This window comes from Rhamphochromis longiceps, linkage group LG10 (genome assembly GCF_057381845.1).
Source record: "Rhamphochromis longiceps isolate RC_006_pf linkage group LG10, R_longiceps_female_GT1.1, whole genome shotgun sequence".
Lineage (NCBI taxonomy): Eukaryota > Metazoa > Chordata > Actinopteri > Cichliformes > Cichlidae > Rhamphochromis > Rhamphochromis longiceps.
In genome coordinates, this window is record NC_140566.1 from 17,404,370 (window position 1) to 17,465,317 (window position 60,948).

Consider the following 60,948-nt stretch of genomic DNA (forward strand, 5'->3'; position numbering starts at 1 on the left):
CAGAAAGATGACATCATCATGACACTCGGGGTCGATCTGACCCCAGAGCCCTGCCCTTTAAATGATCGATTTGATGACATCTAGCAAAGAACCAAGAGGGATGTCCTGTCCTCTGTATAGTGTTTTTTTTAAGTACATGTTTTTATGGACGGCACTTTAAGATGTCATTAGGACATTTTTTAAAAAACATCAGCATGTAGCATTTTTAAATTGGGAACTGTGGCCCAAGTCCAGCAAGATCGTTCCACAAATCAAATTTAATCTAACCTGATAAAGGCAGCTAATCCTCTCAGTGATTTTCTTCTGTGTTCCCATTTGTTTTACACTGCTCTATCAGAATTCAAGGCTCTGTGAGTTAGCAACGCTACACGCATGGCCTATAATAACTGCCACACATGCTGGCCCGTATTGGAATAATTGCCTAATACAGACAAACAGCTGTATAAAGTCGGTGTGATAATGTATAATTTACAATGTCTGAGTGAATCCAGTTCAGTGTTTCTCAGAACTGACACATGACGACGTGACTAAGCATGACCGCTCTGATCACGCGTCAAGTCTGTGCAGAGGATGCAGCTTATGAAAAAAAGGAAGCTTCCATGAAGTCCTCTTCTCCCACCTTGTTGCCAAGCGGCGGACAAAAAGAGAATTGTTGGGATGTGGCTATTTACATTCCCTCATTCATGTTTCTGTGACATACTACACAATCGCGATTTACATTTTTTTTTCCATCACAAAGGGATAATTGTGTGTCAAGCTTTAGATCACATTACGTCCTTATAGTAATCATTTATATGTTGCCTGGTGGGTGTGCTATAATTAAAATGCTATTTGAATCTTTCAAAAGGCTCCAACTCTCACAGGCACAAAATTTGGTATACATCCAGCTCCTGGCACGGAAGAGTCTGACAGCACAACAATTCATCAGCAATGGCCCCAAGAAGCCCATGCATTCACAGAAGCAGAAATGTGAGGAAAAATGTCAGCCACTGTGATATAAATATTGAGTAGCCTTCAAAATCTGATTAAATAACGCTCCTGGAATTTCTATAACAGTCGGACTTTGATCCCACCTTTAACTTAAGATGTCAGCATGGTATTAGCTAAACAGAATTCACGATATGTATGTATGTGAGGTGCAGGGCTTAAACTCTATAGTGTTTTAATGACCAAATCCCCTTTACAACCACTGATATTAAGCTGCTAACAGGACATGGTTTGTGTTTTCTTCTTGGGCCAATTAAATATTTCTATGCCTTATTTTGATGTATTTTTCTTCTCCCGTTGCTCATACTCATGCTGGGGCTGTACTTACAGTGAGGTCCATAATTTGTTAAACAAACACACAGTTGTTTTGTAGTTTTGCCTCTGTACACACCACCAGAAATCAAAAGATCAATGAGTGACTGAAGTGCCGACTTTCAGCTTTAATTCAAGGGGTTTTAATTAACTGTTTAAGAATTACAACAATGCCGGCTCTTTTAGGTATCTAATCTTGCCAAAGTGTTCTTGAGTGTAACCAGTGGTTTGCACCATGTTGTAAAACCATCTGTATTTCTATTCACTGAGATTTCCCTGGATTGTAGAGCTGAAAAAGGACATCAACAAAGGTAATAATTCTATCACTGTGCACTTTAGTTGTTTTTTAGGGTATTTTGGTGTTGCTGAGCTAGCCACTGCATTCCTTCATTTTTAAAAATGTTGTCGATTGTTTAGTCAGCCGTGCCTTAAGTTTGCTTTTGTCTGTCTAATGTGTTTATTTCATTTTATTTAGTCTAATGATGGCCTCCCTCACTTGCACAGACATCTCTTCGGGTCTCATATTTAAAACTACACTTAAAAAATAGGCTCTAAAACTCAATTTCAACACTGTGAATCAACTCCATATATTATGTCTGCTTCATTTGACATTAAATAAGGAGGGACCAGACCTAATTATCCAATTAATTCTGAGCCTCTGAAAATGGGGCACTATGTATGAAATTGGCTGCAAATCCAAAAACATCTCATGCAAAAACTTTGTTAAACGCCTTGAATTAAAGCTGAAATTCTGCACTTCCATCACATCTTGATTATCCGATTTAAGAGCCACTGTGGTTGTAGAGAGGCTGAATTATAAAGCTATAAACATTTCATTAGCCATCAAACTGTGGCCCTAATTATAAAAAACAAATTAAGGATTTTAGCTGATTATATTCCACTTTAACTAAGTTAAAAGGCACAAAAGCTGCAGGTTGTACCAGCATTCCCATTGAACATCTATTTCACCTTTCTCAATATGACTTCACGGTCTTCTTTGGCTCTCGGAGGAGGCGGACGCATCTTTCCCACCCTCCCTCCCTTATCTTCCCTGCTCCTGCTTCTATGTGTTTGTCTAGTCTTGTCTAACTCTAACCCTCAAAGAGTTTCTCAGTCTTGTTCTCTAAAACCTAAAGATTTGATCAACTGGTCCCGTAACGGAATTGACACCCTGCTGGGCTTGGGAGAGCCCGATTGTCCTGCAGAGACGTTTGCTGCCAGATACTCGATGGTCGGTTGCGTCGTGTGTCTGGCGACACTCTCGATGCAGGACATTGAACGACATCTACCAATCTGGAACCACGATAACAGAGTTCGGGCTGATTGGAGCTGGCTTGGACCTTATCGAAGAACAAGAAGCGGCTACAGCTGTTCAAAATCCTATAAGGCTGGCTGACATGATAGACAATTGGCAGGGCTGTGAGTACTCAGACTGTGTTTTGAACGAAGTATGGAAAAGATCTTGGAGAAGAACAACGGGAATTGAGATAATTGGTGACCAGTGATGGACATTAGACCAACTGTAAAAATTGGATGCAGTTGTTCCACTAAACCCAAACATTCACCATCTTCACTCATGCGGCCCCCCTGGCGCCAGCTGAAGGCCTGCCAAGGTTGAAGCTGACTGGAACAACAAATTCTTCCCATGATAACAGGACTGTTATCAGAACTCTTTGTACCTCCTTCAAGGCCACCTTGGTCCGCTGGAGACTGTTGACCTTTGCTTAACCGGGCGTGGTGACACTTTCTCTCAGCTGAACACGGGATACACACACACACACACACGCACTAAACATGTACACAGATACTGATACGCCCTCACTCCCCCGAATCCAACGCTTCCTCCCATGCTTACCTTCCATCCGATGTGGACACTGGATCAGCTGGAGGCGCAATCGAAGACTGCAGCGGTCCCAGATCAGCTGTACACACTAGAATACTCTCCCATGCGGCTTGTCTGTGTTTTATTGTGTTATGGTGTGTTGATATCTGTGCATTCCTGTATTATCCTTTTGTGTTACACATTTCGATGTTTTTTTTTTCCCTTGCTACCTAGCCTGACCTGTGTCCCCAATGTGATGTTTGTGCATTGTATGTACGGTCGGCAAGGTCTGTCATCTCAGTTGTGGGCAACAGCAACTGACAAATAAAGGCTATCTCATCTCTCATCATCGTCACATTCGAACATGGGATGATGTGAAATTGCTGGAGGTCTGTGAGCTGCCTCATGTTGCTTTTTAAACTCCTATTAAGCTGCTGATTTCCACAACTCTTTTGAAACTGAGAAATGCCGCTAATTAGAGTTTATCCTGTTACATGACACCTTTGTCGCTGCGTTTGTAACTGTGAATGGCTGCAGAGTTTGAGAGAACAAAGGCCTAATGGGATGCCTCTTCTGACCTGGTGAGGTCTGCAGCCTTTTATATTTGACGGGTTGTTACTGAAAACCTGCGCAGCAGCACGAGGGAAATATGGGATGGTGACTCAATCAGGGCATTGCTGCAGAAATGGTACATTTAATGCGTTACCATTAAGCACCTTCTAACAGAACTATAATTATGGGGTGTGTGTGTGTTTTTTTTTAAATGTATTGGTTACCACCACACTCACGGATCTGATCATCAACCTGTTGCATTAAATGGTCTCTAGCTGAACATTTACATCACGGAGCTCGAAACATCTTGAGCTTAAAATTCAATAAGCAGGCCTTTTAGGTCCTGAGGATCCAAACACTGCAATAAAAAGCAGAAGAAAAACAAAAAAATATATAAACTTACTGCTATCATAAATTAGCTTAAAATGCTGTGAATACAAATCAACATGCACAATAAATTTTCATGACTTTCATTTGTGTTTGACAGAATTATTTCCAAGTAGGCAAGCTGCCGATAAATAAGTAAAGGTAGGCAGATATTCAGGAAAGCTGCTCAAAGGGTTAACACACTCCTGACCTGAATGCTTTTTCCAAATTAAATCTGAATCTTGTCACTGTGACCCCCTTTTATTTTGTTGATTCATCTGTTACTACCTACGCTGAACACAATATGGCCCATCAACAATGCTTTCACCAGCCATTAGGACAACAAAGGCAGAGCTGCCAGTGCCTCTCCCGTGAAACGGCATCCTTTGTTTATGATCTTTGCAACCCTAGTCTTTTTTTTTTTTTGCTCACTCCTTTCATCTTTTCTTCGCTTCTCTTTGTCCAGCTCTCTACACTCATTTGCCATCTTCTCCCAGTTTTTTTTCCTTCAATTATCCCCCCCCTCCCCCAAATCCCCCCTAATGCTTCCTAACACCCAATCTTCCTCTCCTTTTCTTCTTTACCCTCTCTCCATTTCTTGTTTTGTATGCAAGCCCCAAGGGAGAGAAATGGGTGAAAAGCACTCTCTCTGCACCACTGTCACAAAAGACTGGTGAGTCATCTCCACTTATGTTCCTGTCTCCCTCCTCCCACAAACACACACACACACACACACACACACACACACACACACACACACACACACACACACACACACACACAGGAAATACACTCACATTACCTGCCGTGCATTTACAGGAAGACGCGCACAGACACACACACATAAGTGAGAGTGCTGGCATACAAGAAGCAAAATTGAGAGATACAAGTATGCATACAGGCACACACACACACACACACACACACACACACACACACACACACACACACACACACACACACACACACACACATTCCACAGCTTTACAAAAAGGCCTGAAATTAAAACCCAAGTCACATAGTGTAGTTAATAAGGGTGGTTAGAAATGGCTTTCACCCATGTGTGCTGCTTTTTATACCTTACCGGATTACTTTGAATTTCTAAAAGGAGAATTCATGTCAAATGAAGACGCCAGCCCACAGAATCTGAAAGCTAAAAAGACAGAGGCTCATGCAAGAGATACTCCAGGACCGGGGGACACAAAATTAAATATGGATAAAAATGGATAAAATTGAAGGCAAACATGTGTAGGAGAAATTCCAAGATTTAGTATAATGTGGTTTTGGTCTACCTGTGGTTTATGAACCACAGATGAAATTCTCTTCCTCCATCTGCTGGTGGACTGAGTGCTTTACAATGCAGTCATGGTGCTGCTGTGTGAAAATACTCTATTACCAGAATGAATCCTTCTTAATTACTCATGAATGACCAGAGTGGCTGCTTTCAAATGGCATGGGAAAATGTTTCTGTCTGAAATGTGATATTATAGAAGTACAGTACTGTGCAAAATTCTTGAGCCACACTTCAGTTTTCTTTATATTTTGCTAGGAAAATAGGAAATAGGTACGACAGTTTGTAGAAAACACCGTTTGTACAATTCTAATGAGCTTTAACGCCTGTATTTGGCATGACCACCTTTATTCTTCAACGCAACCTGAACTCTCTTTTAATTTAAGGAATAGTACTCCAAGGCTTCTTGAGGATATTCACAGATCTTCTTTGGATGTTGCTTGTCTTTTTCTCTATTAAGATGATCCCACACTGCTTAAATAATGATAAGGTCTTGGCTCTGGGGAGGCCAATCCTTGAGTTCGGCTGTATGCTTTTACTGCATTGGCAGTGTGTTTGGGATCACCGAAAAATGAATGGTGTTTCATGGTGGATCCGCATCTGACGAAACCAAAAATTCCGCCTTTGGATTCATCACTCAATAAGTCCTGTTACCACAGATTTTTGATCCAATTCTTGTGGAATTTGGTTTTATTCCTTAATAATGTCTTCTTGAAAGCCATCCTTCCACTGTGGCCATTTCTGATAAAGCTTCATTGAACAGTAGATGGATCAACTGAAGGGTCAGATGCATCTCTCAGATCCTCTGTCAGGTATGTCTCACAGAGGATCTGAATTTTTTAGCATTTCTTAAGCACATGTCTTCCAGATACTGTTCATCTGTAGACAGTATATTAGGCTGACCACCTATTTTGATTAGCCCTGCCACAGACTGGCGACCTGTCTAGAGTGTACCCCGCCTCCCGCCCTAAGACAACTGGGATAGGCTCCAGCCGCCCTCCGACAGTGACAAAGATAAGCAGAAGAGAATAGATGGATGGGGACTTTGTCCAGTTTCCTCAAAATTGTTTAGGATACACTGCACTCCATCCTGAGATGTGTCATGTTTTCAGCTAATAGCTCTTCTCTCACCTTGTGGGTGCAGATATACTATTTTATGTCTGTCAAACATATCTTTGACATTTTTCATAGATTCAAACAAATGTCTATATTTTTGCAACAGGCATCCAGTGACAAAGTGCCTATAGATATTATTTAAAATTGGTTATATGCTAAATTGTCTGGTTCGTCCCTTGAGTTAAATTCCATTTTTATGCTTGAATGATTCATAGGTCAGTGTTCAGAGACAGGCAATGTCCAAGGGAAAGCTCTGAAATACTTTCAGAAAGCCTGGAGAACTATTGGTCAAGACCACTTTAAAAAGTCTGGCTCCTTGGAAATAAAATATATAAAAAATGAGCAGTTGCTTGAGACTTTTGCACAGTACTGTATAACAGGCTATCATATGGAAGGAACCCAAGTGGATTACAAGTACCTTGCTCAGTAGAAAGTAAGGTAGGGAATGACCTGTTCATCTCCCAATGATGTTTCCCACTCACCTGCACCATCTTTCTACACGTTCACCAGGTCTCAGTCTAATTAGCCACACGCCAATCTGAAACCTGAATATGTGACTATTTAACCTGATATTTCATCAGCCGTCAACTGCCAAATCTGAGAAGCATAGTGAATAATTTATCAAAGCAGAAATCATACAGACGGACAAAGATCAAATAGCAGCTAATTTATTCATTGATAGTGACCTTATGTTTGAAAATAAACTTATTTTGTGTTGTTTACTCGTGGGGAATAGTGGAATTACAATATGATGATGATGTTGGGGCAAAGCCGACTCCAACACTCAGAGAATCACCTGATCATGCTTTACAGAAACCTGCTTGTGAGCTATTCAGACACATCAAATATTGAAAGCCTGGAGTTTCCGTTTCACACACAGTGAGGGAGGGATGAGAGCAGTGAGAGAGCAGGCAGACAGAGCGGTGGAAGAGAGGGAAAAGCTAAAACAAATAAATAAATAAAATAGACCAAGTGGGATTAAGAAGAAAAACCCAGCAGTCACCCTGGGAGGGTCACACGTGAGGTGGGATGGAGGGAGAGAATGAGGAAAAGGGCCAGAGCATCGAAAGGTAAGGCGAGGGGAGAATGAATGTTTACGACTAATCAGGTCGCCCTGACTGTAACAATAGAGGCTGATCCCTTGTAAGGCAGCTGGTGACTGATTGGCTGATAACCTTGTAGTCAGGCGGTTAGGAGGGCATGTTTTTTAATTCTTCTGTCTCTCTTTCAAACTTCAGTGGGATAACTTTTACTCAGGCCGAAACAGTGACTCAGAGTTGTGGCAAGGACAGCGATGAGTCACAAAGCCTCCAGGAACCAGATGAGGAAGACCAGACTGATGGAGGACACTATGATGGAGATGGAGAGCCAAGCCAGGTCAGATGAGACAAAACCACATAAATGAAATATAATATAAACAAAACCTCTATCGATCACAGTCAGTGCAACTCATATGAAACAGCAAATGAGCATTTAGCGTGTCATTTTGTTTGTGTGCTTGATAAAGGGTTCAGACGATCAGTGCAGCGGTGCAGAAGTGTTACCAGACAGCACCCTGGTAGCCACAGACACCCAGGACGATACTGGGTGCCTCCCATCGTCCTCCCTGCAGACAGAAGAAGAGTTGTCCCCCATTTCTGTGTTATCTCATCCCTCTAACACACAGAGTAGGTCACACTCACAGCTGACAGATGCATGGGGCCAGCAGGGTGCATTTATTGAAAGCACTTGCTTGTGTGAGACTATTTAAATGTAAATGGGTTAGAGCCAATGCTGCTTAAGTGCTTTTCTTTGCCATTTGTGTTTTTATAGATCACCCACCTGAACCCTGCTGGTACTGCTTGAGGTCTCTTGACTCGGAGTATCGCCCTGAAACTACAAAACAGGTTTTTAAATTCATGACAAAATATATTTTCCATTAGAGGGAGTGTTGAGAAAATGCTTCATGCATTCCCCATTCATTTAGTTTTCTCTAATGTAACACACACATATAAAATAATAGAGGATTTGTTATTGCTGTGCATTTTTTTGTGTAATTTTTAAAGACTCGAATTAAATTTAAGCCTGAAGTCACTGTGCACAGCTCTTTTCTCTACTGTAATGCAGACCTCTGCTTTTCTTGAACAGCAGGACGACTCTGATTCGTCACCGCTGCCCTCTAGTGGTCAAAAAGTGAGCTACCAAACAGACCCTCGGCCACACTTTGGTGTAGCTTGGTCGTCCCACTCGCCGTGTCACCCACTGTGGGGAAGCGAGGGGCCCTGCAGGGGACAGAGAAACCAGGAAGTGCACTATCAGACACACACCTGTCCACACTGCCATCTGGACTTGCCCCCTGACACACTACGCTGGCATGAGGTTTGGCTAAGCTAAGCCCACGTAGACATAAATAGATCATCACTAAAGATACCGCAGTTTATGTCACTCTGCTTTCTTTCTGTCTGCACAGGCAAAGTGTCTGCTGTTTGAAGATCTGAGGAAGTCAAACAAATAGATGAAGAAAACGTTTCTTTTTTGTTATTAAAAATAGTGTCTGCTGTCTAAATTAGAATATTCTCAGGAAGCCTTTAGCGTGTTAGTGTTGTGCAGTATCTGCTTGTGCTATTAAATATCTATCTATTTATTACACTTAAGCTTTGTCATCACTATTCCTCACTTATTATTATATTATTATTTTTACTCAATGTTGAACTTCTGTGACTTTAACTGAGCAAGGTGAAGTCATCCTCTTCCTTTTCCTGGTCTACATCCCTATGTTAAAAATGACCATGTGCACGTTAGCATATGCTACTTCCGGTGCGGAAACTCCTGTGGGGAGCTTTGTTTCCGGTGTCCTATTCACGCCCTGTTTACGGTCCAAAACAAGTTAAGCAAATGAATGAATCAAGCGGCGATTTACATTTCTATAGATGTCTTGGGCGTTTACCCAATATATCTGTAAATGATGTTCATCGACTTGTCGATATTTTTTCCCTGTGCCTCAGAACAAAAGAGAAAAGGGATTCAAATGTTATATTTCTCAGCTGTCCCTCGTTTATCGCGGGTGTTATGTTGTAAAAATAACCAGCGATAGGTGAAATCAAGTAGCCAATTGTATTTTTTGACGGTGCAAAACGTTTGGTGGACATCGTGGACATACAGTACTGCACTTCAGAGTCACACTGCTAGCAATCGTCACGGAGGAGATCTTCTGCAGTGGCAGGACACAATGTGACGTAAAAAAACGTGCAAACTTGCACTAAAAAAATCTGTGAAACAGCGAGGTGAAAGGTGAACCACGTTATTAGCGAGGGACCACTGTAATTTTGAAGGTAAGTCACAGCATACCCTTCGTAAATACTAATGTATAGAAACTCTTACCATTCATTTTTTGTGTGGCTTTTTTCACGGTTTGTTAACATGCTGTGTAGGTGTGTACTTGACTACCTGATATCGACATAACGGGAAAGATCTGGTTTGACTATTCTTCACCTGTAGTTTGAATGCTGAACATTTGCCTGTTTAAGTCATAAGACCAGTCACTATACAGAGATGTGCTTCTGAATGTGGACGATGTGTCTTCTGCTGCAGTAATGCGGTTCTGCTTGTGTTGAGCGATTTAAACAACTGATTGATCTAAACTCTTTAAACTTCAAAATTGATCATTAGATTTTTTTATGACACAACAGTGGTGAGTGTTCCCACCTTCTGCTCTTTGTAACTTAACGCGATCTTTCCGTTTTCGAGTTTTGGACATGATTTTGGAGTATATCTTCGCAGTAGCGATTGACCGCAAAGTAAAGCTACCGGAAATGTACAACCCCACGTCCGGTCTCAAACCAGGAAGTTAGCATTTTCTCGTGCACAGGGTCAATTAAGATTTTTTAGATCTTTTAATTGTATTTTTTCAATAATAATGTTAGAAATGGACTAAATGGCGCAAATATGCACTCACATTCTTATTTTATTTTAAGAAATTTTTTTTAACTTAAGATCTTTAGGCAGAACATTCTTATTGGATATTCATCAGGGGCATTATCATATACATGTCTTGTCTGTTGGATACACTGACAATAAATTCACCATTAGCACTGGACAGGTTTATACGTGACTTAAATGAGTTAATAAGTGTTTATAAGTAGGGTATATCTCAGTATGTTCTGTCTTTCCACTTCTCTACTTTTTTAAATTTCATCTTTACTACAAATCCCCTTTTGTTTATTTCCCCTAATTCCTTTTTTTCTTTGATTTATCACACTCATTTGAGGTTTTTGACCTCATGCAGTCCAATCTGATGTCAAGGGAGCCTAAAAAGTAAAACTGATCAATAACAACCCATAAAAAAGTTTCAAAAACAGCTCAAAATCCCCCCTATTGTGAAAAAATAACATAGTTTCCGTTTTTCCACATTCAGTTTATCTGCTGTCATGTAAATGTTAAATCATAAGAAAAAACTGCACTGGCTCAGCTCTTCAACTTCCATCTTAGCTTTACTCCCTTGTCTTTGTGAACTGCTGTCACAATGTGACCTATTGGCTTGTTTTTTGGTGCAAAGTCCATCTTTTATGCAATTTTATCTTAGTTTACTTTACAAACCAAGACACTAAAGAGAAGCTATCTGTGTCAGTCAGCCTGTGACATGGTCCGGTGTGAAATTCAGGCAGATAAGGGAGTACCCGAAGAAAACCCAAGCAAACAGACTCAAACAGACTCAAGGAGGGGCAGCCATCTGACTGGTTGGTGGGTGAGGAGAGAAAACACAGACTTAGAAAGAGAGGATATAAAGTTTAATGGCATGCTGCAGTGTATGGAACGCCAGGACTGCCATAATGAATTAATTAAATACACCATTAAATAATTAATTAAATGTGGCAATAATTAATTTAAATTGGAATTAATTAATTAAATAAATAGTTATAACACATGTAATTAATTAATTATTGCCACATTTAATTAATTATTTAATGGTGTATTTAATTCATTCATTATGGCAGTCCTGGCGTTCCATAGCAGTGGTATATACATGTGGGGAGTGAAAAGAGGCCATATACTAATGTTAAAATGAAAATGAGTCAATTACTATTCATTATATCGTGATTAGTTACAATTTATAAACCCTTCATAAAAGCAGCCTGTTTTAAAGGGAGTGAATGGAATGTCTTGAACAGAAAACTGAGCTGGTTCCTTGTGATGTCACAATATTCTGTGCCAAATTCCTCTAGAATCTCATTGGCTGTTGGACTCCTTGTGGCTGTAGGTAGTCTCCCTGTCATTCCTTACATATTGATGTAACTTTTTTCAATGTTTTCTTTAAACTACAGTGGGATTAGCCGGTGTCCCACACATCTACTTTCACTGAAGTCCACTGTGAGAGTACAAGCTGCAGAAACCTTGTGATCCAAATATTAAAACATGGAAAACCTAGAGGAGAGCATTGGGGAAGAAGAGAATTATGGCATTGATCAGGAATACAGTGATCCAGAGACAGGAGAATATTTCACTGATGACAGCTGTGACTGCATCTTAGACAGGAAAATCACGTGGCTGTCACTTCCTCGTCTGTGCTTGGAGCGTGTATTCAGTTTTCTGCCAGACTGGGATCGCAAAACAGCAGCTCTTGTTTGTCGTCAGTGGCACAACGTCATGCGCTCACCTTCTCTCTGGCGCCACCGCCGTTTTCACTTCAGTGGTCGGATTTCCAAATTCAGGAAGCCAGATTACTCCTCTACCATTGCCTATGTGAGCCACCTGGGCGCCTACTTGGAGAGGTTGGAGGTGACTGTGTGTCCTCCAAGGAAAACCCAGGCAGCCCTGAGACTGAAGGGAGCGATCACTCAACTGTTTTCTGAGCTCATCAGGTAAAAGAGGCCTGTCTGAACCAACTCGTGGTTTTACACAAATTAGGGCCCCACTCTGTTACCCTGTGCAATATAAGTAAAAACTCACACTGCAACCTTATTATCATTGCGACCTCCACAGGGTGAGGGCCCCACTGCGCTCGCTAGCCGTCATGAACCTGGAGTTGGACAGAAGCGCTTGGACTTCAAGCCTCAGAGCCTCAGTGGTGGGCTGCCTGATTTCATTCCTCCAGAGAGGCAGCTCAAAACTCAACTCCATTTGTCTGAGCGGGATGCGAAACTGCATCCATCAGGTGACTACAGCACACATCCTAAGATAATGTTTCAGCAGCTATATATCACCACCCAACTTCCAGCTCTTCACTACAGTGCTAGAGTTATTTAAAACACAGAACAGATCTCATCAGCTGAGAACTGGAGCCGAAGTATTGTGTGTGTCAATTAATCAGTCTTCATATGGAATAGTAACTTAAATTTTGGTGAAAAGTTACTAAAAGATGTTCAAATTCAGCGACATAAGACTACATTACTGAACTGAATTGAAGCTAAGTAGTTTAATATTCTAATTTAAATCAAATATCTTCTTTGTGATGCTTGATTCTTCCCTTAATGTTTTATAATAAATGCCACAATTTTAGTTACCAGTTTGCAGGTCTCCATATAAAGCTGCAGTAAGTTTGTGTTTAAAGCCTCTCCTGCCAGACAACCACAAGCTAGAAATGTTGACTTTTGGGTTCACATCAATCACAAACTCCTAAATATCAAGCCCAGTGGAGCTGTAACACTCCTTATTACTTCATAAATGGATTTCTGATAGTTTAAAGTCTAAGACCTCTCACTGGGCAATGTTTGCTTTCTAGGCTAGATTGATTATTATACTGATTGTGGTCTTCTTAATATGGTTTCTGAACCTTTAACTTCAAGGGTTTGGAGCTGCTTTCTGCCTTATTACATTATGAGACGCGCTTCTACCCCCGGTGCTATATTTCCTCTTTGGATTTGGAAGCATTCTTTTCTGGTTCGGTGAACGTCTACCTCAACTCCAGCGTGCCCGACAACCTGAGCCAGTTGCAGTGTCTCACCGATCTGAGGCTGAGTTACTCCTGTTTGTCAGATGAGCTTCTAATGGCACTCCAGCAAAGACACGGAGGAGGGAAGCGAAAGTCCAGCAGAGATGGCAATACCCTGCAAACATTTTTACTGCACTGCTGTCTTAAAGAACCACATCAACAGGTAAGCATGAAACGAACCTTTCAAGTGGCCTTATTTTATTATTGTGTGGGGATGTGTGAATGATGTAGCTGTGATCCCCAACAAAAACTGGATTCACTGCTTCTGTGGTTGGACACAATGTAATGGCAGATGTATAGATCCTGGGTAGGAAGACAGGGTTTAAAATACCCCCACAGGTCTAATTTCCATCTCCGCTTCTTTTTGTCTGTCAAGCTGATTTGTGGAAGCTCATGGGCAACTTTGGCATCAAGCTGCCCAGACCTCAAAGTCAAGATTTCAGTGAACCAAGTTGTTAACAATGATCGCCTCGCCAGGATGCTGCTGCCCGAGATTCCCCTGAGTGAATACTGCATGTCTGCTTTCTACTCGCCCAACGAAGACTGGAGTCCCAAGCCTCTCCTCAGCGACATACTGCCTCAGTACAGACACACCATTCAGGTCAGGGTGCTGAGCAGGCAGCATTACAGAGTTCAGAGTGTAGATATGATATGTTAAAATGAATGCCTGCTCATTACAATCAGCACATTACTGTATGCTATATATATTACATCAGCTCATTTGAATTTGATCTGCAGAGGCTCTGAAGTTGAAATTAACAGACGTTCTCTCAACTTATGTCCACAAGCTTGGTTAGTCACAAGCAATGTCATTACATCTGCAACCAGGAATAACATTGCCTATTGGTCATTGTTTATGGCATTTATTGTGGATTATTGATGGGATTGTTACTAGATTTTTAAACAATCCCCAAGAAGGTTCAAATCCACTGGCTGGCTGGTGCCTTTCTTTGCGAAATCATTTAATGTGATACAACACATGAGTACTGTGTAAATGATGCTTCAAGAAGAGGGAACTGAAGGGCATGTGGCCTCGTCCCACAAACTTTACAAGAGATTGGCTGAGACAGTCTTTAGTAACACACTATGTTTAAAGAACTAAGCGTTGAATTAAAGAACAGCAGTTGCCTGATGGAGAACTGGCTTAACATGAACCTAGTTACTGAATCAAAATCATTATCCTGCAGCATCTAAACCTGGACTTCGGTGCAAACAACTTCGGTGAATCTTTGGATGAGGAGCTGTTGGAGCTGGTTAAAGTGTGTGAGCGTCTGGTGGAGCTGAGCATCTGCGCATTCTTGGAAATCCGAACTGTTGCGAGGCTGCTAGACATGAGTTTAACTCAAAGCTCCCTCAAAGAGATCCACGTAAGACGAAACAGCAATGTCAACCTGACTGCACACACAATAAAGATACACACACCCTCACAATAATGCTTTTAAACATTTTATCTTGCAGGTAAGAATCTGCAGCTTTAATGAAGCTGCTGGAGAGGAGGAAGAAGCACTGGAGGAAATGCTGTCTTCCTACCTTCATCTTCCTCCTGATCTGTGTTTTTCTGCCATAATTTACCCGTTTGAATAACACTTTCACGGGGATTTGTCGACCAGCAAAGGACAAACAAAAAAACAAATAAATGAGTGAAGCATAAAAAGCATCTTTTTTGCAAATAATCAAACCAAAAGAGTAATAACTGGCCATTTTTATGTGGATTGCCCGCCCACTAGCTGTCTCTCACTCGCTCTCTCTGTCTCTTGCCTGTTTTTCTCTGGGGTGGTGTGAGTGGCAGTGGGGGGTGTGCATGGAAACACTGACCTAGTTTCTCAGCGAAGGGTGATGAGGGAAGCAGAGTGTACACGTGTGTGCATGCATGCATATGTGTGTGTGGGAGAGCTCTATTTAAGGGAACAGGAGGCAACAGCAACAGCAACATACCAAACTCTTGCTTACACAGCTCACGCCTAACTGCACATGAAGTCAAGTGTATTGTGGGCTTTCAGTCATATTCGTTTAATTTTTTTCTGTTATTATCATTATCTGTGCCACTACACCTCACCTCATTATTATTACGTATAGAGCTCGTACATAAAAAAGGATGTGGGCTAATGTAACATTTATCTAAATGCTGGGGTATTTTAATTTGGTTACTTGAAACATCAAGCACCATATCTGTATTTATCTGTACAGTAATGTTAATTCACCCCTCTTTCAGATTCTTATATTATATTCAATAATTTATTCAGTAAAGGCTTATAGTCGGATGATATAAATTTATCTCCGCACATCAGGCAAACATCATCCTTCACCTGATTGGTCGCCAAAAGCCTCCGCCCCCTGTAGATCACGTGACCAAATAATGACATTAGGCAGCGCGGCGGATCAGCCGATGGTTTGTCCAATCACCTGACCGCTGTTTGAATATTGATGCTCTGCCTGCCGCCACATTGCTACGCCTTTCCCATGCTGCTGCTGTTGTTGTTGTCTGATATTGTTTGAGTGGGACCGTCGTAAAATCGAGAAAGAAAAATGTCCTCGCTGCTTAAGCCATTTTCGGTGTGTGAGGGGCCTTGCGAGAGCTGCGGTGTGAGGAGAGGATGCCAGAGCTCGGCTCCGGATCGGCAGCCTCCATCCCAGCGTTCGGCGGCGGGCCTGGGCGCTGTGCCGGCACACCAGCGGTCGTACGCGGCGAGGAGGAGCCTTGCGGCTGCCGCGATCGGAGGGAGGAAAATAACACATCCCGGAAAGGCCATCCTCGCAGGTTGATTTTACGACCTATTCAGCCGGCAGATCCCCACCCCTGCTCTCATAGCCGCTTAGTGCTTGCCACACACAACCAGCGCAGACTAATCTCAATCTGTCGCCCATTAAGGCTGACCATGCAGAACTGGGTCAAAGCTGCAGTGATGCTACTGCATGATGTAGCTGCACGTTAGTGTTAGTCTTTAATGCACCTCTGAGGTAATCTAAAAATGATGTAAGGGATGCTGAAGGGATTGTGCTGCAGAACCATCTCATCTTTTTGTTTTTTTCTTTCATGCGGAAGTAGAAAATGCTGGCAAGGTCTCTTTCCCCCCTTTGCTGCCCTAAGAACATTCAAGAAGAGTTGTGCACAGTGAGCGATTCTCCCTCTCCCCTTGTCTCCTCATTCAGGTGGCATCGCAGGAGGAATCGAGATCTGTATCACCTTCCCTACAGAGTATGTCAAGACCCAGCTGCAGCTAGATGCAAGAGTAAACCCGCCGCGATACAGAGGGATTGGTAGGTCACTGGGACATACATGTGAAGTTGGTCTTGTGCTGGTCTACTCACTCGTGGGCATGCTGTGTACTTACAGGTGACTGCGTGAAGCTGACTGTGCAAGACCATGGGCTCAGGGGGTTGTATAGAGGTCTCAGCTCCCTGCTGTATGGCTCAATACCCAAGTCTGCAGTCAGGTGAAGATGCATGTATCATATAGAGTAGTTTAATATAAAGATTATGTGAGAACCCCCCACACACACGCACACACTCGAAACAATTCAAAAGGAATAAAAGAAGCGTGGCTGTGATAGGGAAGCACTTGGGCCTCTTGCATCCTTTTGTTTTGCAGAATCACAGATGAGCTGGGTTGCAAACTTGAAACTGATGAAGCAGCCGACTGATGTTGAATCAGTGACACAGCATTTCTTAGTACTTAGCTAACCAGCCTCTATGTTTTTCAAACTGGGCTTTTAAACATGAAAAGAGACCATAAAGAAAAAGCAGCAGTGTACACTCACTCTAGATAACGTTTTTGTCCTGTCTCCCCCCTCACCCCCAACCAGTAGCAGCAGATGACTGCCTCTCTCTAATCCTGGTTCTGCCGGATGTTTATTCCTGTTAAAAGAAAGTTTTTCCTTCCCACTGTCACCAAAGTGGTTGCTCACAGGGATCACCTGATAGTTGGGCTTTTCTCTGTAACTGTAGGGTCTTTACCTTACAATAATAAATGCCTTGAGGCAGCTGTTGTTGTGATTTGGCACTGTATAAATGGAATGGAATTGAACTGAATAGATAAACTGCATTTCAAACCAGCCGCTTTATTTGTTTTGATAACTTTTGCCAGTATTGCTCTGGTGGTGACCCGGTCAAGCAACCAATCTTTCTTACAGGTTTGGCATGTTTGAAATGCTCAGCAATCCAATGCGAGATGCGACAGGGCGGCTAGACAACACACGGAGCCTCTTGTGTGGTTTGGGCGCCGGAATAACAGAGGCAATAATAGTGGTCTGCCCCATGGAGACGCTCAAGGTTTGTTGGAGGAGCGTGTGTGTGACTACACGGGTCTGTCGTGTCATCAGTGAATAAACTGGTCTTATGAAATCTTGCAGGTGAAGCTGATCCACGACCAGTGCTCCCTCCGGCCTCGCTACAGAGGCTTCTTTCACGGAGTCAGCGAAATTATCAGAGAGCAAGGTAAGAGAGGGAAATCTAAAGCAGCCGAGTGGTTGTAACTACAGATGTGCACGTGTGCTTGCGTTTCACAATGAGTCAAACTGTTTTAACCCGTTCAGGCGTGAGGGGGACGTATCAAGGCCTAACGGCAACCGTGCTTAAACAAGGAACGAATCAGGCCATCCGATTTTATGTCATGAACGCACTTCGCAATTGGTACAAAGGTGAGAAAGTGTGCTTTGCTCCAATATCATGCAAGCGTACTGCCTGTTAGAGCAGTCACAGTTGACTGATGGGCTTCCCTCCCCATGGGTTGGACATTAATGCATGTTTGGATTTGACCTCTAAGGGGATGATTCCAGGAAAGAAATGCACCCAATCGTCACAGCCATGTTTGGAGCAACAGCGGGAGCGGCTAGCGTTTTTGGAAATACACCTCTGGATGTCGTTAAGACCAGGATGCAGGTAGGGAAGCATAAGTTCTAATGAATTTCTTGCTGTCGTCTGGTTATCTTTTTGGAAACCATTGTTTTACTGGTTTGTAGGGTTTGGAGGCTCACCGCTACAAAAACACAATGGACTGTGCCTTCCAGATCTTGAAACAAGAAGGACCGCAAGCGTCAGTAACTGATATCCTCCTTTTCTAGCTTGTCTTCGTGTTTGTTTTTTTAAAATCTTACATCTAACCTCATCTCGCCTTGTTGTCGTCCTCCTGCAGGTTTTATAAAGGGACAGTTCCCAGGCTTGGCCGCGTGTGCTTGGATGTGGCCATAGTCTTCGTCATCTATGAGGAGGTGGTCAAACTGCTTAACAACGTGTGGAAGACTCAGTAGTCGGGAGAGGTGGGGGGAGCACAGACCAGTGCCTCATGCTATGCACAACTGAACACCTCTAATCTCGTTCTTGATCAATTTGATGGCCACGAGCAGATGACATGTTGTCTCGGCCAGTCTCCACACTGTTACACATTCTAAATAAATTAAAAGACTCTAAACAAAGTGACTGAAAAGGAAAAGCAGAGACGTTAGTTGCACCAAATAGTTCAATGTCAGACTAACAGGAGATGATTTGATTTTGAAGGGCGAGACGAGGGGAGGACGTGTTCGGTGCACCTGACCTAACTTGTAAGCTCGGTTTTGTAAATCTCATCATCACAAACATGATATAACAAATGGAAACGTTTTGACTCAAAGGTCCAAATTTAGAAGGGGAACAAAAGGGAAGAAAACACATGACCACTGTTTTAGCTTTTGATGACTGTTGTGACCTTACATGTTGTAGAGTGAACACTTTGTAACGAAACCATTAATGTGTCTTTTGACTCACTGAGTACTTACTATACTGAGCAGAGAACGACAGAGAGGGCGATGCTTTAACACATCTGTGCAGTGTTTCAACACATCATAGCGTTGCCGTTGCTTACCCTGCTGTGCTTGTGGCATCATCGCACTGTAACATTCACAGGATATCTTTTCTGTGTCTCTATGATGAACTCTGAGATGAACATTTTACAGCCGCTGCTGTGTACAAAGTATTGCTGCATGTATGTTACTGTGGCATCAGTCTAACACACTGACAGTGGCTCGCAGGCTGCTCAAGGCTACACAAACTGGTCTGGAGCCTGTGCCTCTCCAGCGGATCATTTCAGGGTCTCAACCTGTCAGAAGTGATGATTAATCTAGTGATGTAGGAAGCAAATCTGCATGTAGCGCAGTCTTTACACGGGGATTTGGTGAGCTTTTGGTTGCTAATCTGGTAAGATTCTTAAAGCTTTGAATTCTCTACAGCAGCACATGAAGGCTTCATTTGGGAATATTTGATCCGTATTGCTTTATTCTGACCCTCAGTCTGAACCATTTAAGCAAATGCAGGCGTGAAGCATGGGGGGAAGAAAGGTTGTGCCAAGCTGAAAATAAGCCATATTACTTTAATAATCTTCAATCTTCAGCTGTTCTGCTTATGGATTCACTCATCAAAAGGACTAATTGGACATTAAGCAATTTTAAGATTCTTTAACTGAAGGTCAAGCATCTCAAAAGCTAAAGATTGCTAAAATTGCTAATTAGCGCCTCTAATTTACTTCAGTACTACAAGTTTTCAAAATATTGGCACAATTTATAATTTTAATCTGCAACATGTAGTAAACATTTTTTTTCCCTCCATATCACATCTACAGCGCCTGAAACTTCCACAGTACCACGTCAGAAGCTCAATCAATGGGGGAGGCTCAGATTTGATTGACCTGGTGGCACCACAGAAGCCTTTGTCCTCTTTGCCAAACTGCTTCAGCAGGATCTCTAGCATAACGTCCTCAATAGCAGAAAATCTTTAAACCATGAGCAGCAAAATATTGTTTGTTTAGGTCTCTACCACCGTTTTCACTTATTAATGCACTTTTTTTTTTTAAAAACTGTTTGGACTTTGTGTTTAAGGTTTACTGCTTTTCATACGTAGGGGAAACAGCATTTGAGATTTGGCAGTCACTGTTGATCCCTGCTGGGCACATTAAAGGTTTGGTGTTTTTGTTGAAAACCATCAATGCTCATGTATGATGCATATAACCAGATATTACTAATAAACTTGTGATTATTATGAGTGAGTGAGTTTGATTACTCTGGTCTACCAAAAAAAAAAAAAAAAAAGAAACGTTTGCTACTGGGAACTTCAGACCAGATCTTCGTCTTATTTTAAATAATTACAGAAAGCTTGTCCAATTTATGTTTCGACAGTTCAAAATAGCACAATATCTGGGTTTCAATTTCCCACTAAAGATGCTTTGATCCATTTGTTTTGAAAACAAACCACAAGATGATACCAGAGTCGTGTTTAAGCAGATTTCTGCTGATTTAGCTCAAAATAATATGAGGTCAGAGTGCTAAAACATGTTTGAGGCACTTGCTTTTCCGTTTGTACTGCACATCAATCTCACTTTGCAAGAACCAACAGCAGTTACCAATCATGCTCAGGATTAAAAATTTCCCTGATATCAGCTTCCATCACTGTTATATCTTGATGAAATCTTTCCCCGTGCTGATCACAGAGATTTGGTGGAAAAAGTGGAGAATGTAAAAAGTGCCCCTTCAGTAAACTGGCACTCATTAGCTGATAAGCTTTCAGGATGTTATCCACCAGCTCAGTATAAACCTCTGCTCAGTGATTGCCAAGAAAATTCTGGAAAACCTGCTGCTGATTCAGTTGGCTTTAGTTTCCTTTTGAACTCATCCTCAAACATTTATTCACAGATTTCAGGACCAACAAAAAACACCTTCCTTAAATTTGGCCTCACTTGAGAATAAACATTTCTTAAATGCCAAAAAGAATCACTGCTTCTGTCCGGTCATCATTGTCGTCCAATACTTCAATGTGCCACACAAAAATGGTTTTCAGATGTGGAGCTGGCACGTGTTAAAGTTCAGGTGAAAGAATCCAAGCAGCAAAATGCTTGTTAACCAGGTTAACATCCTTCACTGCTGAATCCCAACAATATCCAACTGTTTATATTTTTATCAACAGTCATAATGTAAACAGTGAGTCACTGCACAGTAGTTTGAATAAGTTCAAGTTCCAGCAAACAACCAACAGCCTAATTACATCAGAGGACAGTTTGAAGTGGCTTTAAAACCTGACAAGGTTCTGTTGAAGGCACAAAACTGCTGCTTTCACTGATTAGTTAAAAATATTTATTTATACAGTAAGAACTGCCATTACATATTTCTGGAAATCTTGCTTTTATAAACAAATCCGATGATTGGCGGTGGAGTTCATACCTAACAGAGCTCAATACACTTCCCATTTAGGTAAATAATGAATATATTTCACATGCTGGTTTCCACCAGTGCTTTTATAATAAACGATCACTTAAAGTGGATGAACACTTTAAGCTGATTCTTGAGTGTGATCAGGAAACTAATATAAACATGCTGATTTATACTTACATTCCTGTAACAAAAATGGTCAACCTGGCATTTCCAGTGCAGGCTGTGACTCAAACAGAGTTGGTGACACTTGGCTTCACCACAGAGGCAGAAAAATCAGCAGATTGCAGCTTTGCTGACAGGAGATTAAAGGCTGGAGGAGCACGGCGAGCACCATCTGCATTTACATCACAGAGGAAGGCTTCACTGCCCCCACCCGATACTCACAGTTTATCTAGTGAGGCCTAAGGTGACAAAGTAGCAAACATGGTCCTGAAAATATGCAGTTCCTTGCTCCAAAATAGGAAACCATAAACATGTGTCAGGATCGGTTTCAATAGATGCACAACCTTGTTTGGCTTTTAACCACATGTGCATGGCAACCGAGCACGTTTCTGAAGCCATGTCAGAGCGCCTGATCTAAAATTGAATTGTATACCAAGATGAGACGATAATAGGAGAAGGTATACTACACCTTACAATCTACTTGCAATAAATTTAAGAGGCAGATGATTTTACATTCTGGTTCATCTGATTGCTTTTAAGCTCTTGCACTGTTAATATTCCCACATGGGCATTTGTATTGTGACTGCATTTGCATTCTCTGACACTCCCACTAGTGACAGATACTTATGAAGTCAAATGGGTAATTAGATAAAGTCTAGCTGCCCTTGTTCCAGCTGTCAGCTGTTTGGAAGGAAATGATGTGACAATCCTTTGTCAAAGTCCAGAAATAGAAGAGAACTGTGGTTATCTTCTCCATCTAAAGAAAGAAAGAAAAAAAAACGCAAGGTAGATGTTTTAGGTGTGCGGAAATGCTGAAACTCTGATAAACAGATGGATGGATGGATGGATGGATGGATGGACAGGTTGACTGGAATCATACTCACATTCTGAGACACTTGTCTTTTCCGCCACTGGCCACTCTCTGCCCATCAGGACTCCAGTCCACAGCGTAAACCTGCACGGATAAGACTTAAGGTAATTCAGGAACAGTAATCAGCATTTAGAAGGAAGTATTTATATCAAATTTCCTTCCCCCACCTCATCAGCATGACCTGGCAGGTCCATGTTGAGCTTCCCACTCTTAATATCCCACACTTTAAGCGTGCTGTCGCTGCTGCCGCTGACCAGCAGCCTGCTGTCTGCTGACCATGCTATTTGATACACTGATGCCACATGGCCACGCAGGGACATTAAGTACCTGTGGGCAAAAGGACACAACCAGGTAGAGTCATAATCTCTAAGATGTACATCTTTGGCTGTACAGCACCATCGCCTGGACAAAAGTTGTATTACTTGCAAATTAATTTATTATTCCTTGTGATGGTGATTCTCTTACTTTCCAGTGCGTCCGTCCCAGATTTTAACAGACTTATCAAAGGAGGCAGAAGCAAGAAGCCTGGTGTCTGGGGAGAAGAGCACTTCATTGACCAGAGCGCTGTGGCCCGTCATCCTGGCCAAAGGCTTTTTGTCTTGTGCAGGATTCCACAAGAACAAAGTGAAATCATCTGAGCCGGAAACCAAGCGCTCTGGAGCTGAGCCCTGCAGCAGAAGATAAAGGTCAGGGCGCTAAAACAGGGAGGAAGGACATGTGACTTTTTACAAATCTCAACAAAGGGTACCTACCCTGACTTTATTATATCTCTCTAAGGCTTTCTCCTTCAGCTCTTCCACTGGAGAGAAGAAGAAAAACTTGTTATATGAAAACAACCCCCTTTAACTTTGTGAGACCAGAAAGGTGACCGAACACACAGCAGCCATGCTAGCTGTATCTGTGCTGCCAAAACACTCTAATATCACACATTTTTTGCTACTAAAAAAACCTGTCTAAATGGTAAAATGTCAGACCGTGTGGTGCATATGTGACACTTTGTTTTCTGGAGTCAAACCTATTAAAAAGTAAATGCTAAAAAAACCCCAAAACAAAACAAAAACAAACAAAAACTCACGATACATGGCAATGATCAGTTACTAAAAATCAGAATGTTAAAGAACATGCAAGTGTTTTGGGTCTTACATGATCCAGTGAGATCCTGAGGGTTGACAGTGGCATTTGCGGGTTCAAAAGCTCCTGTACGCAGGACATGGTCAGTGCTGAGAGCCAGGGTGTTGACCCAGTGGGCGTGGCCCTGCAGAGTCCTGCATTGGACACCCTGCATCAAAGAGATTAAACTAAACACACGTTTCATCCAAACACTTCACGGATTTCTCTTTGCTCTTATCCTCATCCTCTCTGTGGCCATTAAGATTTTAGTGTCTCAGCCACACATGAACATGCTGTTAATAAGTCTAATCATAAAACCTTTCAACTAACCTGCACAAGGGCTCTCTAAGAGCAACAATTTTTTTATGTTAACAGTATGTATATACTTGAAATTTAATAACCAGCCATTTTGTTAGGTACACATGCTCAACTGCATGTTACCACAAATATCTCATCAACTTCACAGCAGAAGCTCAATGGGTTTAGGCATTTAGATGTGAAGTCATGGCCAGAACGACCTGCTGAAGTTAAAAACAAACATCATAAAGGGGAAGAAAGGTGAGTTTGAAGGTGGTCGTTGGCGCCAAATGAGCTGATATAAGTATTTCAGAAACTGCAGATCTGCTGGGATTTTCCCCACACAGCTGGCAGCAGCAGCTCTCTGGGTGAAAATGCCTTTCTGATGCCATAACATTTGTCTATATTAGCATTATTAGCCTACATTCTTTATGCACAAGGAACAAAAAACAAACAAAAGAAAAACAATAACTAAATAAAAACAGTGAACTGGATTACTCATGTTTCATGCACAAGAATACACACCAATATTGTTTAACATATTAATGAAAAAAAAAAAACCCCCATACCATATCACTCTTATAACCCTTTAAAACCATATATTTCACACACAGACTTACATCTTTTGCTCTCCACACTTTGACAGTCCTGTCCTGGGACGAAGTGTACAGAAGTCCATCTCCTCCCCATTTCACGCATGTCACTGATTGAGTGTGCCCAGTCAGGATCTTCTCACATCGTCCCAACACTGTGTCCCAGATACGTATTGAGCCGTCCTTAGAGCTGCTGGCCAAGTACCGACACTCTGGATTACTGAAAGGGATAAGAATAAAGACAACTATAAGACCACAAAGTTTAAGTTAGTCCAACATGATAATCAAATTATAATCAATACCTGCACAGTTGCAATGTAGTGACTTCACATTTAAGGGAAACTAACTTCTTGTGTCTGTAACTTTAAGGCATTTCTGAAACCTTGTGTTTATTTGTTTGCCAAAACTACTCTGACAATTACAGCACATTTCCAACACAGTATTGTTTTTCCAACAGCCTAAAAAACAGACACTCTCTCCATCCTGCTGTTGAATAAGTAGTTTAGATATATCTGAACATATATTGGCTGCCTGACTCAAAGGATGTGCCTCTTCCTGAATAACTTAAGAGTCCAAGTCTGATCTACAATATCATTTGTATAACTGTAAATTACAAAATGCTTTTAAATTAAGTTTGGCTTCTTATGAAACAGAATTCATGTGTTACAGTTTCATTTCACAGTGCAATATTTCAGTGGAGTGTTTCTGTAATTGCTATGCAACTAACTGCCATCTCTATAAACACATTCATACAGATTATCAGGCAAGGGAAGAGATTTTTGGTAGCTCAAGTCGTTTTGCTTTTATTTGTAGTCCAGCTGTAGTTCACAAATCACAGGATTTATCTGCATGCAGATCCATGTGAAGCGCAAAAGACTATTTTTTCCCTAAAAAAACTCAATTTTTAGAAAGGGGTAAAAGTACTGTACATTTTTTAAAGTTTCGTATATAAAATGGGTCTGAATGAGAGGTCTGCAGTCAAATAACAGAGAAATTCAGGGAAGTGAAAAATAGATCGAGTGCTCACAGATGAAGAGGTTCCCAGCAGAGCCAAGTGATCCATTTGGTGTGTCCTGTCAAAGTCCTCCCTATCTGCGCACCAGTCACTGGATCCCACAGACATATCTAGAGAAAGAGAAAAATAGAAAGGTTTAATGAATGCATCTTTGAAACCTAATTATGGATCACATGTGTTTGTTTTTGAAGCACACCTGACTGTTCTTGCATCCTGAAGCCAGCTTCTTTCCATCAGGTGACCAGGCGATGCTCAATACCCAGTGTGTGTGTCCTAAAATGAACAATGGTGTATTAAAGCAATCAGTCACTTGAAGTTCAATGATTATCAGATCATGCTGCCTTGTAGATGTTATTTTATACCCCTGGATGTGTGGTGGGGCGTCTCAGTTGTCAAGTCCCAGAAGCGCACCGTGGTGTCACCTGAACCACTGGCCAGATATCTGAAATAAAAACAGACAAATGGATCAATGTTTAAATCTAATTAGAGGTGTGATGTCACAACATAATTCCATTTTCATATACTGTTACACAACTCCAACCCAAAAGGTACAAGAGATTATGACAAACTGGCAGAGAAAAGCTGACATCTGTTCACTTTGTGTCAAAGGTACCCACTTGCCAGTGGGGCTGAAAGCGACTGAGATGACGGCCTCAGTGTGTCCCTGCAGTGTGCTGGTGCAGCGTGTCACAGCCCGAACCCTGAACAGAGCTTGAGGCTGGTACACCACAGGCAGAACTTGTTCGGTTTCAACCCCAAGAGCCTTAACGCATGTCCCCAGGCTGGACACCACCTCCATCTCCCCTTGCACAAAGAATGCCAGCGGGACTGGCTCCTCCTAGAGTGGATGACAGCAGGAAAAAAAAGAAAAGAAAAAGCATGTTTACTAGATATTCAATTCAAAATTGATATCATGACCATTATATTTGATTATTTCAATCTGGGCTATACATTTACACAAAACACTGTATACTTATGCTGTATAATTACCTTCTGAAGCAATGCATTGCAGACGAGCTGTAGTTTGTCTTGGGTAATGTCTAAAGGCACATCGAAAGGTGAACCCAGAATCTCCCCATTCTCGTCCTGAAACTGTATCAAAAGCCGCTCCACGTCCTCACTCGACATGTCTGCTTCAGGTCCACCTGTTAAGAGACCATATTTTAAAAATGTTTAACATTTCTACAAAAATACAATAACATTTCAGAAGCAATACCAAATGCAGATAGACAACGCGCAAACAATGTTTCAAAATGTGGAAGTCTTAGTGGTGCTGCATTACTAACATACACTGATATCGCTGTGCATCGCCCTAAACGTAGTTTAATTACAAAGCACTCCTCAGTTTTTCAGCTAGCTAAAGTCAACGAGACAATGTCTAACATCAGTTCATTCAAGCTAATTTAAACAAACGAAGCAACAGGGAGCATGTTGCAGAGCCATTTAAAAAAGTTATTACGAAAACTTCAACTGAATTGTCCTACCTGAATATTTGCTTTGGTTTACTGTTTTGCTAGCTGACTACAGTCTGTCAAGCTAACCGAGCTAGCTTGCCGTTAGCCAACAGTTTAACAATCTATATCCTTTCATAGCCGAGCCCAGGCCAGTACGATAACTGTAACTTGTTTGGACAACTGCGTCCGGGTTTATACGACATTACACTGTAAAATAACTGTGCTAAAGCCTTACCTTTAGAGCGGTAGCGGCGAGATAAAGATTCCCACGTGTGTACCACCACAGAGCCTTTAAATAAAAGATATGTAAAGAAGTCGTCGAAGATCACGTCAGTTAACGGGTTCACGCAATGAATTATGGGAAGTAGCCGTGCTACTTCCTTCTCCATAGACGGAGTCCAGTCATCTTTACTTTCATAACGTCTCTGTAAGATCGAGCTTTCTTAAATGTCCTATTTTATGAACTGGACAGGAAACTAATTTTCACAGGGGGGCATTTACTCAAATGTTCTCAAACTTTTTATTCCATATTTTATTCCATATTTATTTAGATATATAAAAAAATGGATAGAAAAATATCCATATTTATTCAGTTTAAATAAATAAATAAATAAATGAAAAAATATGCTTGCACTCTCACACCTTATGCATAATTACAACTATACACGTAGTGTAGACTCGGAGAAATGTAGCCAGGATTTGAGACAGTAGAAAAGCATCTGCGTGTTAAACTGCAAATGCAAAGCAGGAGACAAACAGGAGAGACATTATCTCCAGGTGCAGAAGTGGATCAATGAACTCACCACACACTAAGGGAGCTGACTGTAAGTGCAGGATGTCCTCAACAGATTTCCATTTGTTGTACACTTTTCGAGTAGGCTCATGCTTTTAAAACTAGCTGCACAGTTTGATGAATGACCTCTTTTCAGTTTTGCAAGGCAAGATGGGTACCTCCCAAATTCTGACCTGAATAAGACTATCCAAAGACTGTCCACTCACTGGCCTCCCAAGAAATGCTGGTTTACCATGGCAGTCAAATTGCAGAATCACTAAAGCAAGGTGATCCTAGTAGTTAAACTGAGCTTGCACTGTAATAACTTAAGAGAGATATGGGTGTTTCAGTTTTTCAGTACCAAACTATGTGAATTAGTGTAACTTATAGTTGGAAAAGTGTATCAGTATAATTCAGCTGGTGAGGCACATTATTATTATTATTATTATTATTATTATTATTATTATTATTATTATTATTATTATTATTATTATTATTATTATTATTACTAATAATAATATATTTATGATGTGACTCTTCTGTATCCAAAGTTGTGCTGCTGGATTGAGATCTGGTGGCTGTGGAGGCCTTTTGAGTACACTGAACTCATCATCAAGTTCAAGAAACCAGTCTGACTTTCCAATTTTGGTCAGGCTGTGCAAACTGCAGCTTTAGTTTTCCAGTGTGGTCTTCTGCTGCTGTAGCCTGTCTGTTTCAAGATTTGACGTGTGTTCAGAGATGCTATTATGTATACATTGGTTTTAACTAGGGTTTGTTGTTTTTTTTTTTTAATTACTAGTTTCTGGTCATTCTCCTCTGACATCTGGCATCAACAAGACATTTTCACACAAACAATTGCTGCTCACTGGATATTTTCTCTTGTCTGGACCATTTTCTGTAAACCCTAGAGAAGGTTTTGTGGGAAAATTGCACTAGATAAATATTTTTGGACAGACTATCAGCAAGTCTTGCACCAACAATCATGCCACATTCGAAGTCACTTAAATCACCTTTCCTCTCCATTCTGATGATCAGTTTGAAATTCAAAAGGCTATCTTGATTAATTCCACATGCCTAAATGCACTGAGTTGCTGCCTTGTGATTGGCTTATTAGATACTAAGAGAAACTTAGCAGAGCTTATCCAATTTTACTACCTATGATGTATATATAAAATCTTTAATAACACTCAGATGGCATAAATGGGTATCCTACAGTTCTATATGTTATCTATCAATGCAGAGAGTAGACAGTTCCATGTTTTCTTTGGAGTACACTCGGGACAATATCACCATAATCAGTGTTGTGCTTATTACTATTGCTTTGTTGGTTAAAGCAAATTTGACTTTGCATATGAGTTAGTGCAAAATAATGCGATCACTCTCAGATTACAAGCCTCCAGGCCTTTAATCACTGATAATTAAAGTGACCCACTGCCCATCTTTTTTCACTGATTAGTCACACACCCATATCCTGAAAACATACTGGATCTTTTTAAATAAACAAATTCACAAAAAATATTTAGTTTGTCTTGCAGTATATTTTTAGTGTGCTGATACGATTCATGTATGCAGTGTGGGAGATATAACATATTTTCATCAAGAGGAAAACAGACAACCTGCATTTACATTTTAAAGATAATCCACTGCGATGACACATACATTTTCCCAGGATGATATTTTTCTGTGTCATGTTTAGGGATGGGTACCGGTTCTGACATAAACGGTAGTAACCAGACCGAAAAGCAGCGCACATTTCGGTGCTTTATATGCAAACTCAACAGCCTGCAACAAGTGCTTTAAGCTGATACTGTGATACTGTCAAAGAAGGTAACACCTCAAATCCGATGAAACACCTGGCGACGCATAGCGTTTTTTTTTTAAAAGGTGAGAAATGCACTGTATTTGATAGCTTGCTGAGAGACCTCACACCGTGCACATCTACTGCGGGTGGGTTGCTAGTTATCGGACCCGGAGTTAGCAACATCCCCCAAAAACCCGAAGAATAGAGTCCTGGCCCCTAGCCCTGCCAGTGTAGCAGAAATGATGATGGATGATGATGCAGCAGCAGCAGCAGCCGTTCTTCTCTGCGTGAGTAGCTTAATGTTGTTTGTGTGTAATTTACGTTGAGTAGGTTAACCACGTTATTACATTAATGCATGTAAGGTGAACTAGCAAACATCATCATAGCTACATGCGGCTGTCTCCTTGTTTGATGGCAGATACTCCCTTCACCCTGGACAAAAAGGCTAAAATGACCAAAGAAAAAGTGGAAAACAGTTAAACATGAGAGGTTTTTAGACAAAGTTTGTGTTTTTTCCATTGTTTAAGCACTGCTTCCAGCCAAGAGTGATACCATAAATCCCCTATAGCTGCAGAAAAGACTAACATTGTTATCTTTTTACAAAAAAACAGCTGAACATGGGAGGTTTTGGACCAATTTTGTGTTCTCCATTCTTTAAGCACCGGTTTGAGCACCGTTTAAGCACCGGCACCGTTTCAAAAGTACCGGTTTGGCACCGGTATCGGATAAAACCTAAACGATACCCATCCCTAGTCATGTTCCTCTCTAAGATTCTCATATTCAACAGTTTCTGCAGACAACCCATTGCAAGAAATTTCAGTTGCAGGGTGCATGTTTCTTCACTGAGACAGCACATATAAAACAAAAGAGCACACTCTTCTACACAATGATGTTTTCCACCTTTTGTATTAATCTGCACTGGCTACTATGAGCTGCCAAAACAAAAAACTTTGAAACAAAACTCAAATGCAGTTTCTGTTTTCAAGCTGCTGTGCAGTTTGACATGTGTTCTCCGTATATCTGCTCTAACAGGGTCTGTGGATAGACTGAGGCTACTCATTAAAGTTTTTTTTTTTTATTAGAGATCTTGTTTCAGCAAGAGTGAGCCTGAACCTTAAAGGCAAAGTAGGAAATAACAAACTGGAGTTAACATGATGACAAATTGTGGGGGCCAACATGAATGACAGAGTCTGCTCATCCAGTAGATTAAGGAGTTAACCTTGGGGCAATTTTATAGCCTGATTTAGATCTGTGTGACTTTGCAGCGGAGAGGAATAAGACGTGGCACTGCAGAGAATCTGTTCTTATTTGTTGACTCCATTGATATCCTCGGGAACCAGGCCTTCCATGACAGCACGCTTAGACTCCAGGATCTGTAAGAACCAAAGAGAGAGCAAAATAAAGCACACTGCCATGCTTGCTTCCTTCTCCAAACACAGCATGCACTCAGTAATCTCTTATGTAGGTACACCTGTATTAACAAAATTCTACATTTAAATAGTCTTTCGTGGATGCATTAAATTGTATGTTTAAGAGTTTAAAAAAAATATCTAACTATAAAACTACAGATATGATAGTGAAGCAGTTACCTGGAAGCTATCACTGAGGCCAGTGATGCTTTGCATGTTTGTGCTGTAGTACCCCAAAACGTACTGTCCACCTAACAGAGGAATCTGACCTTTATCCACAGAAATCTGCAACAACACATATGTGCATGTTAATGAATAATGCATTCATAAAGAATCTGTTAATATGACATAAACGCTGCACTTCTACTTTACCTGTATGACTTCATTTATCTCTGGCAGTTCATTTTCTCGAACCCAAACAAAGGTTTCATAGTCAGACGCAGTCTTAAATCCCACCTGAAGCGTAAGACAGTCAGTCCAAATCCACACAATTATAATATATAAGGTTTAAATGATTTATTTATTGATTTTTGTTGTTTTTACATGAGTCCTAGTACCTTGTACAGGCCAATCCAGTCCCACGTAGAAGACATAAAGTCCTCCAGGACAGAGTAGGTCAAAAGTGCATCCTGGCCTGCGCTCCATATGCCCACAGGAGACACTCGCACCAGTGGTGTGTCAAAGACTTTTCTCAGCTGCGGGAAAGATAAGAGAAAAGAAAATATTTTTAAAGAACATTTGAAAAAGCAGAGGTCTATGCAGTGCATCTGCTCTCACCTCCAGGCTGAAGGTTGCAATGACAGGCTTGTGGTCACTGACTCCATAGCTCATGTCACTGGTGTATTTATCCTGGGTGACCAGGACTGGATACTCATCCTGTTCTTCATCTGTGGAAGTTGATGCCTTCTCATCATCTTCCTCTGATGGCAGGGGCTTGGGTTTGATGCGCCAGAGGATCCGGTCTGTCCATGCCGGCTTCCTCTTCTTTCCACTGAGAATAGAATAGAAGAACAGAATAAAATAGTTCTTTATTGTCATTGTATATCTACATCGAAATTATGGGTGCGCCACGCCGAGCATAATGAACATGGCTGTTGATTTTACAACTTCTATCTAAAAAAATTTTTTTTCTCTATTGCTTACCCTTTAACACATTTACATTTGTCTATCCATACAAATCTACATACTAATTCTTATGAAAAAACAAGTGCTGTTAAAGAATGCAAACCAAACACATACACATGCAGTACAAGGCTATACCTATAGTGTAGCATGCGTATGAGAAATGATGTAGGTTACATGCTAAGTAGCAGATAGTACCATTAACAGGGTATTACAGCTTATGCACACACTAATTTGCTGTGAAAAGCAAAATGTGGATTACACCGGAACAAAAAGAGGAAGGAGTGCAAACAGTGGGGTGCTGGGTGCAGAAGGGAGTTCTGGTCTAATGAATATGCAGAACATGTCTGCCATTTATCAGTCATATTATGCTTACAAAACCCATTTGAATCCTGTTGCTTATGCCAGTGTCTCCATACACTTTGTGAATGTGGGTTATATCTAAGTAACCCTCAAGGTGCCTATCCTATACACAGGACCGAGACACCCACCTAGGCAGATCTAGCATCCAGAACCAGGTCCCCAACCATTCAGAGAGGAGCACCCAGGTGAGAGACGTGAGGAGCAAGAAGAGGGTGGTGCCACAGAGCTGCAGGGGCCTTGTTTGTGTCAAGAATGGATATGAGTCGGAGAAAGAGCTGCTACCTTGTTCATCTATAAATCAGGTTTATAGATGCCATGGCTGCTTTGAGCTTCCATTTGCTACAACTAAAGATGTGGTGGCAAAAGCTGATAAAGGAATGTGGGGGATGCAAAACACAAAATAATTCTTACTTTAAACCCAACCATGTCTTTGGAGTGCTGTGCAAAATTAAAATGGAAACGAAGACACAAATAAGGCTTACAAAATTTGCCGATCATGTGTGTATAATACAGATTTTTTAGCATGTTACCTGGTGTCATAGGTGTCGGAGTTACGGTCAAACTTGTAGGTGGGTTTAAAATTTAACGGTCCCTCCTCAAATTCCTGCAGGAAAGCTTCCTTCTTCTTCATCATGATGAGCTGCAGGAAAATGAAAATAATGAGCAAGTGTGTGTTATTATGTGTGTGTGTGTCCTCACACTAGTACAATACCTGGTCTTTGCCCCACAGCAAATTTAGCCGGCCGCTGTTGATGGATGAGCGGAGAAAGTGCAAACCGTGATCTGCGATGCGGAAGTTCAGATCACCAAACCAGAACACCACCCTGTGAAAAAGCCGCAGAGCCACATTTTACTTGCACAGCAGCCCATGTTGCGTATATGCATAGTATTTGTGTGCCTCTGTGAAGGAATCCTGACTTGTGGTCCCGGATTTGTGGGGTGTCATAGATGTCAAAGTCTTGCGTCTCCAGTATGTACTCAAACTCGTCAACGCGCTGCAAAGCGTTGTTCATGTGAGCAGCTAGGTGGCAGTTGAGGAAGCAAATCATGTGTCCATAGAAGGAAAAGCGCACAGACACTCCTCCTTTGTTACCCTAACACAGACACACACGGGAGAACAAATACAGTCTGTGAAGAAGACTAATTATAAAAAAAGTATCTCTTTTAACTTGGATTATGGATTAGACACAAGTTTTCTATCCCAGTGTTCTGACTGCTTTCAGTGTTCTTTGTTTGTGATTTCTTTCTGTCAAAGCTGCTGCACATTTCACTAAACAAACACAATGGACCTTTCATGGTGCGTTTAAACCCTACAGCATCTGATGCCAATGGGATTCCTGGTGTGCACACAGTGTGGTTGTCTACAAGGTTCAGGGATAACCAGAGCTCCCATTCTAATTTCCTACCCAGTAGCCAAACACGCCGGTCCGAGTGTAGGTGGTCTGGATGTTTCTGATGTAGGGAAGATGAATCTGTTTGGCAAACAGCAGCAACAGCAAACCCTGCATCCTCACTGACGTGACCTAGACACAGATGGAGACAGTAAGATTGTATTAAAGTCAAAGTCAAAGTCCAAATTATTTATATAGCACATTTAAAACAACAACTGTTGACCAAGGTGCTGTACAATTAGGATAATTAAAAGAAATAAAAACATAGGGAGATACGATAAGAGTTAAGAAAAAGAATCATAAAATTATTAAATGTTGTAGATTATGCAGCGTTTCTTTTCTTTTTCTTTTCCTCTTTGAATCTCAAACAGTTTAACTGCAACAGCATAAAAATGTATGTAATAATATATTTTATGTCTCTTTTATGGATGAAAGAAAAATACAGGAGACTAAAGAGACACATGAAGACAAATATTTCTCCTTTTCCTTCTTTTGTCTTCTCCGACCTTGACAAAGCCTCTGGGTGCCAGTGAGTTCGTGAAGACATGGCTCCAGGAGTCTTCTGATATCAGATCTGTGATGAACCTCACTGGGGTGGCGTTTACCTCCTGAAGGCTAACACACAGAAAAATAAAAAGAGACAAGTAATGACAGCCTAATGTCTTTGATTCCACTCCTGTGATTCATTATGAATATATATATATATATATATATATATATATATATATATATATATATATATATATATATATATATATATATATATATATAAATAGATTATTAGCAACATTTGAAACTCAACTGTCAAAAATGTTATTTCTTACCCAATCACATAGAGATCTGGAGGCGGCTGGGCATCTAGTTGGAGCAAAGAGGTGGCATCTTCAGAAGGCTCTGCTGTGGCCACATTCCAGGTCACAATGTGGATCCTTGTGAGAAAAAACTCCCAAATATTATTTACAACGCTACAAAGCTATACACTGTGCATGCTCAACAGTTTGTGTCCTCAAAAAGAGCAACACTTATACCATAAAAATACAAAAAAAAAACAAACCTTGATAACATTTACTTTTCCAAAATACACACTTTTGTAATCTTACAAGTTAAGTGGAACCCACTAAGAACCACAGATATTATTTTCACAAATACCACTTTAAGAGCCTATTGATCATTTCTGCACTTTTTGATATGAACTATATTAGTTGCTATGGTATGCCTGTTTCTTCATGATAAATCAAAGTTTGAAGTGATTTTTCTTTTACAAGCTTTTTAAAAGCCCAAAGTGTTAAAGTCAACCTGAATGCATCTGTGGGAATGAAGCGTCCACAGAGCTGAAATGCTTCTTCCAGCGTGCGTGACACCTCTTCACTGGCTTCGTCGTCAGAGCTCATGTCCTCGATGCAGGTCAGCAGCTGGGACAAACGCTGGCGAAGAACCGTCTTCGACTTTGAGCCCTGAGATGCCGAGCTGCTCGTGCTGTCCGAGCGCACACGTGGACTGTCTGTTAAAAGTTCCATCTTTGAAGTTATGCCTTAAAAAAGGGTCTTCCCAGTGTATGTGACGTAGTAAAGTTCAGGAGGTTCTTCAGTGCACAGCAGTATTGAAAGTAACTACTTAAAATAAACATAAAGAAAGAGGGAAAATCCTACGGAAGACAGACCTTTGGCTTGACTTCTCCTCAGACTTCTGTGGTTGGGATAGTTGTAGCCATCTGATGCGAGAGGCCACCGGTCCCTTTGTCCACTCGACTGAGAGTAATATGAACTGATTCCTAGTTAGTCAAATCTCTCTCTGCATGTGCTTCAGGCAGTTCTTCTTTAAAGTCCTCCAAAATAGCCAAGTTGAACAACTGAAACGCCGAGGGTGAAGGTTGCTGGTGGAGTCCTTTCTCTGGCAGAGTCTTGTGTGATCTGGCTCCGATGGAGCAGCGACTGACAAAGCAGTAGGGTTGACTCGGGAAAGCAGGCAAGAGTGAGTCAGATTTGGAGTATAATCGCAGGCAGGAGACAGGCATGTGAACTTGTGCGTGTGTTTTGCTGTGAGTGTGTGCAGCCAAAGAAAGTGTAAGAGGAGGCTGATCCTCCATCAGTATTGCTGCAAGACCTGGGCAAACCTTCAGCTTTTCTAAGAGGTTTATCACCGCTATTCTTCATCAGCGGAGCACATAGAACAATGCATGTGACCCACAATTACACCCATGCACTGGTGACGAGAGAAAATATCAGCTTTGGCTTCTTCTGGCGTAAATCTGGGCTCTTATTATATAGACAAAAGGTTATCTTTGTAAACTGGATAGAGGTCGGAGAGGAGTTACAAGCAGCTTTAGACTGACACACAGTTTTATGACAAAAACGCAAATCATTCTGATTATCAAGTGTTACAGCACACCTAATAGATGTGGAGCAAATTAAGCAATCATTAAGCAATCTGCAGCTGCGGCGCTTTTTGCCTAATACTTAAATGGATTAAAGATTTAAAAAGTGAGATAATTATTTAATTCCTAAAATTTTAACATCTAATTAGCCACTAAAACACTTTTCTTTGCAAAACGACTCGATTAGAAACCACTGGATATTTCCTTACACAGGACTTAAAATGATCCTGAACTAGACAAACAAGTTTTTACTTTTCTGAAGCTAAAAGTGAAACTCAATTTGCTATTAAATTCTAAAAAATAACATGCTGATTGTTGTGTGTTACTGAATAAGTGTATGTAGCTGAATGGTTTATTAATGGCTGTAAAGCAAAAATAATAAAATATTTGGATGCCTGTGGAAAATACGAAGAAATGGGGACAGGAATAAAGAAAAGTATCCTTGGTGTCCCAATCCTCCCTTTCAGTTCATGTAACAGTGTCACATGCAAAGACTTAGGGCAAATTCTTTAGCAAGCAGAGGTGTTAAGTAGATAATCAAGGGGCCCACTGGTCAGAAATGATGAATAGAATACTATTTAAGTTTTCTCGCAGATCTATTAATACTCAGATCCAGCAGCCACAAGTTACTTATAAAGATTATGAAACTGATTATGAAATGCAAGCTGGGAGGGTTACTTTCTTTTGTTTTACTATCTCTACATGTGATCTGTGCTTTCCCTCACATTTATTTCCATCTCTGACTTTGTTCCTACCTACTTTGTATCCTTTCATTTACATTAGGAGACAAAGACAGAATTGTGCTGGTCTTACCTGCACTTGTCTGTTCCACCCCTGCCGGTGTTCATTTTCTCCCCTGTAGGCACACATACACACAGGCTTGGGAAAAATGTAAGCAAATAGAAATGCCATACGCTTTATCCTTACTACATTCAGTTTGCTGGGAGCATAGACCAGAGCCGGGCAAAAATAACTAAACAGACAAAGCCAAACCTGACAGGGATGCCCCGGAGTCATTTCTCAAATTGCTTTTTAATCACGTCTAATCATGGTTAGCCTCGGCCGTGTTAAAGTGACAGTGCCCTGAAGATCACATGTAAACACAGGAAGACTTGAGAGTCATTTTTTGGACATATTTTAAATAAAACTTTATCAAAAATGCTGTAGAAATTATTTGACTTTTTAAAGCTAATTATAAATAGTGGGTGCAATGCATATTTGTTGCCGTTGGCTGCTCTGGCCTTTGAACTAGTTTTAAAGTAAGTAAAGAAAACAACAACAATGTCCTGGACTTGTGACTAGACTGTAACAGCAACACCTTGTCCTGTTTGTGTCAAAATTGTCTAATAACTGTGGCTTTGTTATGATAGCTTAGATTATTTGTTTTTCTGGGTTTCTTCCTCACCACCAACCCTTGCTGATGGCTGTGATTGGACACATTAAAATTAAATTCAACTGAATTTCATTTGGCCACCTGGGGGCAACAATGTGCACAACAAGCTGCACGCTAACATATTTGTTATGGCTAACACTCTTTTAGCAAAGTAGTTGATGGTAGTTCATATAGATATAGATATTAGTCTACTGTTAAACTGGCAATATGACTACCCACATAACATATGTAAGTCCAGTGTCTTTACATTTTATCTCTTTTATTGTTGTTGTGCTCTTAATTTAGATCCACAGCAAAATATGTAATTTCTTACCTAGCTAACTGTTTAGAACATTAGCCAAATTAGCTAGTGAGGTCAATTTCATCGTATATCAGTGTAGATATTAACCACAATAACAACTTGTCACAATATAATAATCAAGGCTATGACAATATGCAAATTTTTATCAAAGAAGAAAAAAATACAATTTAAAAGGCAGAAATTATTTAATTTAGTCTTCTATTCTAGTGTCAACTTTTGTTATCGATATTATTTAATTTTAATTATGCATCAATTAAGTTAGTTGTTTTTCACTGACAAGTTTTTTGTTCTTTATAACAATGTTACTAACTTCTGTTTTCTTTACCCTTATTATAAGCCCCTCCTTGAAAAAGTAACGAAGTCCTAACTTTGGTATTTTAAATTGACCAGTGATTGCAAGAGAAACAGATTGTTGTGCCGTATTCATACTTGCCAACTGCTAGTGTGCTGTAACAAAAACCCAAAAAACAAAAAACCCCACGCAAACAAGTTACTGAGATCGTTTTGCCTTATGAGAACAAAAGCATCCCTCTGTCTAACTAAACCATTACCTTTGTCTGTGTGTCTGTCTTGTGGTATCCGGAAAAGCAGTAGACGCTGTGTGCACAGATGACAGAGATGTCCAAAGGGAATCTGTTTTCCTGTGGTGAGGCTGGTTTAACTGTTTGATACTGTTTTTGGTTTCCTCACTTTGTTCTCAGCTGCTCCCCTCCTGGGTGCAAATTCCCACACACAGCCCACGCTGGACTTAAGCGTAACATCGGATCAAGCTATTATCCCAGGTTGGTTAACAACCCAGTGAGAAAGTGTTTATGAATAGACATGTCTGTTTATTGACATGGCATTTGCTTCACTAAAGCCTGCTTTGTATGAAACAATCCTTCATTTTCTTAACAGTATGGAATGTGAAAGGTGCTCTGCATTACACATTAAAATGCTACTTTATAAGGATTTTATTGACTGCGTAATGCTTTAATTACGGGGATTCATTCTGTTATTTTTGTGGTCTTGCAGGATGGTTGTGCATGATATAAATAAGCCATCTATAGGAAGAAAGAAGAAAGGTTATCAACAGAACAGACACAAAGATTAAAACAAACAAAATCACAACATAAAACTTGATTAATACTTTCTGATCTTTAGATTCAAGAACCAAAATAAATTTTTCATTCATATTTCAACTAGTAAGCTCAGTTTTCTTTTTACTGATAAGCTAAAATATCCTCAGTGGTTCATTAGTAAAGTCAAATATTCCCTCTCAAACATCCATACACTGTGTAGTTTCATCACCATCTAACAAAATATGTAGCAGCTCTCAGCCCCAGCCCATCCTCTGCCTCATAATCAGGATTTAAAGTAATCTTTGCCACAAAAAGCCTGATTAATTCTACCCTGCCTACAGTGTTTGTGTCTGTATGTGTGTGGTGTCTGCTGTCTGTGTGTTTTATAGGTCCACCAGGGGCACCAAAGAATAATATTCAAAAGTCATACTTTGTAGCTTTAATTAACATTTGATGATTTCAACAACTGTTTTGATTTATTTTGCCAAGGCAAGTCAATGTTCATTTTTTAGCTTATATTTGAACCGTTTTTTGACTGTCTGTCTGTCTGTCACTTTTCCCTTGCATTTAGGAAACATACATTGTCTTCCATGTTTAAATAATCTCACACCGATGACATCCATTAAAATAATTTTAAAAAAAGCATTCACATCAAACTTATGTACAGTTGCTTTGTTTCTTTTTATTTAGTTCTTTATGTCTCCAATGTACAGTAGTGTTATTAGAAGATAAAATGACAAAAAGGCACAAATTCACAATAAAAGAAAGAAAAACAGGAGACGAGTTAACAGGAGTGAGAGAGAGAGAGAAAGTAAGAGAGAGAAAGAGAGATTTAACGATTTAAAAACAGTTTGGGATTATTATGGAATCATTTGGTTTCATACTCTGATTATAAATCGAGGAATCTAACAACAGATAACTATGAGATTGTCTCTGTTAAACCACGTTCTCTCACAAGTTTGTAGGTTCAGACTTTTAAAAACATCAGTATCTGTTCTCAAACAACCACATATTTTTGTCCTTTCTCACGTGTAGCTTTAAGCTCCAACACTCCAGCACCCAGTTGAAGCTGCTCCGAAATGTAGAATAATTTCCCCTCGATTCCCCCACTGCTAACCACAGGAGGGCAAAGTCTAACTCGTACCCCGGCGTCACGAAGGGCCGACGCCATCAGCTAATTATGTGGATCAATGAAGTGACCCAAGCTGCCGTTCCTTTGCAGAGAGAAGTCAGTGTAGTTCAGAGACTGACAACAGAGGTACAACATTCAGAACAAAAATATATATTTATACACTGTCCTGCCAATGAGATGTGGTACCTGTGAGGGAATAATGAAAGACAGGAAATAGTAAACAGGCTCTTTTCTTATTTTTTCCTCCAAATGTGAAGTGCTGCTTCACTTGAGCAGCCTAAACATCTATAACAATATGTAAGAATGCCTTTTTATGACTACAGTTGACAATATTCCTCAAAATGTCTTACCACTACTAAATTCAGCAACTAGAACTCAACATTTTCTGATCCTGTGGCCAGCGTGGGGTGTGTAATGCTGAGTAGATAGCGATTAATTAAGAGGATCAAGTGTTAAGAGGTGTGCTGTAGGCTTTGGCAGGACAGTCTGATCTATATATATGTGTTCATCTACAATAATTTATTTACTATTTACAAAGTCAGTACATACAGTACATCCACAAACCTCCATGAATCAGTTGGTAGCCCCATCACAGACACTGAGTGAGACACTTGATGGACACAGAGGTGCAGGGATTGAATATCCAGGGCCAGTGTTTTGGAGTCAAAGAGGAGGCAACAGAAAAATGTTTGCCACGATGGCCTTATTCAAGTAATCTGGCATATGCAAACATAAAAAGATCAAACATTATCCTTTTAAAATTTATAGTTCACAAGGTTGATAATGATCCTCAGAACAGTCCCTTTTAATAATTCATCAGTAATGTGTGTGCACATTAGATTAGGCTCAAAGACAATGCTCAAATGTCTGTCAATCATTTACCTTTCTTGTTAATTAGGGTTAGGGCTGAGCCAATTCAGCTCCACGTTTCCCTGTAAACTGAAAACCTGAATCTAACCAGATTCAGCGTAATAGTCCTTTAGATTAATGTAGCTTAACATGAGAGTAACTTCTGGAAGTCTTCCAGAAAACTTTTGCATTTTTAAGAATTTCTGCAAATAACTTATCCTAATTAAAGAGTCAATGGAAGAAATAATTCTTGCAATGCTTGGGACAGACGTCATTTTGACTGATGACAGTACTTGATCGATACCATGTTTATTTAGTAATTGCAAATGAAAAACCCAATAGTGAAATTGATATTTATACTACAAAATTCAGTAAGTATGCATTATTGTACTTTAGTAATGATTGTGCATAAACTACAAAAAATAGGCTTTATTTATCTATTATTTTAAAGTTTCTAAATTATTTTACATGAACTAATATTAGCTTGTTAGTGCAAAATGTCCATAATCATTTTCTTGTCTCGTTACCTGTTGCTTTCTCTTTAAGCTTTCCATACTGTTAAAACATGTGCAGGATGTGAAGTAGATGACAGGACGGAAGGAAGGCAAAGGAGGCCAAACAAACACCAGCAAGAAGAAAAACAAAATAGTGCCCGCTGTAGCTTAATTTGTTCCTTGTTTGTAACTAGGATCAACTTTCTACAAAGACACTCACTACCCTGCATGACACATTCACACTCATGCATACACCCAGAAAAATCCCCTCCAAAACAAAACACAAATTTAAATAGCAACCTTTAGATCCCACAAGAGAAATCAACCCATGCAAAGACAATAAACATGGAATTTAATGATGAGTAAGCAACTTGAGCCCTCTTGAGTTGAGGCGCTCCAGTTTACTAAAACTGCAATGACCAAGGAGAGACCAGTGTGTCATGATAGTTATTGCTATTGCTGGATAACACCATTTATCCACTGAAGATGACACAACGGATGACAAGGCAAGACCTGATGCAGAATGACAGCACAGGTCACCAACAGAAGAATAAAAAAAGACACAGGCCTACACTTGTTTATGACTGTTCCAGTTGTCTGCTCTATATTTTTTATTTTGCAGGGTGACACATTTTACCAGCACCCCTCTCAGCTTTTGCTCTCTCTGTATTTCTATTTATATGCATTACTCTATACTTATTCAGACACAATCTTCAATTACGGCAATTTCGAGCACCCCGAACAGCCAAATGAAACTGGGGAGGATCTGCTGAAAGAGGCATGAAAAATACAGCTGAAAAACTTGGTGACCTAGCAATGTTACAAAGACACACACCACTAAGCCCTGCCACAACCACACACACGCACACACATATATATATATATATATATATATGCAAACACACATTCACAAAGCAGCAGAAAAGCTAATGAACTTGTCAACATCTTTACGGGGGCAAAAATCGTATCTGTTAGGTCAGATTTATAGCAGAGATAACACAAAACTCTTAGCACAATCCCAACCTTGCAGCTGGGATTTGTAGATTTGCAAATCGATTTCAATAAGAAAGGGAAACACTGCATGACACAAATGGAGAAAAGGAGATACAATGACAAAAAAAGAAGAAATTAAAGGATCAAACAAGCAACACAGCACTGAGCATACAGCTTGGCTTGATCTGGAAAAAAATAAACATCCACTCAGAAAATGTACTGAATCATTTTAAAAATCTTGTTTTTTTTTTAATATATATATATATATATATATGTATATACACATATATATGTACTTCAGTACAATTATTCAACTCTCCGATATACTTTATATATACACTACTGGGATATCCTAAATAGAAATAAATCCTAAATTGCAGAGATAAATGACACTATTCTCTGTAGTTTAGAACAATTTAGACAGAAAGAGAGGACTGACTGACAAGATCTATAATTTTGCTACTGGAGGCCTCAGAGCAATTAACATGGGGACACTAGATCAAAAAAAGAAACCAAAAGTACAGATGAGTGTGAGAGGAGGGAAGGACGGAGAACATCAGCTGAAAACTGGAAGTTTACTGGGTCCAGGTCCCTGAAACCAAATTGGACTGCAAGAGGTGGGCTTTGGACCGGCCGGTCGGATGTTGCGTCAGTTGAGACAAAAGGAGGATGTGAATCCGCTGGTGTCTGGATATTCTGATCTAAAAGAGAAGACAGAAAGACAGTCATCACTTACATTGTCTGCTTTTTTTAATTGCCTAAAAAACAATTAATTTCCTTTATTGCAGAGGTGGGACCAAGTCATTGTTTTGCAAGTCTCAAGTAAGTCTCAAGTCTTTATCCTCAAGTCACAAGTCAAGTCTCAAGTAATGTCAGGCAAGTCAGAGTCAAGTCTCAAGTCACTGGTGTAAAAGTCCGAGTAAAGTCACAAGTCTGAAACTTTGAATTTCAAGTCCTTTTGAGTCTTTAAAAAAAAAAGAAGTTGTTCCATCTCTGTCTGTGATTCTGTGATTCTCTTCTTGCATGTTTTGCATATTGCATTTCGGTTTTGTGTTGACTACTTCATAATTTATGTACCTGAAAAAAAATAACTCCTTGCAGCATTTTTGAGCGTTTTTTTTTCCTTCTTAAAAAAAATCTGGTTAATTTGATTGGCTGTGCTACAGCTCATGCACACATACGTATGGAGTGTGGTTTGAATAAATGAATGAATGAACTGAATTAATGGCGCACACTTTCTACATAATATGCGTGTTAAATTTTAGATTTGGGGTGAAATATCAAGCCTTTTCAAGTAAACCGGTTCAAGTCCAATTCAAGTCCCAGGTCACTGGTGTAAAAGTCCAAGTCAAGTCACAAGTCTTAGAACATTTTTTCAAGTCAAGTCTAAAGTCATAAAAGTAATGACTCGAGTCTGACTCAAGTCCAAGTCATGTGACTGGAGTCCACACCTCTGCTTTATTGTTTATTGCATGCTAAAATAAATTGCATGCAGTTAGTGGCATGCTAAAAGCATACTATTTAGTTAGCATGTAACTAAATATATATGTAAATTTAGTTGGATGCTTTTCTCAAATGTACTCAGAATTCAAGCGTGCCTGCTCTTGTGAACCTCATTTCCAGCAACAACATGCATGTGAACTAGCCGATAATCAGAGTGAAGAATTTAGCAACAAAAAAGCCTGTTAAATGTGTTAATTGGCGACTTATTAAGGTCACATTCTGCTGTTTTAGATTCAATAATCCAACATTTGTGATCCCTAATAACCATATAACTTCATTCACTGGCTGCAATTTCTTGTTACTTATACACTGTAACTGATATCTGAGATCATTTAAAGGGCTCTTGGACACTAAGGTTTAGCTTAAAACAAGACAAAGGTTTTGCTAATTGATTAATTTCTTAACTACGGAAGAAAAAAAACACTGAGGTTTCTGGTCAAACAACGCAAACAATTTGAACACATCACCTTGGATTTGGGAAATTACAATGAGCAGCTAGACTGGGGAAAAAAATTCAGTATTCCAATTAACATGTCATGGCACTAATTTACAATCACACAAAGGACAAAAATAACTTCACCTGATGAACAGCAGCATTCACGGTCCAATACAGCCTCAGTCCTCTAGAGCGACCATCCCTTTCACAGGGTCCTTCACTCTCATCTGACAAAAGAGAAAAATCACACAATAAATTTTTAATTGTTTGCTTTAGTGTCTAGTAATCACAACATTTCAAGGCAACGAAATATGTGTGTGAAATACGCAGAAGTTGAGCTGCTGCATATGAAAGAACTGCATCTTCCAAGCAGACAGAAGTAGTATAATAAAGTATGTCTGTCTGCTCCACAGCTGTCTGTGTGTGTGTCTGCAAAGGACTACAATCATAGCCTTACTTATAACAAGGTGTTTACATGGTGTTGGCTTCATCAAACTGTGGCATGGCCTTGACCTGGTCTGTACTAAGTGTTAAATAGCAGGGAATAAGCACTTTTAAGACTGAGGTCATGGTTTTCAGCCTGAAAAGATTGGGTTTCCTGTTCTAGATTGGGATTAAGGTGTCATCTTAAGTGGAGGGGTTCAAGTACCTCTTGGGCTTGTTCATGAGTGAGACAGAATGACAGGCAAATCTGGTACAGCACCAGTACAACAGCTGAGTGCTGTACAGGTCTGTTGTTTTGATGACGGATGCAAAGCTACATATCTACTGGTTGATCCTGGTCAAAAGAATAATACACAAGCAGCATAAACTAGCTTGCTTTAAGGGGTGTCTGTGATCATCCTATGAGAGGGACTAAGAGAGACTACATGTAGAGGAACTCTACATCGAAAAGAGACAGTCAAGGTCTTTTCCCAATTAGAAGAAAACTGTGCAGCAGACCCAGAACACGCCAGATCGACCATGTCTCATGGCTGCCCTAAGAACGCTTCTGTGTCCCCACAGAAGAATTGCAGGAGGTGATAGGGGAAAACGAACTGTTGGTATGTGGTAGAAAACATTAAAAGATACACTGTATCAAGTTCAATTTAATCTTGCCTGGCTTACCTCATCCAGCTCCCTACGTGTCTGCTCCTCCATGCGACGTATGTCTTCCATGTTCAGTTCAATCCATTTGTCAATCCAGCAGAACAGCTGGCGGTGAAAATTAGTGAACAAACGCTTCTCTTGCTGTGAGACAACAGAAACAATAAAGAGAAAAGTTATGGATTAGTTAAAGGAGCTGGATTTCTTAACGTAAGAGATGTGTAATTTCATCCTGTTTCCAATCTTTTACCCCGTTTATCGCGGAGAGCCTGGCAGCTTACATGTGGAACATGATAGTTAGTCCCAAAAGGTTGATTCTGTTCATCTGGATGTAGAGTTTTCATTGGGAGAAACATTTCATCACTCATTCAAGTGACTTCTTCAGTCTGAGCTGACTGCAGGTTTCCCTGATCTTATAAACAGTACATTTGCATAACGACTGAAATCAGCACCACTGAAGGAACAATGGGCTGTGAGGTCAGTTTCTTGATCATTAATAAGCAAATTGTAATGACCATTGATCAACAACCACTGATCAACCTTCTGACTGAGAACCTTCACAGACAACCACTGATCAAATTCCACTGATCAATGACCATGGATCAATGGCCATAAGTACAATTCACGGAGTACCATTCCTCCCACTAAAAAGGCTTCATCAAGGTGAACAGAATCAGTCTTTTGGTATTTATTTACCTGGATGAATGAGCATGCGTCAAGACATGATAGTGAGTGGTGCCTTTTTCCATTACTACCTCAAGCGGTCAGGATTTACTGTATGTGTGCAAAGGATAACACACCATGGTGCAACAGCCATTAACAGATATTGTCAAGGAAGGAAAAAAAGGATATGTCCCGCAGGATAAACAATGTAAATGACTTTTTTATCAATAAACCCTCCTCAGTAGCAGGCCATCACCTGTAGCTTCCTGGTTGTGTCAAAATGATAATAAGGTAAAAAGCAAATAAAACAAAAAACCTCTCAACAAACCTTTTGAATGAAATTCTCCACTTTATTTTGCAGGCCCCACCACTTGAATTTGACAGTGACCAGCTTGTAGGCACACATGTGTGGGCAGTCTTTCTTGTTAGGCAGTTCCTTCTGCAAGTACATAAACACATTCTTTTTTTACGTTACCAAATGTTCCTCAGGCATAACACATCTGTATGTCTGGACCTTTGCCTCTATTCAACTAATATTTAATCAATAAAGATACACTGAGGGCTATAAATAATGTTTTAGAAATCCAGAGGTCATCACTTCTCCTGATTTTCTCCAACACCTTTTGACAATAATAAAAAGGCTCTAAAACTAAAAGTATTGATTAAAAAATCCACTATAATATATACTAACTGTAAATAAGGGCTGGCTTCTAAAACCATTCAACTAAATAAAACCACTCAGGAAAAACTGATAAAAGACAGGACCCTAATGTCCTTAGAAGCAGCTGTGGCTACATTATATTGCTGCATATGACCAAATTTTGTTCTGCACAGATCAGGCATCACTGGCTAAACATCATAGTTGCTAAGCAACAAGTATCAGTGCAAATATATTTTGTATTTTGCACATCAGTGATTAACATTAAAGTGGTTGAAAAATGTGCCTCTGCCTACTGAGATGTTTACAACAAAAAAGCTGCACCTTCCAGTCTGGTCCTAGAGGTCCTCGTCCTGTCTTCACTGACTTGAACTTGCAAGGATCTTCTTCAGGCTTGTAATCCTGAAGAAAAATGGCAAAAGCCCCCCAACAATAAACAACATGTATAAGGTGACACGTAAGTATGAAAGCTAGATGCTGTGATGGTCTCATTGATTTTAAGGTGATGTTTTCACCTTTGGTTCCACTTGGCTTCTGTCTGCAATATCAATATAGACTACATCCACTTTCTTCCAGGTTTCGGCATCCAAACCGTGTACCTGAAACAGAGACAGAGAGAACAAAACTAGATACTGTGTCTGAAGGCAAGTTTCTCCAGGCAATAAAATAGCTTTTTAATAACATAACATTTACATTTATGCATGTATAGTAGCACTGTCCCAGTAAATATTATGAAGCAGATTTTGATTAGGAAACCACTAAACAACAGAAAACACAACCACAAGGAGAGGAAAATAGACTATAAACCTCACCATCGATAAATTAAACATTTTGTAAAGAAAAACCCAACCACATTTGTGCCATCTGCATTGTTTCCACTCAAAATATGGACATTCAACTTGCTGCATGTAGCACCAAAGGTCATTATTGCCATTAATAATTACATTTTCAAGGTGTCCCATGTCAGGTTTGTGCCATGTCTCAATCTTGATCAAGAAGTTATCTTTCATATACTCATTCTGCAGAGAAAACACAAGTAAAATTGAGTGAAACAGGAAGAGTAAGCAAAGGATCTTAAAATATCACCTAACTCCTGTTCTCATACACACACACACCAGCGCATACAGCTGTGTATCCAGGACTTAAGAGGACATTACATTAACTTACTGTAACCCTAATCACCTTAATCATAATTAAACATTTCTAAACTTAACCTTAACAAAAATGTCCTCATCAAAGTTTTTAATGATTTCTGTAATAGGGAGCCCCCCGCCCCAATAGAAGAACACATCTCCATATTGTGTGAACAGATTTAGGTCCCCATAGCTTGAGTAATACATGAAGCACACACAAAGTAATGGTGTCTGACTACGCCTGCTGCTTCACCACTGAAATAGATCACATGTCTTTCTCAACTTTCAGGTTAACTCGCTCTCTCTCTCTCAGCATCAAGGTTTGAGGTGTCTTTTGTGTCAACGCACACGATTTCCAAAGTAAACACGCATACTTACAGTGATGACTGCAGAGCCCGATGGCAGACAGCGCAGGAGCAGACAGAGAGAAACACAAGAATAGTTGAGTTGAGGAACATTTGAAAACACTACGAAACACTACCAATACGCATTAACAGTATTGGACAATGTACAGATGTCACGAGGAATTGTTAAACACCAGTTGTCAGTGTGTGTGTGTGTAGGTACAGGTTGTGCCTTTGCCTGTTCTGTGTGTTTGTGTGACAGATGGCTGTCTGGCAACTGGCAGGCTGTGTGTGATCTCAGCCTGAAAGGCTCGAGTGATTGCACGGCTCTTCTCTCTGGGCATACAGTAAATTATTCAGCTACTCTTTCAAGGTGACAAAGACCCAGAGACACACAGTTAGCAAGAGTGTGCGCCATTATTTAAATCAGTTATCTTAAACCCCTATTAAACAAAAAAAAAGGTATATTTCTTTCACAAATAAAATCCACTGAGCGAGGCATCCCTGAGCTACAAAAACACGTGATTCTGATAAATGTCACAAATCAAATCTGTATTTTATGTGATGAATATTACCAAAAGCACAGAGATTAAGCATTTTGTGTGCTGGTATAAAGTGTCTCTGCGTGTATGTGTGTCGTACCTGTGCGACAGTATGGGTACGCGTTCCAGGCTTTCTCGTGGATATTGAGAGCTGAAGCTGGAGCCAACATTCTGACGAATGATGGCACTTTACTGCAGGGCAGAGGAGTGAAGAGAAAACAAGCCTAGTTAATTTTAAAGCATTTTTATTTCAGTTATTTAACTTCATTATAAGTTCTCATATTGGAGGTCTTAAGCATCACAGCAAAACCTTCCTTTACCTGACCAAGTCCTTTATATTAAGCTTTAGATTTAGCTTTGCAATATAAACATGAATAGCTATAATACATATGAATGCCCACTATAAAGATCTAAAGCAACAAAAGCACTAAAACCTTGATAGGCAGAAACCAGAGGTGTGGACTCGAGTCACATGACTTGGACTCGAGTCAGACTCGAGTCATTAATTTTATGACTTTAGACTTGACTTGAAAAAATGTTCTAAGACTTGTGACTTGACTTGGACTTTTACACCAATGACTTGGGACTTGAATTGGACTTGAACCGGTTTACTTGAAAAGACTTGATATTTTACCCCAAATATAAAATTTAGCATGCATATTATATAGAGATTGAAAATGTGACGTCATTCACGGGTAGAACCGCAAAGGATTCTGGGAACTCGTGGCAAGCGGTACTAGCGCACGCAGGCTTTCAATTAAAATCAGTTATACAGCGATAAAAAGAAACACAAAAATGGCAAGAAGCTGTTGTATTATTAACTGCAATAGCCGGTCGCATGACAGCCACGGGAAGCCGACGGGTAAAGAGATCGGTTGTTATCGGATTACGTCGTTGAAGAGAAATTGTTCATGTTTCCGAAGTAACAAAGACGCGACGGATGGCCTGGATTGCAGCCATTCAAAGATCAAATATAACGTCCCAGAACACTCCAGCTCACATGTTAGTCTGCTCCAAGCATTTACACGAAGGTCAGTGTTTTGTAGTAGTTAATACGTCATTTTCATAACATAATTGGTGATATAGGTTACAAGCAAGTCTGGCGCTGAACAGAAATTGTCGCGCTATGCTCCTTTATTTATTGTGCATAAATAGTGAATTGTCCTGACACAATATTGCGTTTCGCTTCTGTTATTATGGTACATTGACAAAAACATATACTTTTATTCACAGGATAAAACAGGTTTTTTGTATCACTAATTGCCCAGTACGATTACAGCATCCAATATTATTGTCACTGCTACATTTCTGTGATGCTACCAGAAATTATTTCCACTACTAATTAATTACCGTTGAGCTCAAAGGTCCTATTAATAAACGGTTAAGGAATGTGTATTTATGAAGACGATTTGTGAGACTGGTAAACTTATGATACGTACGATGGTCTTTCGTTCTACACGGTGCATTTCAAGGTCCTGTACCCATCCGTCGGTAAACTGTACCTGGGCTTGTTGCAGTGACCTGAAGTTACTAAACTTCATGAGTGTGTGCACTCACTCCAAGAACCGTATGATTATAAATATGCATATAAATATGCTACGATGAGATAGCTGACTTCATCTAACTAGCAAATGTTGTCCAGGCTACGTTGGTGATACAGTTTTTTTTAATGTGTATGATATTTTTGTCATGCGATTTTAAAGCTGGTCCTACAACTACATCCAAGAATAACATGCAGCTTATCTCAGAACTGTCGGTGAAAATTATTCTTGGAGCTAGGTTTAATTGAGCTGCATTTTAAAGAGGTGCAATTTCACAATTTGTGTATATTTTCTAAGTTCACTATTTTGTCATGTGTTGAGAAAAACACAGATTAAAAAATTACATGGTCTAATATTTACATTTAGCATAACTGCAACATTATTTTTTCGTTTGTTTTTTTTAAAGACTCGAAAGGACTTGAAATTCAAAGTTTCAGACTTGTGACTTGACTCGGACTTTTACACCAGTGACTTGAGACTCGACTCTGACTTGCCTGACATTACTTGAGACTTGACTTGAGACTTGAGGATAAAGACTTGAGACTTACTTGAGACTTGCAAAACAATGACTTGGTCCCACCTCTGGCAGAAACTACATGTGGTTGCTTCTGGTAGCTTACTTACATGCATCAGTGTGCTATCAGCATATTTAGATCTTTGTAGGTTAACAAACAGTCCAGAACCCCAACCTTACTATCAGGTTTTCCTAAAAGCTTCTTGGAAAGCCTTCAGCTGATCCAAAACACTGCAGTGACAGTGCTAACATGGACTGGAATGAGAGATCAAATTTCTCCTTCTAAACAAACTAAGTTCCGAATGATCATGCCAAATGTTAAAGACCTCATAGTAAAACATTATCCCAGTAAAGCATCCCACTGTCAGAGTGCAGGCTTACTATGGTAGAATAAGAAGCAGAGCCTTCAGCTATCAGGCTTCTCTCCTGTGAAACCAGCTCCCACTTGGGATTCACGAGAAATATTCTCTGGGGTGGGAAGTGCTAAGTGTTGCTATAATTGACTGATTATGTCTCCACTGCCCAAGTGTTTATTTGCCAGTTTGCATGCTATGCTGTGTTACTATTTTATGCACTCTCTTTCCCCTCCAATCGATCCCTAAGTCTGGTTCTGCCAGACAGCTCTTCCTTCTAAAAGGGAATTTTTCCTCTCCACTGTCACCAAGAGTTTGCTCATAGGGTATCATCAGATTATTAGGGCTCTTGATGGTGTCCTTGTTGTTAACTGCTGCTTTATATAATGAAGCTGAAGTAAATATAATTAAGACTTTGAAGTAACGGGATAATAGACGTACAAATATATGAAATAGAAAAATGAATGAATCGAATGCAAGATTCTTCTTCTGCATTGTCTGACACTGCAAACCTGTTGTACAAATACTTACCTCTGCAAATGGTATATTTTGTGTGTGTACTGTCCCTTCTCTCCATCTTTCTCATAGGGTTCATTTTTTAGCACTTCCACTCCTTCTCCTCCACCCGTCTCATTCTTACTGGCCTCAGCCACAGAGTACAGCTGGCCAACCTGGTACTGGAAAAAACAAAAATATATAAAAATAGTTGGATTGATGTAAAAACATGGCTTAAAGGGACAAATAAAAAGCTACTTCCTCTCAAGTCTACCTTAAAAGAACACATGCTGAAGTTACAATGTATTATTACCCAGATGAGAGCGCTTTCGCAGTGAAACACAGGTATATTTTTTCATGTGCATTTCATCTTTTTCTTTGGCTCTTTTCCTTGATTGCTCCATATTCCTCTCCTTCTTCCTGAATTCTCATAATCTCCCATATACTTATGCTTGCTCTCCACATTTTATTTTCATCCTGTCTACTTTTATGTCGCACCCGACTGTTTTTCTCTTTCACGACTTCTCAGTCTCACGCCTCTGTCTTCATCTCACCCCCCTCTCCCTGATCCCAAGTATGCATGTGATTGTTTAAGCACAGGACAATGCCTCTTTCATTTTTTAATCACCTCTAATCCACATATAACCTCTGCACAAAGCTGGACCAGAACGCAGACACGCTTACAACATCGCAACGATGGGACAAGTTGATTTATTATGTATTCTGACCTTTTAACAGGAGACATATAAAAGTTATTCTTTGTATTCAGACGTTGCCAGGTATGACTTCCTGCACTTCTGTGTCATTCACTAAATTCAAATGATGAAAACGCTGATTATGTGTTTACACACAATGCAAGTTTCTCTTGCGGTCAGCAAAACCTGGCAAGCAGGAAACAAAGAGGATTTGACAATCTGCGGTAATCTCAACAAAAACTCATGCTTAGGCTGAAGAAATATGCTGCGCCTGCCACGGCACGTTTGTATACATATACATACATTTATAGGGCACAGAAATAACTAAGCTTGACAGAACATCTCACGATGGAGTCAAGTGGTAATCTAATGCTCTCCTGTCACTCCATGAACCTTAAGTGAGCATGGTAGACAAGATCTCACTTCACTTTCAGGCAGTGAATGTTGGTGTACAGTAAATCAACAGCAAAATTCCTGCTTCTGCCTGGCTCTAAAGCTAGTAAATAGTAAATTTAGTAAATTGACTTTTTAACATTAAAACATTGCACTTTATATTACATTTTTATGTAGTCAACAACTTTCAGTTTTCTCCCTTATCAAATGATTTGTCTGTCTTCGGTACATTTTGTAGCTCAAAGATGAGCCTTCTCTGAAATTTGGTGTTGGTAGTCCAGTGAGAGGCCTTAGGCAAGTCATGACTTAGGTAGTAATTTTAGATACCTCGTATAATTAGAGCAGGAGCTATGAAATGAATGGGGATGGTGAATGGAAGCCAAATGTTTAAAGATAAGTTTGGTTCATCTCGCAGCACTAGTTCTGCTGAGTGTAACAAGACCAGCATGTGGGGGTGGATTCATCTTTAGGTACCCACAGATCACTCTGTTCAGTGCAAAAACATAGTGATGAGTTGTGACTGCCAGATGTTTTAGATTTCAGAAAGTTGGTTTTGTTCATCTGGAAAAAAAGGATTACTCTGCAACAGCAGCCGCAATAAAAAAAAAAAGATGAAATGAGCCACAGAGGTTTAATTGACCTTCTTGAAATATGCAAACTATTACATTTTCTAAATAAGCAGTGAGTGTGACCATGATTGCTTCTTAGAGTTTATTCAATGACTAGACACATCTGCTGAGAAAAAAACAAACAAACCAAAAAAACTGGAAAGCCAAATGGACACTGGAGACGGTTCCCTCTGAACAGGCATGGATACTGTAGCTACCCACTGAAAAAACGGGATGCAGGAACAGCAAAGCCTCCTGGGTAACAGCGTTGGACAATTATAACTCGACCTTGCCTTGTGGGATCAGTCTTTGTCCAGTTACGCCAGAACTTTCTACTTTTCATGCAAATAAAGTACTGATAAGCTTTATCTTAAACGGTGGCCCTTGGCAAGAAGTTAGCAGACAGGAAATTCAATTTCAGCAAAACTCTTCAGGGAGGTTTTACCACCACCAGGCTCTGACAGTCAGTAGTCTCACTGAAAAAAAAAAAACACTGTTTCACTCAGTGAAATGGCAAATAACTGAAGACTGCTGTTTCAGAGAGTCTGAATTTAGAGAAGGAAACAGACATGCTCGAGGGATGGGATTCAGTTGGTTAACTGTCTTTAGGATTAGGTTTGTCACATTTAACTCAAATATTTCCTTTTCAGTACTTTTTCAGCATCTGCTTGTGACACAGTGTCCACTTCTTGTGCTTTAGAGGAAATCTGCCTGATTATTAAGAGATATAATTGGAGATAATAAGATAATGTCTACAAACAGACACAGTTAAGAGAAGAAACATTTAAATCTGAAAACGCCTTCGGAGGAAATCAGCATTACTTATTTCTCATTCCACTGCTTCGTGGTTTTGATTTTAAACGAAAATATGAAACAGTATGATTTGGTCAAGTCTCCGATTTGAATTCTTGAATTCCTGTGACTGATCTGGCGTTTATGTGGCACACTGCAGCGTCTGAGCACGCACTGGTGCTTCACACCGATGCTTTAAGCTACAGTAAGATTAAGTGATTTAAATGTATTTAAATATTTTGTAATAAATGCGCAGTATTAGTCATAGGTCTCTAGCAAAAGTAGATTAGACTGCTTTAATTTTCCAAAAATATAAAGGCAGAGGAAAAAGGAGGTGGGGGGTAAGCGTGATGTCATGGAAGCAGTTTCAGGTGACTCATTTACAATGCAGGCCTGAATAGACAGGCAGACTGCAATGGAAGTGATGACAAGACACGACAGATGGACACAGACACGGAGTGTAAGGACAGTGAAATACTGTGTGGATTCAATGGTCTATCTAAGATAAGAGATTCTCTTAAGATGGATTTTCCTATGCAGGCTGGATGTGTGTGGATATATGAAAAATGTGTTAGAACATGTGGGCATCAAAAATGTAAACACACAAAACAATCCAAAGAAGAGGAGCTTTACTGACACAGCTTCTGAGGAAACAGAGCTAAAAAAATAAAATAAAATCAGATAACATAGGCTGAGCCTTGAGCAAATCTCGCTAACACACAGAGACACTTACACGCATTGAAATATACTGAGATAGCACTTACCTCTTCCACGGAAATAGGAAGAATCACTCGACTGGAAAAGAGGGAAGAATACGTGAAATTACTCAAAATGTTACACTAAAACTCCTGAACTCGTGCTTGTAATGTATACTGAACAATGGGCAGACATGCAGCACAGTTCCATTCACACCAAATATGATGAACAAAAAAAGACATGAAAATCCAGATGATTCTGTTTAAACTGTTTAAGATGCTTCTTTTAATGCGCTAAAAACTCAAAATGTTTTTGGTTGTGATGTAACAGTTGAAGCTTAAGTCTCCAACATGCCCCTGACAGACTCAGGGGCATGTTGGAGACTTGGGCTCATTCTTTTAAAAGTGAGTTCTTCCTCCCCACTGTCACCACAGGTTTCCTCATAGGGTTTTCTCATAGGAAATGGACAATTTTGCTATTGTGAAGTCAGATCTTTTGCTGTTTTCATGCTACATTGGAACAATTCAAGTTTCTCAGAATCTCTGTTGAGTTTTTTTTAACTGCCCTTGTAAAGCACACTGAACTTGTCTGAGTACAAATCCCCAGAAAGGTGTTTTCTTGTGCCTTTGGCGGGAAATGAACTTCCTCTGTGAAAATGTCAAGCTGACAACATGAGAAGCCATGTTTAACTATTCAACTTAATATTTATTGGAATACCAATTTTTCTCATATACACACCCTTTTTGCTGTGCCATGTGAGCAAAGGATAATAGTCTTTATCTGGATGTGCAGTACTGAACTATACAAAGTATGTGACAGCAGCTAAACTTCAATTCATCGTATAACACAAGTTGTTCAGAAGTTATTCTTTAAGATGAAGTAAATGACAAATCTAACAAATCTATCCTTGTGTGGATGGATATGAGACATTTGGAAAAAAATAAAATATTAAAAGTCCCATTTAGTATAAATTTAATGTATTTAAATGTGACCCTCGTATCACTGAACCATTAAAAAAAAGAAGGCATGATCTTTTTGCTGTTGCTTAGTTACAAATAAATCCCCGAATGTTTATATGGGCTATGTGAACGAAAACAGTCAAATTCACTTGAATTCACATAAACAGACATCAGATTTCTCTCATACAAGCAGCATTTGTTGGTTCATCTGCTGTTTTTGTTTTGCCTTTTCCAATAACTGCTGTGTCTAATTTTTTTCTGTTGTATCACTGTGTTTTAAAACAAGCACTGGGGAAATGCAGAAGCCCAACACACGGCCACATACACACATCACCAACAAACTTGTCCTGCAAAATCTGCATTTCACTCATATTGATAAAATGACACATTAAAAAATAATGATAAGACATCCAACTAGGAGTGCTGAGATAGCATGTTGCATTATACAAGCTACAATAATATTTGTATACATACAAATATTATACTGAAAAATCTACTATTTTTATTATAGTAATCTATTAATGAGTTCATAGTTTTATGCTAATTTATTAATCAACATGTAACTTTGCACTGTTGTTTTGATTAAATAACCCCATTCTTGGATTTTATATTGATTTTTTTTTTAAAAGATCGCGTACAATGAAGAATAATGAATAAAGTCACAATTAGAGAACTCTGGCACATCGATGTGTATGGAGAAATAAAACTTTACAGTCCATCAACGCTAACAGTTACACAGATGCCCACACACATTCAGAATTCAACATCTTAGCAAAAACTCATTCTGCACAAACATGCAAGCACACACACACACAACATCTGGGCTCTGTTACATTGCACACAATAAAGCAGCAGCTTAAACATGCTGCACCGCCTCCTGCATCCCAGACCACAGAATGCACATGTACAGTATGCAGCTTTGTTGATTGTTCTGCGAGTGTGTGAGGTATGCCCAAATTCACTTAATCCTACATCCCATTCGCCACTGAGTGTAATCTGGCTCTGAGTCCCAGCCAAACACTGACCGGTAGACCAGATGCTGCAAAGAAGGCAGGGACTGGCCCTAATGTCAAATGACAACATTTGAGATTTGAATTTACCAATATAAGTTCTGTTTTTGTTTACAAGGGTTGCAGTTACATTGTTTTGTTTTTTTCTGATGCATTAAAATTATTACTGCTCATCTCTTTTTAAATGGTGAAAGAAATATCTGCGTGCCTAAGGCAAATATTAAAATTTAACTGTCGGTGTAAAAAACAGAAAATGTAGTAGTCATAATGCTTCTTCTACACTCACTGACCATTTTGTTAGATACAACTTTTCAGCTGTTTGTTAATGCAAATATCTCATCACCCAGGCACAGGGCGATTATCGATGCATTTAAGCATGTGGACGCATTTAAGGCGATCTGTTGAAGATCAAATTAAAAGGTAAAGAAGTAAGTTAGAATGTGGCGTTGTTGTTAGTGTCAGAGGGGCTGGTCCGAGTACTTCAGAAAGTACTATATAATGGGAATTTGCCCTACTACCATCTCCTGGGGTTTACAGAGAGTAGTCCAAAAAAAGAGAAAATGCAGTGAGCAGCAGTTCTCTGTGTGTGTGTGTGTGTGTGTGTGGGGGGGGGGGGGGTAGTAATGCCAGAGGTCAAAGGAATATGGCCAGACTGCTTTGAGCTGATGGGAAGGCAACACTGACTCAAATAACCATTTGTAACCATGTCTAATACTAAAGGGCTACAGCCGCTCAAATTAAGAAAAATTCACACAGGCTAATCAAAATTGGACAATATAAGCTTGTAAAAATGTTGCCTGGTCTAATGAATCTCAATTTCTGCTGCAACATTTGGATGGGATGGTCAGAATTTGGCGTAAACAAAATAATAGCATGGATCCATCCATCTAATGCTTCAAACGAGTGGTGTAATGTTGTGAGGGATGTTTCATTAGCACATTTGAATACAATCTGAACATTATTCAAACACCACAGCCAACCTGACCATCTGACAAATCTCCAGCAACTCTATGATGCTATTACAGGCTGGACTCACCAGACACCCCATAGTACAATATTGTCATAATACTTCACTTGCAACAAGATATAACTGTGATTTTTAACATTTTGTCATACGCTGAGTATCCCAATAACATATGCCATGATTTGTCACCTTTTTAAATGCAAATTATGTCCTCAAAGTTAAACCTTGTCAACATTTGTTTTATCCAGTAAGATAAGCTTATCTCTCTTCAGTTATGTTTTTCTGCAAAATGAGACTGTCAAGCACATCAACGCTGTCACTAAAACCGACCATAAGATGGAGTCAGTCTGCTACCAGTCAAAGATTGAATGGAGACAAGTTGGCAACTAAATTCAATTTGATTCTGACAATACAGCAATTAGGTGTGATCAATAATAGAAGGTCACATATCTGTTGATATCTATAATTGATACTCTAATGTATCAATTTTCCCTAGATGCTAGCTTGCCCATTTGGACCAAATATCTGAGAAAATTTTCTAGCACCTTGATCTAACAGCAAAAAGGGAGTTCAGCCTGGTACTAGCAATGTGTACCTAACAAAATGGCCGGTGATTGTATATTTCTCTTACTCTCTGCAAGTCTCCTTGGTCTAATGGTCTTGACAGGAAGATCAGGTGTCACTTTGTTGCTTTAGAAAACAAACACCCATCCTGCATTGCTCGTCTTTTCTTCTTTTCCTCTTTATCTATTTTCCCTCCGTCTTCCTCTTTTTCCTGCTTCTATTCCTTTGATCAAATCAGGTTTTTATTAAAAAAAAAAAATCAGGTTTTTAAAATCTAAAGCAGGTGCTACATGCATGTACACCTGCCAAAGTGCTTAAGCTGAAGAAAAGTGGATCATGAGTGATGTAGGTCAGTGGTTCAGGTGAGGAGCACTACAGAAACTGGACATGGATCTGTTCTTTTTCTCCTGACCCTCATGATGGTATCTTGGCGTGCGTAACTCTGTGTGTGGATGTGCGTGTACAAGCATCTTTGAGTGTTGACAGTGCGTAAATACATTTAGAATTTAATCGTGACTGATTTAATTAATTTCCAGGCTGGCTGTTGAGGCCCAGAGTCTCCCTAATCACTTCAGATCTTTAGGATGCCATCACTCTGATCCTGTGCTTTTTGTGCTGGGCCATTTATTGATTAAATGTAGAGGATGTGATGGCAAATCAAGACAATAACCAGTGACAGAGAGACTCTGATCAGAATTTTTTTTTTTTTTTAGATATTTCTGCCACACAGTTCAGGTTTGACCTTGCCACAAAATTGCAACAAACATGCTTATAATAAAAAATGTGAAAAAAGCCCAAATGTATTTGGATTTTTTTTTTTATTTAAAAGGCGATGCATATCATTGAAACTACTAAAACACAGAACACCTAAAGGAAGCACACATCGTTCTTTTTTGTGTCTTTTTTTTAAACAGGTGAACATCAGCTTCCTGGAACAAAAAACCTAATATACACACTGCACACTGACACCAGCAAAGAAATAAAGGAACAACATTCTGTCTGTGTGACAATGATGATTAAAACGTGCAGGATTTTCTCCATTTGAAGGACAATATCAGCCCAGTTCATCTGCCATTCATCGGCCTTGCCCTTATTTTAACCACCAGCTAAGAGTGAGCAGGCCTCAGTCAGTTACACAGAGGCCCGCAAAAACGCATTCAAACAATTTGTCAATTTAATTTTTTTCCCCATTTCAAGCCACAAAACCACACTGTGTGCCATTGCATCCTTTCGGCCCAGCAGCCAAATTCTCTAACATCTAACTGGTGCATTAAAACCTCGCCATTTGCCCTTTTCTCCCCCAAGCTTTGCGCCCACCTCCTCTACCTGCCCACTCCCACCGCTCCTGCTCCTTAATCAACCATCCACCCTGGGTCATTCTCCATCTCACTGTCTCCATTCCTCTAGATGCAAATGCTGGAATGCTTCATCGGTCGTTTCACCTTCACCGCGCATCAATAACATGGCCACAGCGGCTAACAGGGATGGACGCTGGCACGACGCGGCTTACGCCAGCCATTTGTCCCTCAGCTCCTCTCGAGCATCCGTCATTTTAGCACTACAGCGGAGGGAATTACTCTGTTCGCCACCACAGTGAAAGCCTCCCGATTTCAGCTGATGGCTTGTGATGCAGGATGTGAAGGGCACAGCCACGCCGGCTGCTGATGCAACTACAGCTGCCGCTAAATTTCCCTCTCAGTTTATTCCGCGAATACTTCAGGGTGGCGAGAGTGTTGCATGCATGAAAAATGATCACGGACACCGAGCAGGTGCGGGGTTTCGACATCACCCTGGCCGCGCTATTGCAATTTCCCGGTCGGGCGACTGGCCACAATGTCAGCGGTGCGAAAGGAGACGGGGGAGACAGGCAAACGCGCACACGTTACCTTTTCGAACACTCTCTCACTTGCACACACACCTACTTACTATTCCTTTATAAGCATTTTTTGTGTGCAGTATATCCCGGGATAACAGCCCAATACAGGTCCAGAAAGCAGGTCGATTCTTCCCTCTGTTAGTCGCTTCTTTTTCCGCTTGCTTCTCTTCCACCTCCCGCTCCCTATGTCATTCTACCTCCACAGTCGCTTATTTTCTTCAAATTCACTTCCTGATCGGGGCCGCGGAGCGGCGTTGCTGTTACGCGCAGAGCACCGAGGCCTGTACAGAGAACACAACACACAGAAAGCGATGGTTCGTCATGGGAGTGGTCTGCGGTGGTGCCACAGAGCCACAACTCCACAGAACACATCTCACAGACACCAACATATTATAGGGTAGTGTTTGAAACAAAAAAAACACAAAAGTAAGTCAACCCTCAGGAAACCAGCTGCACGGTCATTTAAGCGGTCTAAAAGCCATAAAACGTCGCTCATTAAACGTTTAGAGACTTTTTCAACAAATATTATTAACAAACATCACTCGGGACCCGTGCCAAGTTTATTCACACAAACCAGTAAAGCATCGCTGACCTCTGAGTAGGGTTTTGACTGGTGTCCCCAGAAGACAACATGCCCCACCC

General features: G+C 40.2%; 6 protein-coding genes across 11 annotated transcripts; 3 read left to right on the forward strand and 3 right to left on the reverse strand.

Moving 5' to 3' along the window:
• Positions 1 to 7,475: 7,475 nt before the first annotated feature.
• LOC146660659 (uncharacterized) lies at positions 7,476 to 8,940 on the forward strand. Of its 2 annotated transcripts, none has more exons than XM_085419628.1 (6): positions 7,476 to 7,516; positions 7,685 to 7,823; positions 7,954 to 8,113; positions 8,259 to 8,332; positions 8,574 to 8,804; positions 8,896 to 8,940. In XM_085419628.1, the coding sequence occupies exons 1-6, from the start codon at positions 7,476 to 7,478 to the stop codon at positions 8,938 to 8,940; spliced, it is 690 nt and encodes a 229-aa protein (XP_085275754.1). The 2 variants fall into 2 exon arrangements, with proteins under 2 accessions (XP_085275754.1, XP_085275755.1); XM_085419629.1 differs by having other exon boundaries at positions 7,969 to 8,113; positions 8,577 to 8,804.
• Positions 8,941 to 9,271: 331 nt separating this feature from the next.
• On the forward strand, positions 9,272 to 15,580 carry LOC146660660 (F-box only protein 39-like). Its single transcript, XM_085420632.1, has 7 exons — positions 9,272 to 9,757; positions 11,747 to 12,283; positions 12,405 to 12,576; positions 13,208 to 13,516; positions 13,730 to 13,954; positions 14,541 to 14,720; positions 14,812 to 15,580. Exons 2-7 carry the CDS (start codon positions 11,838 to 11,840, stop codon positions 14,935 to 14,937), a joined length of 1,458 nt encoding a protein of 485 aa, XP_085276758.1. The 5' UTR covers positions 9,272 to 9,757; positions 11,747 to 11,837; the 3' UTR covers positions 14,938 to 15,580.
• Positions 15,581 to 15,728: 148 nt separating this feature from the next.
• Positions 15,729 to 20,358, forward strand: slc25a1a (solute carrier family 25 member 1a). Of its 3 annotated transcripts, none has more exons than XR_014913549.1 (10): positions 15,729 to 16,111; positions 16,504 to 16,611; positions 16,688 to 16,787; positions 17,484 to 17,622; positions 17,703 to 17,787; positions 17,886 to 17,990; positions 18,116 to 18,231; positions 18,312 to 18,385; positions 18,485 to 18,890; positions 19,943 to 20,358. XR_014913549.1 is itself a non-coding variant. In XM_085420633.1 (10 exons), the coding sequence occupies exons 1-9, from the start codon at positions 15,880 to 15,882 to the stop codon at positions 18,597 to 18,599; spliced, it is 1,074 nt and encodes a 357-aa protein (XP_085276759.1). In that variant the 5' UTR covers positions 15,729 to 15,879; the 3' UTR covers positions 18,600 to 18,608; positions 19,943 to 20,358. The 3 variants fall into 3 exon arrangements, 2 of the variants coding, with proteins under 2 accessions (XP_085276759.1, XP_085276760.1); XM_085420633.1 differs by having other exon boundaries at positions 18,485 to 18,608; XM_085420634.1 differs by lacking the exon at positions 16,688 to 16,787 and having other exon boundaries at positions 15,808 to 16,111; positions 18,485 to 18,608.
• A 1,064-nt stretch (positions 20,359 to 21,422) lies between these two features.
• nle1 (notchless homolog 1 (Drosophila)) lies at positions 21,423 to 27,415 on the reverse strand. Its single transcript, XM_085420635.1, has 13 exons — positions 27,262 to 27,415; positions 26,563 to 26,717; positions 26,190 to 26,410; positions 25,935 to 26,014; positions 25,769 to 25,845; positions 25,585 to 25,682; positions 24,585 to 24,777; positions 23,701 to 23,836; positions 23,310 to 23,356; positions 23,023 to 23,225; positions 22,725 to 22,884; positions 22,571 to 22,641; positions 21,423 to 22,443 (listed from the first exon to the last, which is right to left on the reverse strand). Exons 1-13 carry the CDS (start codon positions 27,413 to 27,415, stop codon positions 22,431 to 22,433), a joined length of 1,608 nt encoding a protein of 535 aa, XP_085276761.1. The 3' UTR covers positions 21,423 to 22,430.
• A 1,791-nt stretch (positions 27,416 to 29,206) lies between these two features.
• inpp5kb (inositol polyphosphate-5-phosphatase Kb) lies at positions 29,207 to 35,908 on the reverse strand. Of its 3 annotated transcripts, XM_085419605.1 has the most exons (14): positions 35,181 to 35,908; positions 34,709 to 34,813; positions 34,391 to 34,499; positions 33,900 to 34,016; positions 33,412 to 33,587; positions 33,206 to 33,317; positions 33,024 to 33,133; positions 32,905 to 32,931; positions 32,622 to 32,729; positions 31,786 to 31,999; positions 31,566 to 31,703; positions 31,381 to 31,464; positions 31,189 to 31,293; positions 29,207 to 30,972 (listed from the first exon to the last, which is right to left on the reverse strand). In XM_085419605.1, exons 1-14 carry the CDS (start codon positions 35,399 to 35,401, stop codon positions 30,904 to 30,906), a joined length of 1,695 nt encoding a protein of 564 aa, XP_085275731.1. In that variant the 5' UTR covers positions 35,402 to 35,908; the 3' UTR covers positions 29,207 to 30,903. The 3 variants fall into 3 exon arrangements, with proteins under 3 accessions (XP_085275731.1, XP_085275732.1, XP_085275733.1); XM_085419606.1 differs by lacking the exon at positions 32,622 to 32,729 and having other exon boundaries at positions 29,208 to 30,972; positions 35,181 to 35,906; XM_085419607.1 differs by lacking the exons at positions 32,622 to 32,729; positions 32,905 to 32,931 and having other exon boundaries at positions 29,208 to 30,972; positions 35,181 to 35,905.
• A 3,777-nt stretch (positions 35,909 to 39,685) lies between these two features.
• On the reverse strand, positions 39,686 to 60,543 carry pitpnab (phosphatidylinositol transfer protein, alpha b). The gene is made up of 12 exons (XM_085420644.1): positions 60,357 to 60,543; positions 55,002 to 55,032; positions 51,786 to 51,931; positions 48,947 to 49,038; positions 48,339 to 48,346; positions 47,772 to 47,846; positions 47,343 to 47,426; positions 47,152 to 47,229; positions 46,498 to 46,608; positions 45,528 to 45,650; positions 44,565 to 44,647; positions 39,686 to 43,182 (listed from the first exon to the last, which is right to left on the reverse strand). The coding sequence occupies exons 1-11, from the start codon at positions 60,371 to 60,373 to the stop codon at positions 44,600 to 44,602; spliced, it is 813 nt and encodes a 270-aa protein (XP_085276770.1). The 5' UTR covers positions 60,374 to 60,543; the 3' UTR covers positions 39,686 to 43,182; positions 44,565 to 44,599.
• Between the last annotated feature and the right edge of the window lie 405 nt (positions 60,544 to 60,948).

Bases quoted from the DNA above. Each gene is read 5' to 3' on its own strand.
- LOC146660659 (XM_085419628.1), top strand. From the start codon at position 7,476: ATGGAGGGAGAGAATGAGGAAAAGGGCCAGAGCATCGAAAG. The intron at 8,114-8,258 runs GTAGGTCACACT...GTGTTTTTATAG, and splicing joins TCATCCCTCTAACACACAGA to ATCACCCACCTGAACCCTGC. The intron at 8,805-8,895 runs GTTTGGCTAAGC...CTGTCTGCACAG, and splicing joins ACACACTACGCTGGCATGAG to GCAAAGTGTCTGCTGTTTGA.
- LOC146660660 (XM_085420632.1), top strand. From the start codon at position 11,838: ATGGAAAACCTAGAGGAGAGCATTGGGGAAGAAGAGAATTATGGCATT. The intron at 13,955-14,540 runs GTCAGGGTGCTG...ATTATCCTGCAG, and splicing joins AGTACAGACACACCATTCAG to CATCTAAACCTGGACTTCGG. The intron at 14,721-14,811 runs GTAAGACGAAAC...TTTATCTTGCAG, and splicing joins GCTCCCTCAAAGAGATCCAC to GTAAGAATCTGCAGCTTTAA.
- slc25a1a (XM_085420633.1), top strand. From the start codon at position 15,880: ATGTCCTCGCTGCTTAAGCCATTTTCGGTGTGTGAGGGGCCTTGCGAG. The intron at 17,991-18,115 runs GTGAGAAAGTGT...TTGACCTCTAAG, and splicing joins ACTTCGCAATTGGTACAAAG to GGGATGATTCCAGGAAAGAA. The intron at 18,232-18,311 runs GTAGGGAAGCAT...ACTGGTTTGTAG, and splicing joins TCGTTAAGACCAGGATGCAG to GGTTTGGAGGCTCACCGCTA.
- nle1 (XM_085420635.1), bottom strand. From the start codon at position 27,415: ATGGAGAAGGAAGTAGCACGGCTACTTCCCATAATTCATTGCGTGAAC. The intron at 24,778-25,584 runs GTGAGCACTCGA...TATCCCTTTCAG, and splicing joins TGCTGGGAACCTCTTCATCT to TAATCCAGAGTGTCGGTACT. The intron at 22,642-22,724 runs GTGGGGGAAGGA...TTATCCGTGCAG, and splicing joins TGCCAGGTCATGCTGATGAG to GTTTACGCTGTGGACTGGAG.
- inpp5kb (XM_085419605.1), bottom strand. From the start codon at position 35,401: ATGGAACTTTTAACAGACAGTCCACGTGTGCGCTCGGACAGCACGAGC. The intron at 32,932-33,023 runs GTAACATGCTAA...AATTTTGCACAG, and splicing joins TCCGACACCTATGACACCAG to CACTCCAAAGACATGGTTGG. The intron at 32,000-32,621 runs GTGGGTGTCTCG...TTCTATTCTCAG, and splicing joins TGGATGCTAGATCTGCCTAG to TGGAAAGAAGAGGAAGCCGG.
- pitpnab (XM_085420644.1), bottom strand. The intron at 47,427-47,771 runs GTAATTATTAAT...TCTCTGTTTCAG, and splicing joins ACATGGGACACCTTGAAAAT to GTACACGGTTTGGATGCCGA. The intron at 47,230-47,342 runs GTGAAAACATCA...ATTTTTCTTCAG, and splicing joins GAAGCCAAGTGGAACCAAAG to GATTACAAGCCTGAAGAAGA.